Source organism: Lynx canadensis, chromosome B2, assembly GCF_007474595.2.
Source record: "Lynx canadensis isolate LIC74 chromosome B2, mLynCan4.pri.v2, whole genome shotgun sequence".
In the NCBI taxonomy this organism is placed as follows: Eukaryota; Metazoa; Chordata; class Mammalia; order Carnivora; family Felidae; genus Lynx; species Lynx canadensis.
In genome coordinates, this window is record NC_044307.1 from 144,463,330 (window position 1) to 144,531,946 (window position 68,617).

The 68,617-nt window shown below is 49.2% G+C and overlaps 4 protein-coding genes and 2 non-coding genes across 6 annotated transcripts; 3 read left to right on the plus strand and 3 right to left on the minus strand.

The window, feature by feature from the left end:
- Window positions 1-4,593: 4,593 nt before the first annotated feature.
- On the plus strand, window positions 4,594-22,461 carry ACAT2 (acetyl-CoA acetyltransferase 2). The gene is made up of 9 exons (XM_030316716.2): window positions 4,594-4,732; window positions 5,335-5,469; window positions 8,541-8,722; window positions 10,166-10,283; window positions 17,202-17,345; window positions 18,197-18,319; window positions 18,896-19,050; window positions 19,620-19,730; window positions 20,359-22,461. The coding sequence occupies exons 1-9, from the start codon at window positions 4,678-4,680 to the stop codon at window positions 20,527-20,529; spliced, it is 1,194 nt and encodes a 397-aa protein (XP_030172576.1). The 5' UTR covers window positions 4,594-4,677; the 3' UTR covers window positions 20,530-22,461.
- Window positions 20,664-32,152, minus strand: TCP1 (t-complex 1). The gene is made up of 12 exons (XM_030316715.2): window positions 31,833-32,152; window positions 30,899-30,984; window positions 30,567-30,695; window positions 28,992-29,089; window positions 28,507-28,617; window positions 27,544-27,725; window positions 27,033-27,159; window positions 22,972-23,147; window positions 22,477-22,600; window positions 21,978-22,170; window positions 21,461-21,624; window positions 20,664-20,968 (listed from the first exon to the last, which is right to left on the minus strand). Exons 1-12 carry the CDS (start codon window positions 31,894-31,896, stop codon window positions 20,752-20,754), a joined length of 1,671 nt encoding a protein of 556 aa, XP_030172575.1. The 5' UTR covers window positions 31,897-32,152; the 3' UTR covers window positions 20,664-20,751.
- On the minus strand, window positions 22,287-22,418 carry LOC115515150. Its single transcript, XR_003969202.1, has one exon. It is a non-coding gene; the product is annotated as a small nucleolar RNA SNORA20 (small nucleolar RNA).
- Window positions 28,703-28,842, minus strand: LOC115515153. The gene has a single exon (XR_003969205.1). It is a non-coding gene; the product is annotated as a small nucleolar RNA SNORA29 (small nucleolar RNA).
- Window positions 32,153-32,580: 428 nt separating the features above from the next.
- MRPL18 (mitochondrial ribosomal protein L18) lies at window positions 32,581-36,490 on the plus strand. The gene is made up of 4 exons (XM_030316720.1): window positions 32,581-33,153; window positions 33,442-33,628; window positions 35,221-35,452; window positions 35,942-36,490. The coding sequence occupies exons 1-4, from the start codon at window positions 33,102-33,104 to the stop codon at window positions 36,011-36,013; spliced, it is 543 nt and encodes a 180-aa protein (XP_030172580.1). The 5' UTR covers window positions 32,581-33,101; the 3' UTR covers window positions 36,014-36,490.
- Window positions 36,491-37,732: 1,242 nt separating this feature from the next.
- Window positions 37,733-56,252, plus strand: PNLDC1 (PARN like, ribonuclease domain containing 1). Its single transcript, XM_030316722.1, has 19 exons — window positions 37,733-37,808; window positions 38,230-38,287; window positions 38,581-38,654; window positions 40,278-40,317; window positions 40,843-40,966; window positions 41,367-41,455; window positions 42,892-42,992; window positions 44,380-44,456; window positions 44,618-44,761; window positions 45,249-45,318; window positions 46,951-47,036; window positions 48,387-48,442; window positions 52,006-52,070; window positions 52,549-52,602; window positions 52,799-52,841; window positions 54,295-54,394; window positions 54,659-54,834; window positions 54,964-55,062; window positions 56,115-56,252. Exons 1-19 carry the CDS (start codon window positions 37,733-37,735, stop codon window positions 56,176-56,178), a joined length of 1,596 nt encoding a protein of 531 aa, XP_030172582.1. The 3' UTR covers window positions 56,179-56,252.
- Window positions 56,253-68,617: the final 12,365 nt, after the last annotated feature.

Sequence of the window (68,617 nt, forward strand, 5' to 3'; positions counted from 1 at the left end):
TTTTTTTCTTAAGTTTATTTTTGAGACAGAGAGAGACAGAGCATGAACGGGGGAAGGTCAGAGAGAGAGGGAGACACAGAATCGGAAACAGGCTCCAGGCTCTGAGCTGACAGCACAGAGCCCGACGCGGGGCTCGAACTCACGGACCGTGAGATCGTGACCTGAGCTGAAGTCGGACGCTTAACCGACTGAGCCACCCAGGCGCCCCTGAAGCGTTTTTTAGACAACCTCCAGTAATGGAGAATCCGCCATTTGGCAAAAACTCGAGTACTGCCAAAGAAGGTTAATTGTAAGTGCAGTCAACTTGGATAAAGCTGAAAGTTAGTAAAGTTTTGATGTCTCTACTTCAGCATCACTCTGAAGAGAATTGTACTATGAAGATAGCAAAAAGTGCCTGAACGTTTTTTTGATACCTGTTGAGTACTTACATGCCAGAAACTGACAAGTAATTTTTTTTAATCTGCATTTTTATCATCACCCCTATGAGAAGAGGCAACTGGTCATTTTACAGAACAAGAAATGGGGTTTGAAAGGGTTAAGTGGTCACCCAAGGATTGGTAGGTATTAGATCTGCCCCGTAGGGCGCTGTCATCAAAGCTTCCTGGGCAATACCCACCTCCAAAGCTAGGAGCAAAAGTTTGTCTGATTCCTAAAGCCTGGGCTTGGGGCTGTGTCATCCTGCTAGTCCTCTTGGGTGGGAGAAGGAGCTGTGCTTGAGCGGAGGGTGATGGTTCCCAAGCGGTCAGAGAGGCTGCTGTGTCAGGTATGTAGGAGCAGGCAACAACCACAGGACCCAGCAATGCACTGATGGTGAAAATACAAATTATAAAGATTTGTAGTATGTAGTTGAAGACACTGGCTGAAGTAAGAGGGTTTCGTTAAGAATAGTCTTTTAGAAGTGGCTAATATTCTTTTGAAGGTGATACCAGTTTGTGGACAAGAGGAATGAAAACATTTCGCAAAGTTCTGGCATTGTTGGAAGTGTACCAGTTGCCACCTGCTCACAGAAGTTTCCGTGGACACTGCTGCTGGGAGAACAGAAATGTCACAGCGCTTGGTACAGAGGGCTCACTTCCTTCTCTTGGCCTTGGCTGCAGTTGACAAAACTGACCACTCCAGTTTCTGGGACATTTCTGCAAACATCATGTGAAGGCATTCTTTCTCTCAGATACTCCTTATTTCTCATTCGTAGCAGTTTGTCCTCTAGACCAGTCTTTACCCCCCTGCTCTTCTCTGACGACACTTTCTTAGGAGTTCATTTATCCCTGTGGTCATAATGAACCCTTCTCACAATCCTGGATAACGTCATCACCTTTGGTCTGGAGCCACCATAGAGGAGTTGTGCCGAGAAAGAATTGAGTCACCCCTGTTGCAGAGTGCACGGCAAATGAGCTGTGGCCAATCTGCAGTGGTGGTTCACTGCCCCCTTCAGACCAACTGGGGAGCTTGCTACAGGGGAGGTTTGGGGGTTCTGCCCTCTAGCTTAAATCTGGCCTGCACTCCTGCAACCCTCTTTGTGAAACTTCACCAAGAATGGCTTCAAGGCCCCTTCAGGAGAAACTGGCTGAGGAGCGCTGCTGTAGCAGTGGCCCCTCGCTCACACGTGGAGATTATGGTGGCTACCCACCCATTCCTCGCCAGCCCAGGTAGCGTATGATCCTTGATCTAGATGCAATTTTTAAAATGATTCTCTTGCTCTCCTTTTGCCTATTCATTATTCTTAGTTCCTATCCTGGTCCATGCAAAGCTCTGAGTAGAGCTTGATGCGCAGCTATAATGAGGACTCCCCTGAAAACAGGTGCTGTGTGGCGCCTCAACAGAAGCAAGCAATTACCCTCTCAATTTTTGCTCTTAACTTGGTTCTTGATAGAGCCTTCAGGTGGGAAACAGCTGGATACATTCCTTGCATCCAGAAGAATATATTCATCTTCATTCACATGTGTTAGGCACGGGACATAAAGAATCTATTCACTCATATAGAATGCCTGTAATGTGTTAGGACCTGTGCATAAAGCAATATAAGAAGATGATCTGTAAAGTTTATGTAGTCTAGTACAGGCGACAGATGAAACTAGGAGTTTTAACATCTGGTAAGAAGATAAGTTGGGTAGATGATGTCAAGGGGCACCAAATGCTAGGAAAGATAGGAAAGGTTCCTGGAAGAAGTAATGTCTACATGGAGTGCTCCTCCCCAGTAGGTGGGTTAACAAAAGATAGGTGCACTGCTAATTGAGATTTTCAATAGAGAAGAAACAATAAAGGCTGGAAGAGGTAGATATTATCATGGGTTTGGTTTAGATGTGTTAAATTTGATGGGCTTATATGAGATTTTAATGGAGAGGGCATCTGCTCAGGAGACAACTAGGTTAGAGAGAGAGATTTCACTATGGTAGTAGTGGTAGAGATGGTAGAGATTTCACTTATGGTAGTAACTGAAGCCACGGGAGTGACTGGCATTACCCAGAGTGCTAGTGCAAAGTCATAGCCTCAGGGGAATATATTAAGGGGCGGTCAAAGTAAGTCCACAAAGGAGACTGGGTAGCCAGAGATGTAAGAAGACACTGGGATAGAACAGAGTATGAAGCCAAGGGACAGACTCCATACATTTCTTGGACTCACATGTTTGAGGACAGGGAACACATTTCAGACAGGAGGATCTTAGATTTGCTGCTGAGTTCTTAGGGAGGACTGCTGATTCCATCATGATTCCAGACTAAGGATTTCTCCCGAAGGAAACGGTGTTATCCAAGCTTTTCCTACCTTACCTGTGGGGTCTGTGCTCCAGCTATTTTCTTCTCTGGTTCATTTGGCCCACTTACATACCTTTGCAAGGCCTAATGTAGATTCCCAGGATCTAGTAAGTATTTCATCTACTTGAAAACTCTTCAGGATTCTCCAGGATCCCTTGGCAGCCGGGATCCTGCTGATCCTGCCAAGGCAGCAGATCCCTTGGCAGCAGTTTCCCTTCCACAACATTGTGACAAAGTCCTCTTGCCCCCTTGTTCTCAACAAGCTGCACTACTTCCCTAGAAACCCCTTTCCTTCCTGCCATATTTAGGTTGTTTCTCTTTGATTCCTCAAATTTCTAAAAAAACAAAAACAAAAACAAAAACAAAAACCTTCCTACTAGAAATTCAGCTTGGGTAAACTCAGCTTGGTTCAAAGAAACAATTAAGAAGTCATGTCCCTATGAATGTTCCACTTGAGGTGTTGAGAGCTAGATGACCTTTCATGAAAATAGCGAAGCAAACGCTTTATGAACCATAAACGTAGCTACATAATGAAAGTAGTATGAAGAAATTAATCAATAAGCAAAAGGCAGGAGGGAACGTTACAAAGAAATAACCATGAGGTTCCTTAATGGGTGATTACACAAAGGATCATTTTTAGAATTAGGTAAAGCGGAGAAACATAGATGACGCACGCTACGAGGAAATTGCTAACACATACAATGCCACGCTTGCCACAATAAAGCGGCCAGTCGAACACACTGTTGTCTGAGTCCATTTGTTATTTTCGCAGACGCCATCCTTCGGGAACCCCTACTGGGGCTGGACCCCCGGCACTCACACCCCTGCGATGGAGTTACAGGCTCCACCCACTGAGCCAACCAGGTGCTCCAGTTATTATTCAAATATTTGTTTGAGTCTCCATATTTGTGGCTGACTCTAATCTCTATGGGGTCTTACGCAACCTTTGAGGGTTTGCTAAAGCTTTTGGACAAGATCATGAAAATTCATGAATACTTATTAGGTAAGTATTAAGTAGCTAGGGTGGATCCGGCGCTGCTCTGAGTGCTAGAGAGAAGACAAAGCAAGACCCCTCTCTGGGAGACTAGACTGCGGGGTGTGTCCAGGAGAAAACCGCCAGACTAGAGGCTGAAAAGTGACCAGAGGGGCCAGGTATTAAGGTTCCTAGATAGCTTTGAAAAATTCTGAGCTTTGCCCAGTCGGAGCTGGGAAGTGGCAAAGGGTTTGTGTTTCACAAGAGTGACCCAGCTTGCTGCATGCACCCATTTTCAGATTCTGCCTGTCAACTGAAACGAAATCCTTTGGACGTGTGGGACATTAAGACACCCCTCACACAGACTTCCTCACGCATTCAGCGCCGGGGCTGATCTCCACCCCGCACGAGAGCACGGAGAAGGGTTTGCACGGAGAACCAAGTTAAACCCCCAGTGGTAATTATTGGCGCCTAGTTCGGAGAGGAACTGTAGAAGCCACGAGGGCAAAAGCACACAACAGAACCGCCCGCAGGTCGGCAGCTGGCAGGATTCGCGCCCACGTTCTCGCCACCGGGATTCGAGTCCTGAGCGAACGTGGGGTACTACTATTCTGTCACCCCCACTTTTCACTGACTCGCCAAACACGCCTCCCGCCCCCAAATCAAAGACGTCAAGACAAACTACAACACTGGGGTGTTCAGGTAAGGGTCCGAGGCGGTGGTGATGCGTGTCTGGCTCCAGGGCCCGCGGTCCCGCCCGCTGTCCGGGTCCCCAGCGGCCTAGCCCTCCAGCGCGCCAGCCGTCGCGCCTGCGCATTGGCGCCCGCGGATCGGTGGGCGGGTCTGCCTGCGGCTCCGCCCCCTGGAGCGGCCTGTCAGCGGCCGAGCAAGGCTTTGCCTCACTCGCCTGCAGCTCCGGGCCCTCAGCAGCACGAGAGGTTGTGGTGCGGCAGGATGAGTGCAGGTTCCGACCCCGTGGTGATCGTCTCGGCGGCGCGGACCGTTATAGGTAAGTGGACGGCGGCGGCTAAGCCGCGGGGACTCCGGGACCCCTGGGACACCCTGGACTTTGCACCTCGCCCTTCCCGGCCGACCACCCGGCAGCCCCGCCCTGTCCTCGCCAGGTGATGCCCACTCCTCTTCGCGTGCTCTGATTGGATCCCCGGGTAGAACCACCGTGCCGCCTGACTCTCCCATTGGATGGCGAGGGTGGAGCTCTCTCTCTCTCGTTCTCTGATTGGCCAGCTCCAGGAGGAGCCATGTCAGCCCTGTGGCCACAGGGGCGGGGTTGACGGGTGGTCAGAGCAGGGTCGCGGCGGTGAATGGAGGTTTAGTGAGAATTGCCGTCCCGCGCTTAGCGCTGTGGACGTTTCAAAGCCCTTGGGCGCGTGGGACCGTCGACCCCTTTTGTTAGGGAAGCGTGGGCCGCGCCCATCTGCCAGCGCTTGGGGAATGGATGCGCAGGCTTCCCGCGCGTCCGCGGCTTCCCGATGATCTGGCAGCGTTCCGCGCGAGTCTCGCCTGGGTGAGAGTCACACACGCTCCGCTCTGTACCCTCACGAGCCGCGCTGGACGCCCTCCTCATCGCCCCCGCCTGCCCTTCTGCCCTAGGCTCCTTCAATGGTGCCTTGTCCACCGTCCCTGTCCACGACCTGGGCTCAACGGTCATCAAAGAAGTCCTGAAGAGGGCCGCTGTGGCTCCCGAAGAGGTGTCAGAGGTCATATTTGGACACGTTTTGACAGCAGGTAACTCCTCAGAGACCCCGGCTGAGGTCAGGTTTATTGGAAGCAACCCATCAACACGTCCTCCCATCCCCGCTCCCGAAGCTGAAGTTCTTCACTCCAGAGATGTGCCCACGGCGTTCCCGCTGTGGGAATTCTTCCTGTCGGCCCTCTGGCAAGCCCCTTCCAGTTTAACACTCCTAGACTTTCATCTGCGTGTCCGGATGAGCCTAGACTAGACCACCGTCCCCCACTGCCTTTTCATGCTGTAGACCCAGGGCCAGCCTCACGCATCCGAGAGTATGCACGGCCCTCCATAGTCCCCAGAAATGTACACATTCAGTACAAAAGTGTGAATTCCTCCTTTGTGTCTCGCACTGTGCCACCTGCTGGGGATAGGGCAGAGGTAAGGGCCTTGCGCCCCGCGGTAGGCTCCCTTCCAAGCTGGCCAGGTAGGTTGCACTTCCTGCTCCTCACGGGGGTGTCTCACTCCCTGGGAATAGGTGAGTCACCAGAGTGCTCCTGTCTCCCTTCTGGTTCCCACTGTCTACGGACTGGTGATCACTGGCCATTCCTACTTATTAATAACCAGATTCATGTTCACTCCGTAGCATAAATTCCAATTATCGCTAGTGGTAACTGGTAATGCTCACTTTTGTCCTTACCCTGTCTGAGACCTGGCCCTTTTTTTTTTTTTTTTTGGTGTTTCTTACTTTATAGTTTTGTAGTTCCTCTTTCTAATTCTCCTTTCTCAAATTATCCCTGCGGGCCTACCACTTTCCCTTGACTCTCCAAGGGCTTTAAAATAGGTGAGTAACACTCTCAGACTGGCAGCCTTCAGCCCACATCCTCCTTCCTTCCCGGACCCATGATTCAGACTTAATTCAGTTGCCATACGGTACTCCATGTTGGTTTCTCTGTTCTCTCTTCCACGCTTCTTTTCTATAGTATCTTTGCAAATTAAAATACAAAGAATAGCGATGTTTATCAAGGGCCTGCTGAGTGTTGGGCCTTTAAAGCACTGTGCTTACTGCTTTCATTGCTTTATTTAATCCCGTCAGTAAGTCTGTTGAATCGTATTCTCTCCATTTTCGAAATGAGTGGATGAGATTTTGAAAGGTCAAGTCACTTATCCACAGGCACAGTTGGAGATGGAGCTAGCATTCGAACCTTCATCTGTCCTACTTCTTAAGCCTAGACACCCTCCATAACCCTATAAAAATGTTTAGCTGATCACCTGCTGTGCACTGGGCACTATTTTTTTTCAGCTAGGGATAAGTAGTGTTCATATCAGATAGAAATCCTCATTCTCATGGAGCTCACGTTCTGCTAACTGCTAGACTATTAATTATGTTTAGCACTCATTTCTTACCTTTTTTTTTTTTTTTACATTTTTTAACGTTTTTATTCATTTTTGAGAGACAGAACGTGAGCGGGGAGGGGCAGAGAGAGGGAGACACAAGATCCAAAGCAGGCTGCAGGTTCTGAGCTGTCAGCACAGAGCATGACACAGGGCTCAAACTTACTGCGAGATCATGACCTGAGCCAAAGTTGGACACTTAACCGACTGAGCCACCCAGGCACCCTGCGCTCATTTCTTACCTTGAAGATGGAGGTTATGGATAAACACATAACATCTTTATGAAGGAATCATTTACTTAAATGCATTTGTAACTCACTGTAGCTTAAAAAGCAGGAGCTTCAAATAATATATTCTTTATTAACTAATATGCTGAGTTCAATTTAGAGGTATTTTGATTCTGTCACTTGAACAATTTTTCCTATATATGTTTTTAGTTTCAAGGCTACCAGTCTAATCCCAGAGAAAGAGCATTGTAATAAATATAATCTCTAAATTTTTGTCCATGAGCTATTGGCGAGTTTTTTCCAATAAACTCACTGAGGAAAGGTGCTAGGTATGGGTCTATCTGAAATTTGCAATAGAGTGACCACTGTACAAATATTGATCCTTTGGTAATAGGCACTGGGTACTGAGAATATTTGAAACTTTCAACTCCATTCCCTTCCTTTTTTTTTTTTTTTTTTAATGTTTATTTATTTTTGAGACAGAGAGAGATAGAGCATGATCGGGGGAGGGTCAGAGAGAGAGGGAGACACAGAATCTGAAACAGGCTCCAGGTTCTGAGCTGTCAGCACAGAGCCCGACGCGCGGCTCGAACCCACGAACTGCGAGATCGTGACCTGAGCTGAAGTCGGACGCTTAGCCGACTGAGCCACCCAGGCGCCCCTCAACTCCATTCACTTCTGTGCTACTTTATGTATGTGATGTATTTCTTTCGGTTCCCTGAAGGAACAGTTCCCACAGTTGAATTATGCAAGGGTATTTGTCAGTTCTGATTTTGCACATGTCTTGTTACATAACCAGTTAACCATGTGTGATGAATATCAAGCAAAGAAAGAAATACTTCTTATCAGAGGTTTTCCTCTTTAAGTAACCCTCTTACTGTGCCAGGTGCCTTAAAGCCATGATCATGGAAGCACATGGCCCTAGTTAGAAACATGGATGATGCCCAAGTTCTGCCCTGTGTTTATGGGGGAGTGTGTGCTGGGGCACCTGGGTGGCTCCCCAGTCGGTTAAGCATCCGACTCTTGATTTCGGCTCAGGTCATCATCTCATGGTTTGTGAGATCGAGCCCTGACTCCAGCTTTGTGGCGACAGTGCAGAGCCTGCTTGGGATTCATTCTCTCTCTCTCTCTCTCTCTCTCTCTCTCCCTCCCCCTGCCCATCCCCCACTCACACTGTCTCTGTCTCTCTCAAATAAATAAACTTTTTTTAAAAAAATAAGGGAATGTGTGCTTATTCAGACCCTGTTGAAAGATCAAGAAGAATGTTTCCTTCTTAAGATATTAATCGTTTCCTTGTGGAAGAGGAAACTTATATCCCTAAAATATAGAACAGCACGAGATAATCCATATTCAAGAGCTAGATTGTGGCAAGGATAGAGTGTATACAGGCCTTTTTCTGTCTGGCTGGGAGCGTGGCTTGTTTCAGCTTGGCTGGGAAGTGACAGGAGCCCAGTGAAACATTTTGTTTCTCTTTGATTGCTGAGAAGTCTCTGTGTTCCCTCTTCCAGGTTGTGGGCAGAATCCCGTTCGACAAGCCAGTATGGGTGCAGGAATCCCTTACTCTGTTCCAGCGTGGGGCTGCCAGATGGTCTGTGGGTCAGGCCTCAAAGCCGTATGCCTTGCAGCCCAGTCAATAGGGACAGGAGACTCTAATATTGTGGTTGCAGGAGGCATGGAAAGCATGAGCAAGGTGAGGCCTCTGAAGAAACAACTCTTGCTGACCTCTCACTAATAAACTCATTTTGCCACAGCAGAGTAACCTGGTGCATAGCAGAGCTGAGACCAAACAGTAAACAAAGTAAAACTGGATTCAACCTTGATCCCTATGTGGATGTTAATTATTCTTCCGAGCTGGGGGAGAAATCCAGGTTGTAGAAAAATCCTGTCAACCAGTGTGACTGGAACAGAATTCATTTTTTTTTTTTTTTCTAAAATGTTACCAAAGCATAAAGTGTGTCCCAAATTTAACCTGTTACATTAGTTGGTTGATATCCTTGGTCTTAAATTTCTTTCTCATTGTATGGAAACGTAACAAACAGATGTTTGCACTTATTGTCCTGTGCTTGACAAGAAGGACCCCAGGGACCAAGGGACTAAATTTTGTTGACCGTTTGGAGACATCGAATGTGGAAAAGAGGACCACTGAGTGGTACCCTTCTCAAATAGGTTTGCTCGGCAGAATTTCTTTCCCCAAGGCCCATCCCTCAAATTGGCATGGGAGTGAAAAGAAAAAAGTGTATCACCAGCTTCCTACAGGCAGTTCAGGGTCTGACCTGGGGATCCCCTAGACAGGGCCAAATCAGCCCAGGAGGAGGTAAGTTGAAGGTAGTGAACATGATCGGAGTGATTCCGAGGGGACCATGCTAATATCTGTGTAGTACTTTACGAGGTTTGTAGCTTTTATACATATAGTCACAACAGCCCTTATAGGGTAGATGGTATCATTCCCAATCCACAGGTCAGGAAACTGAGGCCCAGAGCCAGGATTCAAATATCAATTTTCTGACTCCAAGTTTTTCCATTCTATTTTAGCTGCTATTGAGTTGGTAGGAGTTAAGAGGACCCACACCCAGAAAGCTCTCCCCATTAATTAGGTCTCCTGATTGTTCTGACTGTAGGCATTATGTCTTGTATCAAAATGAGTAACACACAGCGTGATCACTTATGCCGTTAGATTAGCTCCTCGTTTAACAGATAACTACTTGTCTGCTTTGGATTATGTGTCTCCCTCTCTCTCTGCCCCTTCCCCACTCATGCTCTGTCTCTCTCTGTCTCAGAAATAAATAAACATTAAAAAAAAAAATTAAAAAAAAAAAACCCAGATAACTAGTTGCCTCTTCGGAAAGACTAAATGGAGTTTTTAAGGACACAGGACACAGAATGGATAGATTTGGTGGTAAATGGAAATAGGTAGGTAGGAGACTAACAGCTTCTCAAGAGTGGGTAGGATAGAATTGTGTGCTGATTCCAGGGGTCTTCAAGCCCTGGGTGGGAGGAGGATGGGCCGACTGGGGAGAAGGATCACCGGGGGGACTAGGCGAAGACCGGGGAGCCATGGATAGTTTTGAGTGGGATCCTAAGGAGAGGACTAGTTACAGCCAATCCTAAGTCCACTTGTATTTCTTGTTTCCAGGCTCCTCACTTGGTTCATTTGAGGGCAGGAGTCAAGATGGGGGAAATGCCACTGATGGACAGCATACTCTGTGACGGGCTTACCGATGCATTTCACAACTACCATATGGGCATTACGGGTAAGGCAGACACAGCTGAAGACAGACTAACTGTAAAAAGGTGTCCGAAAGGTCATGTCATAGTCAGCTCTGCAGGTGCTTTCCTCTTTAAGGTCAGGGACCATGTCCTCCTCATTTTGTATCACTGATGGCAGGGCTAGTTCCACTCGGGTGAGCCCAACTGAGGAAATAGCCTGTCTCTCCTCTGTGACTCCTTGATTATGGCGGGATGTTGCAGGTGGGTGGGACTTCAGAGCTCTGATCAACCTCCCATTTCACCGTATGAACAGACCAGGGCCCCAAACGGTGGTTTCGTGGCAGAGGTGGTATCAGAGGTGAGCAGGTACTCCTGGCACCTCACACTGCACTCTTTGCACCATATGACCTGGTTTTCATTAGGCGTCTGCGGTTCAGGTTTACGGGCCAGGCAACTGGAAGGTCAACAGAACTGCTGTCTTGAGTCATGAGAAAGTGGGGGAAAGAGCAAGATTCTAAGCAGAGGGAACAGTGTGTCTAAAGGCAAGGAGGGAGGGGCGTGGAGACGTGGGGAGCAGAGAGAAGCTGAGGCATCTTGTCACTACAAGCGAGGGCGGCCGCGGGGAAGGCTGGAGAGTGTGGCCAGACTGCGGGAGGCTGTGTTCCCTAACAGGGTGTTATCATAGTGTCCAGGCCGGAATTTCTCCAAGTGTGATATTCCAGCTGTGTCAACATCACCAGAGGCTGTCAAGCCTTGTCTGAGGTGTTCTGGGCTGAACTGTGACCTTCCAAAACTCATATGTTGAAGCCCTAACCCCCAGGACCTCAGAATGTGACTGTGTTTGGGAGTTGGGGCCTTTTAAGGAGTAATCAAGTTAAAATAAGGCCTTTAGCGTGGTCCCTAATCCAATCAAACTGGCATCCTTAGAAGAAGAGGAAGAAATACTAGACATGGCAGCATAGAAGAAAGACCATGTGAGGATACAGTGAGAAAGTGGCCAAGGAGAGAGGCCTCAGGAGAAAACAGACCTGTCAACATCTTCATCTTGGCCTTCTATTCTCCAGAATTATGTAAAATAAATTTCTTTTGCTTAAAAAAAAAAAAAGAAAAAGTCTCAGGCCATGATGTAGGCATTAGTAAAGACTAGACCTCCTAATATAGACAAATAGAAAACTGGTCAAAACATATCAGCAACTGTTTTCAAATATTAGCCAACAATCATGTAAGACTGAGATTCTTTTTTTTTCCTCCTAATTTGGGCCTTTTTTCATGAGGACCTTCCAGAACCTTCTGTATTACCACTTGGGGCTCAGCCCCCATTGCTCCACACCTTAGCCTTTTGCAAGCTCCTGGCAGGGATGGTGTTGGGAACAATCCAAATTGTTTGGAAACAAATCCTCCCCCTTCTCTCCAGCTTTAGATAAATGCTGTCACTCTGGGAAAGGTCCTGCATCTTGTCCACAGTGGCTCAGGCATTTCCAGTGCGGTCGGCCCCAGCAGTAGGTGGGGGATAGGGGCAGTTGCCAGGAACTGCCATTTCCTACTGGCTGTTGTCCCTTCCTTGCTGGTACCACTCCCTGATGGCTTGTTCTAACAGGGGTAGATGTATTCCTTCCACACAGGGCAGCACCAGGGGCCTTCCCCATGGAGCCTTCATCTGATGCCTGTCAGCTCTTTCCTCCCTCAGCCTGGGGAAACCCTCCCTTCTAGATTTATGTAGAGGAACATGTTGTTCCTCTCCCTCTGGTGCTTGAATTCCCCAAAGACAAGGTACAGGAAGGAAGTTCACCTGGGCTTGGAATGGCTCTACCAACTTGGTATAGACCAGGATCCGGAGCTCTCAGATCCACACTGAGCCTTCACAGTAGATCAAGATTGAGGCATGTCTTAGAGGCATGGCCTGCCAAATGTTCTCAGTGTGCCCCCGTCGGGAACTTGGCTAGCACTGACCAGGGAAGGTGATAGATCCCGAGTTTGGGCATCATCCCAAATAGTTCAGATGGATTTTTGAAGATTCCTGTCAGGGCATCGTGGCACCTTCTTTCTGCCCTGCGTGATCCTGTGATGAGGGAGGGGTGGGTTACCAGGAGCACCTTGCTTTCTCCCCAAGGCAGTTTCTTGCCCTGCCTCTGGGGTCCTCTCCCTGAAGGGCTGCTCTAGGGCTCCCCTAGACGAGAGCAGGGGACTCACCCACCCTGCAGCCAGCCATGGTGCCAATGCCCACACCAGTGCCACCTCTACTTTGGCTGCAGTCTGTCACAAGACTGAGATTCTTGAAAGAAGGGAAAACCCCACTGTCCCTGACTTTCTGCCTGGAGGAATAGTGGCCATTGAACTAGGGAGGCAGAGGTCAGAGTTTGGTGCTGCTGAGATGGCTAGATTTTGTGGGGCAGAGTACTAGAGAGAAGGGAGCTAGAAAAGGAGCCCCGGAAGTCTCCATAAGGGTCTCCTCAACACTTTGGTCAAATACTCAGATGTATGTGTGCAGGGCAACACCTGCTGGAAACAGCTGCTAGAGAGTTGTGAACTGGGAGACTCAGGAGTTCGGACCGGCCAGAGCAGAAACTTTACTGAACCCCCTGGACACTCCCTTGACATCTCAGAAAGGTCAAAGTTTAGGGTAGGGCTCTAGCCCCAGAGTAAGGACTACTCTAGACCCAAACTAATAAGCTTAAAAATCAAGCTTCAAAAGGATCCGTATGATCTGCCAGCATGTTAATGGGAATGATACTCATTACCCTTGCTTAAAGATCATAAAATGCACATGTTCAACAGTATAACGACTGTAATGTCCAGCATGCAATAAGAAATTTCTAGGCATTCACAGAAATAGGAAAATGTTATCCCATAACAGTAGAAAAAACGGTCAATAGAATCTGATCCCTACAATGACAGATACTGGAATCAGCAGACAAGGATTTTAAAGGTGCTGTTTTACCCGGGTTTACGGGCATAAAGGAAAACACGACTGAGGAACATGTAAGGGAAACCTTAGCAGTAGAAGGGAAAATACGCACAAAGAAGTAGATGAAAATTAGAACTGTGAAGCCCACACTCTGAAATGAGAAACCCACCGGATAGCCTAATGAAAAACTGGAGACGGAAGAGAGGGTCAGCGAATTTAAGGATAGAGTAATACATACAACCTGAAGAACACAGAGAAAAAGATTGAGAAAAGAATGAATAGAGCCTCAGGGATCTGTGGAACAAAGTAAACTGGACTCACATGCATGGAATAGGAATCTTGGAAGAAAGAGAATGGAGGCAGAAACATTATTGAAGAAACAATAGGTGAAAATTTCCCAAATTTTGTGAGAAACAAAATTCGAACACCAAGAAAGACAAAGAGTTGCATTTCGGCAAGCTAGTAAAACTACCAAAAACGAAAGGATAAAAATACAGAAATTGGGGCCCTTGAGTGGCTCAGTTAGTTAAGCATCTGACTCTTGATTTTGGCTCGGGTCACAATCCCAGGGTCGTGGGATTGTGCCCCATGTCGGGTTCCACACTGAGCACGGAACCTGCTTAAGATTCTGTCTCTGACCCAGACTTGTGGTAATTTTCAACAAAGTTTCCAGTGTAATGAAATGGGGAAAGGAAAACCTTTACAATGAGTGGTGCGGGAATAAGAGGGTCCACAAGCAACTGGGAAAAGATGACCCTCAGCTCCTACCTCACACTGTAAACAGATACTCATTTGAGATGAATCACGGATCTAAAGATAAAAACCAAAGAAGTCAACATAGAATAGCTTGTAAACCTGAGGGTAAGACAAGACTCAGAAGGCAATAAACTTAGAAGATAAATTAGATAAATTAGATTTCAAAAATTAAAACTTACCATCACTGAAGGCACTATTAAGAAAGTAAGTCACCAATTAGGAGAAAATATTCGTGATACATATAAGAATTCCTATAATAATAATAAGACAACCAATTGAAAAATGAGCTAAAGGGGCGCCTGGGTGGCTCAGTCGGTTAAGCTTCCAACTCTTGATTTCAGCTTGGGTCATGATCTCATGGTTTGTGGGTTCAAGCCCTGCATGGCGCTCTGTGCTGACAGTGCGGAACCTGCTTGGGATTCTCTCTCTCTCTCTGCTCCTCCCCTGCTCGCTCGCTCTCTCTCTCTCTCTCAAAATAAATAAATAAAATTTAAAGAAAGAAAAATGAGCTAAAGATTAGGCACAAATTTCACAAAGGAAGATAGATGAATGGCCAGTCAGTGCAAAAAAAGTATTCATCATTACTTCAGGGAATGCAAATTAAAACCACAATAAGATGCTGTTCTACACCCCCAGAATGATGAAGATTAAAATGACTGGATATTGGCAAGGATGTGAAGCAACTAGAACTCTGATACATTGCAGCCATAAAGTGGTACAACTACTTTGGAAAAAATTTGGCAGTTTCTTTACTAAAGACACATGAAAACATCGATCACTAAAAGCTTTGCACAAAGAAGTTCATAGCAGCTTTATTCATAAGAGCCAAGACCTAGAAATGGTTCAGGTATCCATCAACAGGAGAATGCATAACAACCACTCAGCAGTAAGAAGGAACAAACAGCAGTAACCTCAACAATATGACAATGCTGAGAACAGACACTGAGTTGCATTTATGGTGACAGAAATCAGAATATTACTTGCTTCAAGGAGGGGGAGATGGGTAAGAGGCATGTGAGAACTCTCTGGGGTGATGGAAATATTACATATTCAGGAGATATGGTTGCCTGCATTTGTCAAAACTCGTTGAACTATACACTTAAGATTTGTGTATTTCACTTTGTGTAAGTTTTACCTAATCAAAGAAAAAAGAACTGCAAACAAATATCGAGCTCTAGTTATTGGGTTTGCTTTCTCTCCAGTGGTGTGGGATAGCAAGTTCTGAAACCACCTTGTGTATATTCTAGATTTGAGCATATGAGTGACTATATTGAGGATAATGGGAGCCAGGCTTCTCACTATTGTAGGAGGGAGTCCACGAAGGGAAAGGGCGAAGCGTGCGCTGGTGGTGTTAGGTTACACTCAGAGAATGCAAGGTACCACCATGAGTGTGTATACATTTGCAAATCGAATCGTATGTGTATGTAAGTTCCTAATGAACCGGCACAGGAACAATGACATGCCAGTAATAGTGAGCAGTCCTAACACCCGGATCTTTATTTCTAAATGCCTTCTCCACTAAGGAGAACTAAGGAACTAAGGTTCCTTTGAGAAGTGTCCACGGTAGGACAAAAGTGCTAAAAAAAAAATAAAGTTTTTCTCCGGCGCTGTCTGCGGAGGTGGCAGCGCCCTGTTTGGCATCATGGCTGCCTTCAGATCTCTGGTGAAACCCAGGAATGTGACCAAGGAGTTCATCTGGTACCAGTTAAACTAGTATGTTAAAATTAAGTGCGACTGGTAGAAACCCAGAGGCAATGACAATGGGGTGCTCAGAAGATTCAAGGGCCAAATGTTCATGCCCAGAATTGGTTACGGCAGCAACAAGAAAACAAAGCACATGCTGCCTGTTGGCTTCTGGATGTTCCTAGGCCACAAGATCAAGGAGCTGGAGGTGCTGCTTGATGTGCAACAAATCTTACTGTGCAGAGACTGCTCACAGTGTCTCCTCCAAGAACCGCAGAGCCACTGTGGAAAGAGCAGTCCTACTGGCCACCAGAGTCCCCAGTTCCAATGCCGGGCTGCACAGCAAAGAAAATGAATACACAGCTTATGTGCACATTGTATTTGTGTTAGTAAAACCATAAAACTAGCAAAAAACAAAAAATGAAGAAGTGCTTAGAGCACACGGGGACATGTCAGAAGGGCTCAGGAACCAGCTTAGAGGACGCCCACTGCCCGAATCTTGAACAATTTGAACATCAGAATAAATAATGGTAGTTACGGGTTATGTAACTTATTAAATGAAGGAAAAATATTTGAGTTCATACTGATGTCAGCATGATACATGGAGGGAAGGAAAACACCAGTTAACATGTACACAAGGAAGGTTGGAGTTGGAAAATCATGAATGCGGAAAGTAGCAGGTGAAATTTGATGAGGAAGAAGTATTTTTTCGCAACCTCAAAATAACTTCCCATAAATTACTGATAAGTTATAAACGGAAAAGTAGTAACTTTACCGTGTAGAGAGGCTTGAACCAAGTGATGAAAGCTAACGGCACCTGAGGTGAACTAATACCACAGGTATCCTGATAAGATTCACTGAGATCATGTCCGTGGTATGCCTGCTTTTCTGCAAAATCTTAATCTAATCTTGAGGAAACATCAAACCTAAATTGGAAGACGTTCGATAAAAGAACTGGCCTCTGCTCTTCAAAAAATCCAGGTTAAGAAACACGAAGATAGTATGAGGAACTATTTCAAATAAAAAGAAACTGAGGAGCTGTTTCACTATTAAGTGTAACACAGTGTGTGATCCCTGAACTGAGCATCTAAATTTAGCTACAGAGGACATCATTGGGACAATAGGTGAAACTTGAATCTGGACCACGAATTAGATCATAGTATTGTAAATGTTAAATTTCCTGATCTTGATAACTGTGTTTATGTAAGAAAATGGCCATTTGGGGGAAATATACAGGGAAATTAAAATTGAGGGATAAAGAGGCAGGATTATAAATTTTTCTCAAATGGTTCAGAGAGAATGATCAAGTAAGTGGGGCAAAAAATATATAAAACAGTTGGTGAATCGGCATAAAGGAAATTTCTGAAAGTTTAAAATTATATAGAAGGGAAAAGAGAGAAGGACGGGAACAAAGAAAATGGCTTCTAAGATTTACTGCAACATTTCCAAATTCATTGCCACTGTGAGGCAAGATGGCCACAGAACACTGTCGCAGCCCATCGGTGAGGCTGCTTGTACTCGGCGCTCCATGCTTGTTTACATGTGAAAAACTTGAGCTACCGAGAGCCAGTTCCTGAAAATGTTTCTTTTGCTTTATTATTATTTTTTTCTTTCACAGCTGAAAATGTAGCCAAAAAATGGCAAGTGAGTAGAGAAGATCAGGACAAGTTTGCAGTTTTGTCCCAGAACAGGACAGAGAGTGCACAGAAAGCTGGCTATTTTGACAAAGAGATTATACCAGTTTTTGTGTCTTCTAGAAAAGGTGAGTATCTGGATCCTAATGGTTTAAACAGCAGCATGCCTATTTATAGGTAAGAGTAATACTCTACAAAATAATATATAGGAATGTTTATAAATTGTGTCTTTCAGGTTGCAAAGAAAAGATTGATCTTGGATACGTCTTAGATGGCGGGGCTGGGCGGGGGCGGGAGGCATGTTTATGGGGTGTGGAAGGGTTAAGAACGTAGGCAGCTGTGTTAGCACTGGACCCTCTCGGTCCCAGAGTGTCCACACTGTTCTGTAGATACAGCTGGTTTCATGTGAGAAACTGGAGCGTTGGCTCATGGTTATTAGAAGGCAACAGCTGACCTTTTGTCCCTACAGGCTAATTCTCCTCGGAAGTGAACATTCGTTATTTCCTGTATGTTTTTGTTTACATATCATACATCTTGAGGGTGGATCTTTTTGGGTCACTTTGCTATTATCTAATATGGCGTGCTCTAGTCAAGGGGCTATTACTGGTAACTGTTCCGTTCCCCATAACTGACGTCACTTATGTCCAAGCCTCATAGCTTTGACGCTCCCGGGTCCAGGCGGTTGTAACCAGACAAGTCCTACGCCCACACCTTAACTTTTCGCACAAGGAACTGCCCTCCTCAGAAAGGGCCGTGCATATGGAAAACACTCAAAATGTCTCATGAGAACAGTGCTTATAAAATGTTCGAACACACACTTTTTTATTAGTGTGTACTTTCCTCTTGGAATAAAAGTATTTTTGATAAGCCTTCCTTCCAAGTATGAATCTTCATGCATCATGTCTCAGGACTCCACCATTCCTAGCACGCCAACTGCCATCTCTGTGGTAATCTTGGGGATTTGATTTTCCTCGTTCAGGTCTTACTGAAGTGAAAACAGATGAGTTTCCTCGCCATGGGACCAACATAGAAGCCATATCTAACTTGAAGCCTTACTTTCTCAAAGATGGAACAGGAACAGTCACCCCAGCTAATGCTTCAGGTCAGATTTGCCAAAGGGCAGTTGGGGGAAAACCGTCTTCTGCTAGGCCCCACCAACTAAATGCCTTCTTCGTTTCAATTATTTTTTTGTATACAAATGATCCTAAAACCTTTAGTTGCTCCAAGGGAAAATGTAGTTTCTCTGTATTTGATCATTACTAAGTGTTTACATTTTTGACTTAATGTATATGTGAAAGAATGGATTTGACTCCCTGACATCCTCACTAGACACAGGCGAAAAAGCAAATTAGGGAACCCCAGAATTTATCTACTACCTCTGTGCTTTTCCAAAACCAGCAACTCCCAGTACCTCCCGTGAAATGAAGACTATTTCTTCCATTTCTTTTCTTACCCTCCCCTCCCCCAGCTTTCCTCAGTTAGAACATTCTGTGGTCAATTATGTCATATTCATATTACCAAACTTACCATTTCCAATTACATTGTAAATAGGAATTACAGCCAATGAATTTGCCAAGATGTATTAAGAATAATTTAACACGTCTTCACGTGTCAGAAAGTAGACACAGGCGTGTAACTCAATGAGCATCTCAAAACTCCAGACTTTCATATTTTACAGGAATAAATGATGGTGCTGCCGCTGTGGTTCTTATGAAGAAGTCAGAGGCCGACAGTCGAGGGCTTACACCTTTAGCACAGATAGTTTCCTGGTCACAAGTAGGTGTGGAGCCTTCCATTATGGGGACAGGACCAATTCCGGCGATAAAGCAAGCTGTGAGTCTAGTTCTGAATGTTAGCACCTGTCCTTTGCTTTGTTGGTTGAACGAACCCCTTTGGGACCAGACCAACACCCTGTAATTCCGTTATTCTGTCCTCTGTAAACCTTGGCTCAGATCCTCTCCACTCCAAAATGTCAAGATTGAGCCTGGTTTTGTTTTCCTTTTTATTCTTATCAGATCTCATTTTCCCTTTAATGGAATTCCTCCCTAGCCTTATGCGAGCGTATTCCTGCAGCTCTACCTCTAGTCCGCTTTCCCACCACAAAGAGCAGCCGAGAACATTTGGGTCATATGCCTTTTAGGGGTAACTGATAATCCCCTAGATCATGTCACCTACGTGTAACCCGTTACTGCTTCAAAACTTTAACTTTAGAATCTCCAAGGGATATTTGATCCTTCATGTTTTGGAACTGGTGTCACCAAGGCAAAATGTGGTACCACTAGGCCCCTGCTGGAACATCCCAGAAGAGATCCTTCAGTATCAGTCTATTCTTTTGAGTATCTACAATGAAGGAAGGCTCCACCTGAGTGTTCAGACCTCTATTCCATTCATCTTTCCTTCAGGTTGCAAAAGCAGGTTGGTCATTGGAGGATGTGGACATATTTGAAATCAATGAAGCCTTTGCAGCCCTGTCTGTTGCAGTAGCTAAAGAACTTGGATTAAACCCAGAGAAGGTAAACCCGAGCAAGCAGTCGTGGGGATAGCTCACAAGTGAACTCTCACAATGCAATTTTAAGATTGCAAACAGCAAAACCCACGTATAGCTGTTCCACAGTATCCCTGGTATTTGGCCAACCGGCCAATAACTAACTTGTGGGTGGATCCTGGGTAAGTGCCTGCTAGGGCTGGGGAGTTCTTTTATTGCTTCCCGAGGCAAAAACCCTGGACTGTGTATTAGTTTACTTCTAACACCAACAGAGCATTGACTCTTCTAAACTAGTGAGATAGGGTGGATGTCACAGGGGTATAAAGAGTATACCTAAACAGTAAAAATGAAAGTGGAATTTGAAAGGATGGTTTACTGGTGTAATGTTAAAAGGGTAAAGATAATTTACGATTTTTAGCCCTGGGGCACCTGGGTGGTTTCAGTAGGTTAAGCCTCAGACTTGATTTGGGCTCAGGTCATGAAATCACGGTTGTGGGATCAAGCCTGGAGTCAGGCTCCACACCCAGCCTGCTTGGGTTTCTCTCTCCCTTTTGGCCCCTCCCCACCTCACATGTTCTAAATAACTATTAAAAAAACCCCACAAAACTTTTTACCCTATGTCCACAGAATAACGGTATATATTTTTCCCCCCTTAGGTCAACATCCAAGGAGGGGCGATAGCCTTGGGCCACCCTCTTGGAGCATCTGGCTGTCGGATTCTTGTTACCCTGTTACACACAATGGAGCGAAAGGGTGGACATCGTGGTGTGGCTGCCCTATGCATTGGGGGTGGGATGGGAATAGCAATGTGTGTTCAGAGAGGATGAAATTGCTTAATGAATCATGCCGAAACTAAACTGAAACCTCATCTCTTCTTACGCTAACAAGGTACTAAATTGTAATATGTGAAATCAGAGGACCAAAGTGAGGATGGAAACCATCTTTCGTAAGAACCCAAGGCTTGACAGCTTGTTATTTTTATTAATGTGTAATACTCAAGATACAAGATAACTGCGTCTAACATTGTTATAAATAAAAGAGAAATGAGATCAGTCATCAAGGGCTCCCGAGTGAACGGCATCTTCATAACCTCCATGCTTATCATCTTTGCTTTCCGGGTGTAATTTGATAAGATCATCAATTCGAAGAATGGTAATTGCAGCTTCTGTTGCAAATTTCAAACTCTTAACTTTCACTATGGTTGGTTCAAATACTCCTGCTTGTTTGTTGTCTCGGGGTTTACCATTGACCAAATCAAGACCAATCCTGCAAAAACAAAACAAAACAAAAAAAAAACCAACCAAAAAACCATTAAGTGATTTCTTACATAATGCACACCTATCCCATCTCATCTCTTTAAGAGATGAATGGCTTCACCATTCAAATGTTAATCTTGGGAAATGTAGGGACCTCAGGATAGATCCCTTAAGACTACAGTAGTTGACTGTAAGTAACAAAATAAGTACCGAGTCATAGAAAAGCTTAGATAGATACTGGGCTCCCAACATCATTCAGTATCTTAAACAGGGGCTCCTCAAGAAGATACGGATGACCCAAAAATAATCCCCCGGCCTCTGTGGGACCTTTGTGCAGGTGTAGTGACTGTCCAGAGAAGCAGGGAGAGGCTGGGACTCTGAGCTGCTAACTAAAATACACCAATGCTAATCACTAGTCATCATCTTTTATCGGTTTAAAACAAAGCTAAAGTGCCATACACGATACACAGATGACTGTGAAAAAGGGAAATTGTATGCTTACCATTTTAGATTTTTGCGTTCTGGGTTGACTTGAGCCTCATTATGGAAAGCTCTTAACTTTGCAACCAGATCTGTGGAGTCCTGGGCAGCATTCACGGCCAGTGTGTTAGGAATAACAAGAAGAGACCTTGCAAACTCCGCAATAGCAAGCTGCTCCCGAGACCCCTGAGAAGAAAGACAGCGAAGGGTCTTAAAACCCACAGCGGCAGCAGAGGACCGAGAAGAGTATATGTACTTTTGAACGTTTATCTTATTTTAAAAGAGAAAGCGTGCGCTACCTGGGGAGGGGCAGAGCGAGTGAGAGAACCCCAAGCCGGCTTCGGGAGTCAACACAGAGCCCGAGGCAGCGCTCGTTTCCACAAGTTGGGAGATCATGACCTGAGCTAAAATCTACATGCCAACGCTCCACGGACCAAGCCACCCAGGGGCCCCATCAGGGAAGGTACATCCACAAAAAGCCAAAGATGGTGCCCCCCATGCCCTTCTTGAAAAGAAAGCACAATTCTACGTGTTCTCACCATGCTGGTTGCGTAGTTTTCGAGGTATATGGAAAGTGCCGCTTCTACAGCACCTCCGCCAGGAACCACAGATTTGGACTCCAAGACTCTCTTCACCACACAAAGAGCATCGTGTAAAGAGCGCTCCATCTCATCGCACATGAAATCATTCGCCCCACGTAAGATAACTGATGCAGACGTACGAGCCTTAGTGCTATTTAAAAAAGTAAAGTGAAATTCTTAATATATTTTCATAGACGTCTACAAAGAAACCCACCGTAAGCACCTCGACTGGAAATCCTGCTCACGTGGTTCACCCAGACACAGAGGCAGTGTCTGGACCGCGCAGAAGAGATGAAATGGTTACTCCATCTCGTGGTAGCGCACAGCCTACTATTGTTCTCTCCCACGCGTATAACTGCTCTGATCACTGAAAGACTAGAGCAGCAAATCAATGGGAAGGCGATCCGTTCCCTTACTAATAAAACCCGTGCAGCTCGATTGAGAAAGCAGCTCTTACTTTTTGATCAAGATCAGTTCGTCATCACAAATTCTCTCCTGTACCACCTCTTCTGCTTGTCCCAACATTGAAGCTTCAAAAGTTTCTTCTCCTTCCAAATTGGCCAGGGTTGACAAGATAGTCGCTATGAAGATGATGACAAAGATCTGTAAACACTTTTCCCATGAACACTTTCATATGCTGTCCCAAATTCAGAAACATTTATGTATGATAAGAGCAACGTATAGACAGGCATCAGATAAACCACTGTCCTTTCAGCCTAACACGGAACCATGACCTTCCGAGGTCAACACATTCAGTAAGTTAAAGAGCTTTTCCAGTAACGTGGAAAATGGCTCTATGAGACGTATTTGTAGCATAAGGCATTAAAGGAGTAAGATGTAAAAAAAAACACTGCTTCTGAAACTGCTTAGTGATAACATTCCAACGTAAAGAGACACTGTCTCATATTCGGTAATGTGACACGCCGCAGCTGGAAGCGAGCAGAGGACTTACCTCCAGAAGCTTTAGCGATGCGTTTCAGGTCCCTTTTTAAAACTCTTCGAACTGCCATAGCACCTGTCTCCACAAAATACTTCAGACACATGTCGTCAATTCCACCGGTGGTTAGAATAACGTTGGCACCAGTTGCCAGGATCTTCTGAATCCGCTCCTTGGTGATATCAGATTCTCTACAGAGACGAAGTGTTTGGGTAATAACCCAAAGTTATCTTCTGTGTGGTTAATCTAGTTCCAATTTCCATTAAATACTTCACATAAAATAACTGCAGATTAAATTACATCAAACACTCTTTCCCTTCTGTGACCAAAATTTAAATCAACTTACAGAAAAGTCCAAGAAATTAAAATTACCACTTAGTTCTCTCCCACCCCAATGTGAGTTCCTGAGAACCAAGGAATGGCATCCCTGCCTTTAAGGATCTGGCAGGGAAACACTGTCAACCATACCCTGGAAAAGCATTAGCTACAACGGAACGCAGAGATGATTGGGAAGCAACATGCAGCCTGCCAGGTGAGGCAAGGAAAGCATGAAGGTCTGGAGTCAAGAGGAGTCCAGGGTAGAAATGACTAGTAGGAACAGGGGCGCCTGGGTGGCTCAGTCGGTTGAGCATCGGACTTTGGCTCAGGTCAAGATCTCGCGTTCAAACGTTCAAAAAGGTACACATCCGGCTCCGTGCTGACAGCTCAGAGTCTGGACCCTGCTTTAGATTCTGTGTCTCCTCTCTCTCTGCCCCTTCCCCACTCATGCTCTGTCTCTCAAAATGAACAAACTTTTGGGGCGCCTGGGTGGCTCAGTCGGTTGAGCGTCCGACTCTGGCTCAGGTCGTGGTCTCGTGGTCCGTGAGTTCGAGTCCTGTGTCGGGCTCTGTACCAACAGCTCGGAGGCTGGAGCCTGTTTCGGATTCTGTGTCTCCCTCTCTGACCCTCCCCCGTTCATACTCTGTCTCTCTCGGTCTCAAAAAAAATAAATAAACATTAAGAAAAAAATTAAAAAAAAAAAAAAAAAAAAGAACTTAAAAAAAAAGTTTTTTTTTTTTTAATTAAAAAAAAAATGACTAGTAGGAACAGAAAATGAACGTTTTGTAGAGTTAGATGTTAAAGTGTCTCGGGCCCGTTAAGAAATTTAATATTTTTATTTATTTTTAATAATGAATTTAGAGAGTATGCACGAGTGGGGGAGAGGGGCAGAGGGAGGGAGAGAATCTTAAGCAGGTTCCACGCTCTGTGTGGTACCCAACACAGCTCCATCCCACAGCCCTGGGATCGTGACCTGAACTGAAATCAAGTGTTGGACGCTCAACTGACTGTGCTACCCAAGCGCCCCAATTTATTTATTTTTATTTAAGTAGACTCCACACACAAAGTGGGGTTTAAACTCACAGCCCCGAGATCAAGAGTCACATGCTCTACTGACCGAGCCAGCCAGGCACCCCAAGAAGTTTAACATTTGTAAGTAAGAGTATTATCCGTGTTTTCAAAAGGATGCCCCGATGTCAATGTGGGCACCACACTGGAAAGATAGAGGAATGAGGCGAGGAAGCAGCACTGGAGGCACAGGCGCGTATCTGATGCGAACAGATGTTCTGAACAGGGAAGTCCCAGTTTACGGCTCGGTGACAGGGAGGTTCAGCCAGTGACTCCCGGCGTAAAACAAAAACTAACAGGTTATGGGGCAGGACGAGAAAGTAGAGTCTGGTTTTCAAAAGATGCGTCCAAAGCCCCCGTGTTAATGAGGCGAAGCTGCCAGGAGGAGGGCACAGGACAGAAATCACAAGCAAGCTATGGGGAAGGGACACAGATTTGAAAAAGTCAACATGTTATAGATTATTAAAACTATTTCACTTGTCATTCAAAGGGCTTTTTTAAAAATAAGACCAAGACGAACCCCAAGGTAAAGCGGTCTATAAACCGTGACAAACGCTCTGGGCCACACGCCGCAGGATGGGCAGCGGCTGCGAAGCCAAGCATATCCTTCAGGCTCTGCCTTCAGAGCTTCTGGCCCAAGTCCCACAAACACAGAAACTGCTGACGGGCGGGAGGAGCAAGTACAGGAACTCATGGCAGAGCACACTTCAGAGGGAAAGAGAACAAGCTGTTCTCTGAGCTAAAAAAATAAGCAGGCAGAGAGTATAAGCGGACGGAAGAACGTTACTAGGGGCCGGCAGGGGAGTCTGATGGACTCTTCCAGTTGTGGCTGGACCACAGCGGAAAAAAATACTAAGACAGGAAAAAACCTATCCCAGAGTGATGGGAAGCCTACAAAAGGCTCTGCCTTGGAAATGACGAGATGACCGTGGCTGCTGTATGGAAAATCGCCTGGGAGGGGCCAAGAGTGAAACCCAGAGGAGCAGCTTAGCTGCCCCTCGACAGGGGCAAGAAGATAGGAAGTAGATGAATCTGAGATTTAATTTGACGACAGAAATCAAGGGGTCTTGGTGATACATTAGAAGGGAGAAGGGCATTAGGTAAAAAGAGCCAAGGTATTTCCTAGTTTTCTGCCTGAGGGGTCCCCATCGCTAAAATGCAGATTTATGGGTATCACCCAAAGTTCGGTTTTAAACATACTGAGATGTGTAAGAAGCATTCACAGGTGTCTGGAGCTCAGAGCAGCACATTCTGGAAGTCTCCAACACGGGAAGAATACCCGCAGTCACAGGAATGACGAGGGCTTATTCTGGGGAGAGCAGAGCAGACCCCGGGGCTGCCCACGCATACAAACACAAGACGGGGCAGCACCACCGAGCTGCCTCCCACCTCCCAGTGTTTCAAGAAGGAAGTAGTCACCAGCTCGAGAAAGGTCAAGTGAGTTGAAAGTGTCTACTGAATTTTACACTAGAGACGACTAGCGACCTTAGCAAATGGTCCTCCACTGGAGGGCACAGCTGCCAAGGAGATGAGACACAGGGGCGCCTGGGTGGCTCAGTCGGGTCAGCATCCAACTCTTGATTTCAGCTCAGGTCATGATCTCACGGTTCCTGAGATCGAGCCCCAAGTGGGGCTCTGTGCTGTCAGCAGATTCTCTCTCTGCCCTTCCCCCGCTAGCATACTCTGCCTCCAAATAAACTTTAAAAAGAACCAGAATTAGTAACTGAATATGCAGCTTGAGAACAGTCTCCTTAGAGGGACTGATCGGCCTCCAGTAGAAGAAAGGACACTTTGTTTACAGGAAGAAAAAAATACATAGGCAGATCTGAAAGGCAAAAAGCATGACTGACTTTTGGCAAAGACTTCTTGTAGCTTGGTTCAGTTACTGTTTTTTTCTTTTTTAACAAACCAACCAACCATTAAAAACAAACAACAACAAAAAAGAGTGAGTGATACAGTCCAGTGGAAGCAGGCAGTCAAAATCCAGGGTAGCGGTCAGAGTCTAGCTCTGGAGCGCGTTAACAAATCAGGAACAGCGTTAGCGTCCCCTGGGGCCTGGCGTACAGGGGACACACAGTGCACACTCTATTACTCAAGGAAGTACATTCCTTGGCAGGTCTGTAACATTAGTCACTCCTAAAACCGACGTTCTACAAGGTTTCGTTGAAGTTCTATCACCCCGGGTCTATCTTAAAACACCAGATCACCACATTTTCTAGCCTTCCAGCAAGTTTGACTCTGGTCAAAAATCCTAAATCTTGGGGGCATCTGGGTGGCTCATTTGGTTGAGCGTCCATCTTTGGCTCAGGCCATGATTTCATAGATTGTTGAGTTCGGCTCAGGTTTGTGAGTTCAAGCTCCACATCAGGGTCTGTGCGGACAGCTCAGAGCTTAAAGCCTGCTTCGGAGTCTGTGTCTCCCTCTTTCTCTGCCCCTCCCCTCCGCTCAAAAATAACACATTAAAAACAACTTTTTTAAATCCTAACTTTTCTAGTCCTCTGAGACACCACATTTTAAAAACTCCAGCTGCATAATCACCATCCTCTGCTACCTGGCAACTGATTGATTACTTGCTGTTATCTAGGAGATGTCACCACTCCTTAGGATCCTTTTTTACTTGTCACCGGCTCTAACGAAAGTATCATTTCCAGACACCGCTTTCAAAGGTCAAAAATAATCTCTGAACATACCTCTGTCTAATCTGGTCCAGTTTTTCAGGGTCTGTAATAACCACCTGTACACCAAGCTTCATTTTTGTCTTCTGCAGGCTGAAGTCAAGGCAAGCAATCTTTGCGTTCACTATTCTCTTGGGCATGCCTGCAATTGAACGTAACGTTAAATAACTGTGAACTGTAACAATGTCACGTTTTATAAAATAGGGGTATTCTTAAAGCCTGATTAAAAAATAGCAAGAAATATTAGGTTATGTTATCTACGAAGACAAAAATTTAGATTTTATAACATCTAACCATAGAAACAAACTTTTACGGCCTTTACGTGGTCTTTAACTTGCGTTTTTCCCAAGCTTTATGAGCTTAAGTTACACAAGCGAAACTGAAAAAGTGATCTACAATTTCCTCTGCCCTTGGGCTTTACTGAAGAACTGTTAAGTGCAAGTCGTGGAGCGTTCCCGTAAGGAGGTATGGTATGTATTCCATGGACGGCAAATTTTGACCCTTAGTACCAAATCCTGAGGCTTACCCTGCGATCCCACCACACAGTTGAGTGCGTAGCCACTGATGAGCAGACTCTCCGTCTGACTCCTCCCGTGCGCTTTCAGGATATTAACAGAATTGACAGGATAGCGAGGCTGGCCCCTCACATCTGTGTATTTAACTGCAAGCACAGCATCTACTACCATATTCGCGAAGAAATCACCATTTCTAAGCCAACAGTTAAGGAGAACAAGAGACACAGAATGGATAATGGGTGCTCACAAAAACCAGGGTAATTCTTTAAAAAAAAAAATTTTTTTTTAACGTTTATTTATTTTTGAGACAGAGAGAGACAAGAGCATGAATGGGGGGGGAGGGTCAGAGAGAGAGGGAGACACAGAATCCGAAACAGGCTCCAGGCTCTGAGCAGTCAGCACAGAGCCCAATGCCGGGCTTGAACTCCTATACCGCGAGATTGTGACCTGAGCCAAAGTCGGACGCTTAACCGACTGAGCCACCCAGGCGCCCCAAAACCAGGGTAATTCAAATGCACTTCCTTTTTTTTTTTTTTAATTTTTTTTTTCAACGTTTATTTATTTTTGCGACAGAGAGAGACAGAGCATGAACGGGGGAGGGGCAGAGAGAGAGGGAGACACAGAATTGGAAACAGGCTCCAGGCTCTGAGCCATCAGCCCAGAGCCCGACGCGGGGCTCGAACTCACGGACCGCGAGATCGTGACCTGGCTGAAGTCGGACGCTCAACCGACTGCGCCACCCAGGCGCCCCGAAATGCACTTCCTTTTAACCATTTCCTCAAAAAAATAAAAAATTATGCCGTCAAAATACCATTTATTGCTACCTGCAATTCCTATTACTATTATACACTATTGACTTTCCCCCTAGGAAAGCAAGGAAGGAAGCAGACAATTTCAATACAGTATCACCCGGCACAAAAACAAGATCTTACTCTTTAAAAAACCTCAACTTTATCGAACCATCACAAGGATACATTCCAATGATTTTGGAAGACATCGATGTCTTAGCAGCATTGATCAGGCAATCTCTTCCGAGTTCATCTGTGTTAATAATTAGATTTTCACTGATGTATCGCACGGCTTCCCTGTTTGAAGTGTGTAGGAAAAGACATTTATAAATTCACTACTCAAAACATTGTTTTCTCACAATGGCAAAACGTCACGGGGACCAATTTTTTGTTCAGCCATTTCATACAGGAGGAGGACACAAGTAAGTCCTCCCTCGTCAGATCACGGCAATTTTTATCTATCCCATAAGCATAGCCACCAAAATCTATTATTGGGAGAAAATGTGGTAGTCAAATGGGAAAAAAAAATACTAGCCCTGTTTCTTACTCAAATATCACTACGAAAATGTGACTTTTTCAAAATAAATTTAGTCATTAATAACATTTACAGAACACAGACTTTTTACAAATAACATCAGATAACGTAAAATCTTCCCTGACCGCAATCTTACTTGCAAGCAAGTCGATAGCCACTAATAACTGACGTGGGATGAATCTTCTGTTTGACTAGTTCATCGGCATTTTTAAGAAGTTCTGCTGCAATAATAACCTGTTGAAAAAGATTCATTGCTCTGACAGAGTCTGACAACACGCGCCTATGTAAAAACAACACTGCAACAACGATCAGCTAGTGTTAAATGGTGACGATGATGAATAACTGGTTATTGGAAACCTGGAGAAAAGAGAGCTATACACAGTGTTTTATTTACATGCAGATGGCCAAAGCAAATAGGAGCCAGGCCACACAATGGTAGAGAACTGCACATCTGTTACCTTTAAAGAGGAAGTGCTCAACAGAAGCCAAGTGAAGAGTGTGACTATTCAAATGATGTCTATTGTTTCAGACTATTACTTGGTCGATCTTAAAAATCATTCTTCTAGGGGTAACTCAATCAGTCGGTTGAGCGTCCAACTTTGGGTCAGGTCGTGATCTCAGTTTGTGAATTCGAGTCCTGCACCGGGCTCTGTGTTGACAGCTGGGAACCTGGAGATTGCTTCAGATTCTTTGTCTCCCTCTCTCTACCCCTCCCTTGCTCACACTGTGTCTCTGTACCTCTCTCAAAAACAAACATTAAAAAAAAATTTTTTTAAATCATTCTTCTAAAGATATTACAAAACCAAAAATTCTCTCTGCTTCTTCTAGGAAAATTATCACTTTGTTTTTAAAATCATAGTAAAGTTATTTAGACAAAAACTATTCTCATTATTTCAGAAGAGATAGATCCCATTCTTTCATGAGTTAACGTTTAATCTAGAAATACAAAGATTTTCCCCACAAACCACTGGCCTGCCTCTTCACAGTGAATTATTATTTGTTCCTCACTAAATCCTGTTTCTACACTACACAACACACCACATCATCGTGCTGGATGATCTTCCAGAAATTTGTATTGTTACTGATCACATTTACTTTTTCACGCTCCCATTTTGAACCCATGAAATTCAAAATGCAAACTTTTTTTCTTAAACCCAGTAACATTTCTTCCCTAGATAATTATAAAGTTTTAGGAACTTCTAAGTTTCAGGTGGCGAAAACATAAGACCTTTTAATGAAACTATTAAAAAAAAAACCCTTGTGTATATGTATAAGTACTGTTGTGGCTGAAAAACTCAGGAAACTTGTGAAAACCCATATTTACTTTTACATTATTTATTTTGAGAGAGAGAGAAAGTGCAAGTGTGGTCGGCAGAGAGAGGGACAGAGAATCCCAAGCAGGCTCCATACTGTCAGCACAGAGTGGGATGTGGGGCTGGGATCTCAAGAACCGTGAGATCAAGAGTCTGACGCTTAACTGACTGAGCTACCCGGATGCCCCTGAAAATCTACATTTAAACCGAGCGGACTGTATTATCTCTTAAGTTTCTCTCCTTTGTACAAACTACACGCACTGGTTTTTGAATTCTGTCTATCCCAGAAGCAAAGTAAATTTTCTCCCCCTTGACTTACTTATAAGCTTCAGTTTGTGAAAGTCCATTCTAGGAGAACAATTAGTCTCTAGCCACCTACCAGGTAACCAACTACCTACCACGGAGGTGGTTCCATCTCCCACTTCTTTGTCTTGCAGATCAGCCAGCTCACAAAGAACTTTAGCTGCTGGATGTTCGACCTCCAGTAACTTCAGGATGGTTGCACCATCATTAGTAATGGTCACATCCTAAGAAATTTGCAGGAAAGAAAAGAGACAACACAATCACTTGCAGACACAGGACAGCCTCTAAATGAACACAAACCCCTATTATCTATCACCTTTGCTGCACCTTCCAATACCAGGATCATAATAAAAGCAGAGAATTCACATTAATAGTGAAGAACCATCATTTCTCTTTAGAGTAACACACAACACGTAAGTGTACTTACACCAATATCATCCACCAACATTTTATCCAAGCCAACTGGACCAAGAGAACTTTTTACAATATTGGCAATAGAAGCTGCTGCCATAACTGTAGAAATAAAAAAAATTTTTTTTAAACCCACTGCTCCAAATGACAACCATTTCAGCCTAAAGAAGGTGACACCCAACAGCCTCTGGATTTTCCAAATCTACCAATCTATCCAAATTACTTAAAATGGTTAAGATCGGCAAACATCCCTGATTTCAAAAGTGTCCACGCTCTCAACTAAACAGCAACCAATGTCTTAATCCCTCTTGTTTGCTACAATAACCTCACTTTCAGTATCACTTATGCTAACGTTCAACTGAGATTTCGTCAACCAATTTTACTGTAAAAACCTGCCGGCGATAGGTGGATAAGGTTAGGATCTGGACATCCGGGCACCTGACATGTACTGCAGATAATAACCAGTGGGGTACAGTGGCCCATTTGCTGGACTGTGGCCATTTGCTCATCAGTACAACCAGCGGTTAAAGCTAGCGTTTTCGGCTTAATAGCCCAAAAACGAGGTCCAAAGATTGAGAGCCACGCTCCTCCTGGTTAGAATCGGAACATACGAGGCGCAGGGCACCCGGACCAAAGGGGACGTGGGGCGTGACCAGCACGTGTCAATGCGGGCGGCTGGTTTTCCAGGCTGGGGAGCGCTTCTCAACTCCCGGGCCTGGGCATCCACTGCCAACCACACGCAGCGGGGACAGTTCTCCAAAACGTGCTGGGTGTTCCGGAAATCCTCCCCTACGGGAATAGAGGGCGATGCCGCCCCGCCCCGCCGAGACCGGACTGGGCCCTTTACCGGTACAGATGAGGAAAGCGCAAGACCCGCAGCCCTGGCTCTAATAGGGAGGGCCGGGATGGGGCCGGGAGGCCGGCCCACGGCGGGCCTTGTTCTCCCTTACCGTTCTGGGAGCGGATCGCCTCCCCGGTGCTGCGGTCTCCGAACACGGATAAAGGCCCCTCCATCTTCGCGGCGGCGTGCACGTCGAGTTTCACCCTCACCGCAGGGAACCAGCGTACGGGTCCCGACGCCCGGTGGCGGCCACAAGAGCGGTGGCGGCTGCGGCGTGCACGTCGAGTTTCACTCTTACCGCAGGGAACCAGCGTACGGGTCCCTACGCCCGGTGGCGTCCACAAGAGTGGTGGCGGCTACGGCGTGGAACGGGCCTGAGCGAGGCCGCGGAGACTGCTGGGAACACCGCTCCCCCGGCCCGGCCGCGGGGCAGGGCGGGAAGGGAAGGAGGGGAGCGAAAAGTGCGAAAGACCCGGAAGTGAGGAGCCGGAGAGGGCGGGCTCAGCATTTTCACCCAATTAGAGAGCGAATGAGAAGGGCGCGAACGCAGGAGAACGGAAGTCGGGCTCTGGGACTTGGGGAGGAAGGAGGTGCTCGGCTGAAGATTCTCCCCCATCTCCCCCAGACACCGGTTGCGCGTGCGCATTTGCACATTCTAGTGCCTTCTAGAAAAAGTGGATGGAGGGCGGAGCTTGTAGATAGGGTGTAACTAGAAAGGGCGGGCCCTTCAAGGTAAAACTGCGCTACGGAGAGAGTGTGGTGTGTTCGTTTAACCGTCTTGTTCTCGTTAAGCGTATGAGCTTGCTCGGAGAGCATGCGGTGAGTCACAGCATAAGCTCACGAGCTTAAGCTCGGGGCCTGAACCTGGGTGGGACGGGGCAAGAGTGTTACACGGGCCATCCGGGGAAATGACAATCACGGCTTCTGAAGAGAAACTGCATCTTGCGCTGCCCAGTTTCTCCTATTGCTCAGCGGGGCTGTGTGTGGGTTCGACAACGATCGGCCGAGGCTTTGCGACTACGGGAGCCAAATACGGCAACGCGAAGTTACGGGTGCCCCGGACCCGCGACTCAACGCTAAAAGCTCTCCTAACCTAGTGCGTTGCGTTCCGCCCCCAGTCGCGTTGCAGCGAGGTGGTTGGCGGGCTCCAGGGTCGCGTGCATCTCAGCGTAGGCAGTGATTGGAGGAGCAGAGGTGACGGACCGCCCTCTCAGCCGCTCGGCGGAGGGGCTTGTTAGTTCCGGGCCGAGACGTCTGTGACCTCCGGGATCCGAGTTCTTTTCCCTGAGTTAATATGGCTGCGGCCGGCAAGCGGTTGGGACCTCGATGAGGAAAGGACGCGAGGCTTTTCCGAGGCTGTGCTCGCGATCCCTCAGCGATGGCGCTCCGGTCGCGGTTCTGGGAGTGGCTGTCGGTCTGCAGGAACCGCGGTAATTCCCACTTCTCTCAGATAACTTCCCAGGGCCTGCCCAATAAGTGTGCACACGCAAGTAGTGATTTATATTCAGCACATCCCAGGCTAACAGCATTGTGATGACAGTAGTAGGAAGTCAAGAACCAGGATCTGTGATGACTGGACTCTGTGACCAGACTTACCTTTTTCTCCCCCTTCCGGGGAGACAAGATTCGGGGAGTGAATGGGGACAGAGGTTAGATCACATTCCAGTTTTGTCCGTGGTTGTCTTTTTAAAGATCCATGTGGTGGTTTCCATTCTTAGGGTGTGGGGTCGCAGCGCTCTCAACCAGTTCCAAGCCAGCGGTGAAGCCTGGAGTGGATCCTCTGGAAAATGAAGCCGTCGCGCCAGAGTTCACCAACCGGAACCCGCGCAATCTGGAGCTCTTAGCTGTGGCCAGGAAAGAGCGGGGTTGGGGGACAGCGTGGCCCTCCCGTGAGTTCTGGCACAGGTAATAACATCGGCCAGGTAATTGACTGACAGAGCAGTGCAGGGTGCGCTACAAGTTGGTTTCATCAATTCAGTTAACCTGCCAGATACTTCTGGGGATTCTCTTCGCAGGAATCTGCTGTTCGGTGGTGGAGGAGACGTTAGCAGAGGAGGAGATGGGCGTGGGGGGACAAACAGTAAATAAATGTCAGGAAGAAAATTTAAAGAGGATGATGTTAGAACGGGGCGGGTGGTGGGGGGGGGCTGGGTGCTCGCTAAAAGCTAGGGAGAAGACAGTCTGCCAGGAAGAGCATTCCCAGCAGAGGAAACGGCCAGGGTGGTAATGGGCTTGTGTGTTGGAAACACTAAAAGGCCTGTGTACCTGGAGCTTAGTGAGCTTAGTGTACGAAGGAGTGGATAGTGTAAGGTGAAAATAGAGGAGTGGGTAGGAGACCGATCATTAACTTTGTAAATTGAAGTAAGCAATTTATGATTTCTTTTCACTACAGTAGGAAACTGTGAGAGGGTTTAAAGTTTGAGTTTGAATTCAAGGTCATTCTCGTTGCTTTGGGGTGAGCAGATTTTTTAAGGGGGTAGGGTAGAAGCAGAAAGACAAGTTAGGAGTCTTTTTTTTTTTTAATTTTTTGTTGTAACGTTTATTTATTTTTGAGAGACAGAGCATGAGCATGGGAGGGGCAGAGAGAGGGGGAGACACAGAACCTGAAGCAGGCGTCAGGCTTTGAGCTGTCAGCACAGAGCCTGACGCGAGGCCCGAACCCATGAACCATGAGATCAAGACCTGAGCTGAAGTTGGACGCCCAACGGACCGAGCTACCCAGGCGCCCTGGTTAGGAGTCTATTCTTTGTTATAAAGATGGTTGTTTATTGACCGCTTTGTATTTTCCAGGAACTACATTAGTTGCTTTATGTACGTTTTCTCATTTAATCCTTAAAATTGCTTTATGAAGCAGGTGCAATAACGTCCTCCATTTTATAGGAGCAAGAGAATTGAGGCATAAGGGGACAAGGTTAATAATGAGCACCAGAGCTAGCTTTTTGTTTCTAGCTTGCCTTTTGGTTTGTTTGCTGTTTTTTTTTTTTTTTAACTGCAGAAAAATTTGTCAGTCTTTATAAAAACTGGATGAAATAGTTTGATATCATATTTAAATAGGCTTACTTCGAGATTGTAAAAAAAAAAGTGTACCTTCTAGTATTATTTCAGTTTTTTACATTTAAATCTTTGATCAATCTTTATTTTGGTGTTAGCTGATAAAGGCTTAGAGTAAATGTATCCTTACTCATCGCAGGGTCACAGCTTAGCTCTGCCTCCTTAAATCCTTTTTTGAGGTAGCTGCTGTGTCAATAATTCTCACTTTTCAGAAATACCAAGTTTCTCTAGGATATTTGAGGTGTTAAGTGGAAATGTTTGGTTTAGTTATTGAGGTTATCCTCACAAAGGCAGAGGACAAACACCTTCCCCAAGTAAAATCCAGGTTAAGTGCGTTGAAGTAAATGAAACACCGTGTTCTTGAGAAATATTTGGCGTTTATTCACCTGAGGCTTTTTAATCTTTAGGATTCTTTTATGATTTCATTCTGTTCTCATCTCGTTTAGGTTGCGAGTTATAAGGACTCAGCATCACGTGGAAGCGCTTGTTGAGCATCACAGTGGCCAGGTTGTGGTTTCAGCGTCCACTCGGGAGTGGGCCATTAAAAAGCATCTTTACAGCACCACAAACGTGGTGGCCTGTGAGAGCGTGGGACGGGTGCTGGCAGAGCGATGCTTGGAGGCAGGAATCAACTTCATGGTCTACCAGCCCACTCCGTGGGAGGCAGCCTCAGACTCGGTATTTTGGTTTCGTATTTATTTAGAAGGTACTAATTCCCGATGTCAGGTGCTTACATAGTAACGGTAATTGCATTTCTCAGGTTCTTTGCACGTGGCAGGTGCTGAGGTGGGTATCCTGACCTGCAGAGTGGCCCAGAGGGTCAGGATCAGTATCCCCTGTCCTGTGTACAAGTAACCTGAGGCTGGCTTGTCCAGAGTCCATCCAGGGGGACTGGTGTACAGCCGCAACGTAGACCACTCTGCTTCCCCGTTCACATGTTAACATCTCGTGTGTCTAACGAGACACTATTAGTCTTTGACGTCTCTAAGGTCTCTTCTTATCCGTGTCATTAAGATCGCTTTCTGAAAAACCAGGGGAGGCTTGGAAGTTAGCAAGGAGCAAGTCGGCTGTTTCATCTCTCTTTCTTTTGAGGAGTGAGAAGCACGGTGTATTGTCCGCTTACTGTGCTGACTTAATCTTTTCCTTTTTTCTGATCTTCAAAACCAGATGAAGCGACTACAGAGTGCCGTGACAGAAGGCGGTGTGGTGCTGCAGGAGCCCCGGAGAATCTATGAATGAACTAGAAGCATCGTTCCGAACGTATGGATATAAAGCTGTGAGCTGTTACATCCTTCAGAAGAGAGCATCTGGAAGAACAGCCAGCTTGGAAGTTTTATACGATCACGTAACAGTGGAATGTTATTACCAGTTAAGAAGGCCGTCCCTTTCACCCCTTGTGTGTGTGTGTGTGTGTGTGTGTGTGTGTGTGTGTATTTTGTTGTTGCTCATCAAGGGCTAAATTCTTACCTTCTCTTGGACAGAAGTACCTGAGAAAAGCTGTTGCCAATGATAATTAACTTTCGAAGGACAAATTGTTTATAAGCTAAAGAATAAATGCATATTATGAACACTTTCTGGTTAAATGAATTTTTTTTTTTTTTTTTTTTGCCTTTGAGCTCACTGTGGCAAGAGCACACACACGAGGTTTATGCAAACTGCATGTCACCACGTCCAGCGCAGAGGGTGATCTCAATAAACGATGGCCGTTGCTGCTCAGAGTGTGGACTTTTTTTTTTTAATAGGAAATGCCTGTATCAGTCAATTTATTATAAATAGCCTTAGTGCTGTGAAGAAAAGGGGCAAATCCTAACCTCAGTTGGGCTCCTGAACCCTAACATGCAGAAGCAGATTTGAAAGAAGAAAGCACAGTGGGCAACTGAAGCAGCGGTGGAAAGGAGCAGGGGTGGTGTATATCATATGCCATTAAGTGAGTTTGTTGGATGGGTGGTGAAGCTGTGCCGGGTGGGAGTCATGGCAGCTCTCTCACAAGAGTGGATTAAATCAAAAGAGGTTAACTACTTCTGGCTATTTAAGACAGATGTGAAGAGGAAGAACATGTAAGCAGTTAGGGTAGCTTCTGGAGCATTTCCTCCCAGTTTTTAAATGTGTATCCCAATTATACATACATAAGTGAAATAACACTACTATTTCCAATCTGAATATTTGATAGGTTCCTGAAAAAAGCAAGTATGCACCAACATTTTTTAAAAGTATGATTGGAAGACGTAAAGACCGATGGACTAGTGGCTTCGGAAATTGACAGAGACAAAAATATCGAGTTCTCCTGGAAGTGACACTGTACGTGGGTTCCCCGCCCCCCCCCCCCCCCCCGCAGCAAGGAATAGGTGGATGTTTTTTTTCCCCCCGCAAGGATTGTCCCAGATCATCTCTGCAGTTCGATGAGCAATTATTGAGGCTTTTTGCGGAGAGTTTGATAGATGGTATTATAAAGGATGATGCAGACAAAGTGAAGAAAAAGAAGGGGTGTTGGGGGAGGGGACGGGGCAGCTCAATACGGGCGAAGTGCGAACAAGTGCTGATCTCAAAGCTGACGAGAGGTGGTCCCTCCACCCTGCCACAGCTGCCGTCCTCACCTACGTACCGCAGTTCCTCCAGGTGCTGTCTACCGGCCCGTTTTCACCCTTCTTCAGGCACCATTTTCTCCCACCACCCGTCCTAATACCCTAGGTCTCGGTAAACCGCACCTTAAAGTCACTGCAGAGATTGCGGCGCGGAGCAAGGGAAACGGGCTTTGGCTGGAAGGCGGGGTCTAAGCGGGCCCCGCCCGCGGTCGAGGTGTAAGGGCGGACACCTGTGGGCGGGCAGGTGGCGGCACGCGGCCAATCGCAGGCTCCCGGGCCGCCTGCTTCCCGTGCGAGCCCTTTAAGGCGGCCGGCGCGGCGGAAGCGCGTGGTTGCACGTGGCCGCACCGGGCGCCCTCGGCGGAGCTGCGTGGCCATGGACGTGGGCGCCGACGAGTTCGAGCAGAGCCTCCCTCTGCTGCAGGAGCTCGTCCTGGGCGCGGACTTCGTGGGTAAGGGCGGGGATTCCGGGCCCTGTCGCCGCATCCCTCTGGCTCGCGGGAGCCTGCACAGGGTGTGGCGCGGGCGGGACAGGGGCAGAGAGGTGAGGCCCAGCCGGGACGCTCGGCAGGCCGCGGGAGGCGCAAAGAGGGCCCTTCCGACGGACGGGGACATTTCCTTCTGGGGCCTGGGCGGTGGGACGTTAGGCAGCGATTACGCCTTGGCCCCACTGTGGTCCAGGTAGAGCCGAGCGGATGGGATGAGTGGCCTGGCTTGTCCTTGCTTTGGTTTTCTCCTTTCTGTCTTCTTGACCCCACCTGGCCTCCTGAGCCAGTACGCTCACTCACCTGCAACACTTACAACATGAAGAGCCGTGGTAATGGTCTGCGTCTGCGGACTCTTGTCTTTTTTTGTTTTTTGCCCCCCCCGCAGGTCTGGACATAGAGTTCACGGGCCTTCGTTCTAACCAGTCCCGGCCCCAGCAGATCAGGTAAAGCCAAAGCTGCCTTACAGCTGAGCTAGGGAGGGGCTCACCTGTGCCCTTCCGACTGGTGTTCTGGCCACTTGCGCATTCTTTCTCTGCAGACACCTTGTTGGCATGGGGGGGGGCAGGACAGCACTTTGTGGGGGGGGTGGTCTTTGTCCACTGAGCACTGGGATTACATAATAGTTGTAACAAGGAAAAATGCTGCTTGTGGTTGAGAGATGCTGATCCAAAGTGGAGTCTGGGGTGCCTTCACACCATTTCCTTCCCTGTGGGATGAGATGTCTGTTTTTCCGCAGCCTGTTCGACCTGCCCTCGGAGTGGTATCTAAAAACCCGCCAGAGTGTTCAGCAATTCACAATCTGTCAGATTGGTGAGTTTCTTCTTCAGCTGTTTGCTACGAGTTACTGAAGGAGGGGTTTGTATCGCCTTTGGGTTTCCTGCTGGTAAAACAGCTTTGACTCCCTTCAGAGATGCTGGCTTCAGTTTTGGCCGTGTTGTGCCTGTGGGGCCCGACATTTGGGAACAAGCAGAAACTGAATTAGTTGCACTGTTCCCATGCCTAAGTAAATCGACATTAAAGAATCTGTATCCTCTCTCAAGAAAAAATGCGTGTGGTTTTTGCTTAAAACCTGCAAGAACAAGATCCTGTTATAAAGCGTCTCGCTCTGCAGACTTTTTCACTAATGGGGCTTAGACATCTTTCTATATCAGCATAAACAGATTCCCATTCATTTTTTAACAGTCACGTAGTGTTCTAGCTGTGAATGTAGGGATTGACTCAGTCTCCTTATGATGCCTTTTTACCTTTTGTGTGTAATCAAACAAGTTGTGTTAACTGTCCTGGTGTTTATGGATGTGTTTGGTATACTACCAGCAGTGGAGTTGTGGAGTTAGTATGTACGTGAAAGTATGAACTTAGGGGGCCAAACGATCCCTCTCCTACCAGCCATCCCTAGAATTTACACTGACTTTTACTAAAGCACTGAACGTGCCTGGTTTCCTCACTCATGCTGGGCAAGATCAGTCTTCACTTTTTTTGCCCACCTGGTAGAGGAAAAATCTAATTGTTCTGATCTACATTAAAAAAAATTTTTTTTTAACGTTTATTCATTTTTGAGAGACACAGAGGATGAACGGGGAAGGGGCAGAGAGAGAGGGAGACACAGAATCCAAAACAGGCTCCAGGCTCTGAGCTGTCAGCACAGAGCCCAATGCGGGGCTCGAACTCACGAACTGCGAGATCATGACCCGAGCTGAAGTCGGGTGCTCAACCGACTGAGCCACCCAGGCACCCCTGATCTACATTTTAAATGCTGGGTTAACCTTTTTTGTAAAGGGGTAGGCGATACATTTTTCAGGTTTTGCAGATCGTTCATATGGTCTCTGTTACAGCTACCTTTCTGTTGCTGGAAGTTAGCCAAAGGTAATATGTAAATGAGCATGGTATGTTTCAATAAAGTTTTATTTACAAAAAAAGGTCTTGAAACAGATTTACCCTTGCTTTTTCTATGCTGAGCATGTGTGTGTGTTCTCTCTCCTTGTCCTTTGCTATTTTTGTTGCAGTTTTTTTCTTAACGGTAAGACCTCTTTGAAAAGTATATGAAACAGCATGTAGATATGTTTCTGTTGTCTTCCCCTACTTTGAAGTCTTCTTCACTTCACCATAGGGTCTTCTTAGCCATGCAGACATTTTAAAGTCCTTCACTGTATAAATCTCTGTTTTCTTTAGCATTTCCTCCGGTTAGTTTTAAAACTAGAAAAATGTCAGTTTTCTGTATTTGAAGAACCATTCACAATTATAGTTTAGTAATTTCAGTGTGAATTACAGTTTGAGAGCTCTCCTGTTTCTAATCTTTTTTTTTTCAAAGAGATTATCTTATTCTAAGGCATACAAAGTATTTTTAGGTGCAAAGTACCGTTTGCAATGTTTCCTTTCTGCAGCTAACTTTTGATAGCTTTGCTTGGGTATTCACTCCCTCTGTTCTTCTTGTAGGATTGTCTGTGTTTTCCAGTATTGAAGGAGAGTCAAACAAGTATGTATGAAGACCTTTTGCAAAACACCTGGCTCTTGCCCACTGATCTTTTCCACCCGCTCTCCCCTCCGTCTTCTGCCCCAGGCTCTGAACCACTTTGGCCCTGGATGTTCCATGTTCTCCTCCCCTTCTGTGCCCTTCCGGCCTCCTGTCCCCTGCAGGTTCTGGCTGCTTCAAGTCTCTCTTGGGGCAGCATCTTTTCCGGGGGTCTTTCCTGGCACGTCGGTGCCCCTCTCCCTGTTTCTGTGAGCCTTCAGGGTAGGTCTAATGAGGATGATGTGACTCCTGGACACCAGCAGGCAGAAAGCGTGCTGAACGGTGGACTCAGGATGGGGGTGGACCCTTCCCCGAGGGCAGGATCTCTGCCTTTTTCCTTTGGCCCCAGCGCAGTCAGCAGTACTAGAAGTGGCCAACGTTTAGGTACTTCTCAAGTGAAAGAAGTAATTCGCTTAGAACCCTGCTCTGTGGGCTAGAACTGAAAAAAATCTTTGGCTTTTTTTTTTTTTCATGTTTATTTTTTTATAGGTATGTAGCGCATTCGTGTAACTTCTTTCTCTTCCCCACGACGTTTGGGGTTTTGGATTCGGAGTTCTCTTTCCAGGCTTCCAGTGTCCAGTTTCTGAATCAGTATGGCTTCGACTACAACAAGGTATGGCAGCAGAGCGGGGAAGGGGAAGGTTTTTGTTTTTTTTTTTTTTTTTTTTTAAAGCTTTATTTATTTATAATAAGAGCACAAGTGGGAGAGGGACAGAGAGAGAGGGAGAGAGAAAATCCCAAGCAGAGTCCACACTGTTAGCACAGAGCCTGACACAGGGCTCGACCCTATGAACCATGAGATCATGACCTGAGCCGAAGTCAAGAGTCAGATGCTTAACCGACTGAGCCACCCAGGCACCCCAGAGATAGGAAGGTTTTAAAGGTTCCTTGGTCCAGCTGGGCTGCGTCTCATTTCCTGTGCACGTGAGACTGGACAAGGAGGGTTTCTTTTTCATCTGCTCCTGCTGCACAGAGGATGCCTCCACTAGTCTGCTTGTTCTCATCCTGTCTAGTTTCTCAAAAACGGGATCCCATATATGAATGAAGAACAGGAGAAGAAAATCAAACACAACATCCTGACTGGGAACTGGAAAGTTCGCAGGTAAAGCCTGTTTCTCCAGGTGCTTCGTGGGTTTCTGTTTCTGGTGTTTTTTCACGTATCCTGTGGGTAGGTGTGCTGGCTCGAGACCACAGTGACCTCGCGGCGTCACCTTTAACCGGGGTGGCTTCGGCAGTATGCAATCAGCCAAACAGGACAGCTCAGAGTGACGGTGGTTCCGTTCCTTCCGCTGCGATGAGAGCCCTCTTGCTGCATCAAGTAGGATTTTTATGTTCAAAAGTGAAGGGAAGTGGGGAAGAACCGACTCTTGACTCAGTACTTCAGTGGAGAAGCAGGAACTCCATTCCGGTGCCACAGCGGAGAGGGGCTCTGCGGGACTCCCAGTGACGCGTTGTGCTGGCTTTCCGGGTGATCCTGGGGAGGTTTCAGGGGTAAATCCCGGGTAACCTTGACCATGCTGGTCGTAGGCCTCGGCCTGGACCTACTGCCTCATGTTCTTGAATCTAAGTGCTCCCGAGGGTGGCGTCTCTGCCTCTCTTCTTTGGCCCCAGGGCCAGTTGTCCTACTGGAAACCCCGTAATGCCGTAGAGCTGGGCCAAGAGTGATGCAGTGACAGCATCGCGTGGTCACCTGGGCTCCAGACAGGCCCTGCAGTCAGTTGTATGGAGCTCAACCAGTCACTTCAGCAATTTGAGCTTTAGAGTCTTGCCTTTATCGGGAGGGGGCTTAAATTAGACCAGTTTTAGCTCTGGAATGTTCTGGCTGATTATTAGGTCCAGATAACTACGTACTATTGGAGGTGGGGGGTTTTGTTTGTTTGTTTTTGTTAAGCCCTACACCCAAGCTGGACCTCGAAACCACAACCTCAATATCAAGAGTTGCATGTTCCACTGACTGAGGCAGCCAGGCGCCCCTAGAAGTTTTGGGCTTTTTTCTTCCCCCCCTGAAATCCTCATTCATGGATTTTCAATAAAAATGTCTCTTTTTGTGAGAGGAAAACTATTTGAATTTTTAACCTTCTGTTATTTTCAAATGTTGGAGAAGAGTCTTTCCTCATCTCAAAATAACATCATGTTCTTGTGTCCCTAACACGGGAGAAGATGTGCTTACCAAAGTTCCTGTCTTTTCCTTATGTCACCAGATGGTGCTTTATTGCCCCAAAGGCCAAATTAAGCAGACAGGCCTGACTGTAGCGCTCAGCGTTGGCTCGTTCCCAAGGCCTCTTCCTGCATGCGTCCCAGTGAGGCAGAGAGGATGGGGCGTGCCCCTGCGAGTGTATGGGAGAGCATAGGCCAAGCGTCTGGCTTTCTGTTGCAGAGCAAGGCTCAGAAAATAGTCCCTTTGGGGTCCATTCTGTTGCCCGGATCACCGTGTTAAAGCTGGCACCCTCCAAACCCCTGGTCACGTTCACACTGTCTTGAGGTTCTGTGGTTTCCGTGGTTTTCTCCAACCTCCCATTTCTGTGTGCCCGCTTTCAGTTCTCTGGATAAAGACCAGATCAAGGTGGTGATTGATGAGGTGACACGGTGGCTGGACCTGGCGGAGGAGGGCGACTGGATGACTCTCCCTGGTATTGCTGGTAGGCAGGAGGCTCTCCCCGAGCCTGGGAGTGTTGGGGCCGGTCACTGGCAGGTGTGGGGGTCGGGGGAAACGTACCCCCTCTGTCTTGTGGATCCTGGGCGTCAGCTCAGCAGGCACATTGTCTTTGGGGTGAGATCAAGCTCCGACCTCAACTCAGAAGCTGGAGGCATTCTGATCTGTTTTGTTCGGTTTGGTTTTTATACATTTGCTTATTTATTTTTTTTTTTAAATTTTTTTTTCAACGTTTATTTATTTTGGGGACAGAGAGAGACAGAGCATGAACGGGGGAGGGGCAGAGAGAGAGGGAGACACAGAATCGGAAACAGGCTCCAGGCTCTGAGCCATCAGCCCAGAGCCTGACGCGGGGCTCGAACTCACGGACCGCGAGATCGTGACCTGGCTGAAGTCGGACGCTTAACCGACTGCGCCACCCAGGCGCCCCATACATTTGCTTATTTATTTTTTTTTAAAAAAATTTTTTTTTTTTCAACGTTTATTTATTTTTGGGACAGAGAGAGACAGAGCATGAACGGGGGAGGGACAGAGAGAGAGGGAGACACAGAATCGGAAACGGGCTCCAGGCTCTGAGCCATCAGCCCAGAGCCCGACGCGGGGCTCGAACTCACGGACCGCGAGATCGTGACCTGGCTGAAGTCGGACGCTTAACCGACTGCGCCACCCAGGCGCCCCACATTTGCTTATTTATTTTTGAGAGACAGCACAAGCAGGGGAGGGGCAGAGAGAGAAGGAGACACAGAATCTGAAGCAGCATCCAGGCTCTGAGCCGTCAGCACAGAGCCCCACGCGGGGCTTGAACTCACAAACCACAAGATCATGACCTGAGTCGAAGTTGGACTCTCAACCGACTGAGCCACCCAGGCACCCCATACCTGTTCGGTTTTTTTAATTAAAAAAAAACAACAACAACTTATTTTTGAGAGAGCGAGAGCAGGGGAGGGGCAGTTAGAGGGAGACAGAATCCAAAGCAGACTCCGTGCCGTCAGCACAGAGCCCGACGCGAACCACGAGATCGTGACCTGAGCCGAAGTCAGACAGTCAATAGACTAAGCCACCCGAGGGCCTCTGTGTTTATCATTTTGAAAGAACTTTATGACCTTCAGCGTAGTGTGCTAATGTGGTGGCCGTCGATAGCTGTAACCCCCACACAGAGACCCTTTGGGGTCCTCAGTTTCAGAGTGGCCGGGACATCAGCTTCGGGGACGGACGTGGATGCCGTGTCGTCCCGTCCTGTGGGCTTCTGGCCGCGGCACGCCGAAGCGCTCCCCTTGTTCCACGTAGCTCTCCACTTCCCTTCCTCCTCTCGAGGGGAAGGTGAACCGCCGTCTGTGGCGGTTCCACGCGAGCCTTGTGTCTCTTTGCCGCAGGCTTCCAGGCCTTTGAGATCCAGCTGGTGCTGAGGCAGGCCCTCCCCAACATCTGGACGGTCCTGAGAGACCAGGGGGTGAGTTCCCGCCTGGGGGTGGGCAGCCTCAGGGGCTCTGTTTCTCCCTCGGCCTCTGAGAAAGGCTCTCTCTCGTCTTCCCCCCGCTCTCCTTTTGTGAGATTATGGCTACGTTCCCAGGAACCCGGGATTCAGAGGACTCGTCTCTACTTTTGTCTCAGATAATAGTGAAAAAAGTGAGCAAACAGCATCGCTGGTACCTTGAGAACACCTCCTGCGATCGAGAGAGCTGTTGGAAGGAGAAGATTCTTCTCTCTGCGAGGGGTTTTTCTGTGTTTTTCCAGATGCTGGTGAAAGCCCAGAAGGTAGGGAAAAATCTCTCTTCTTGGCCTCCAGCCATCTTTCGTATTTCTGACCATGGTAATGCGCTGCGGCTGCCAACAAAAATGAGATGCCTTGAGATAGAAGCGGTCCGTTCTTGTTGATAACCGGCTTTCTGGATGTAGCCTTCTTTCCCCAAATCGCGACGGGTTAAGCGGGGACAGAGGGTCTGCATAAAACACTAAGGTTCCCGTCCCCCACGTCATGACTAGCTGACCCGGAACTGCTTGGGGGGAATTGCTTCAGTTTAGCCCCCGGCGTGGACCCTGCCCCACATCCCTCCAAGCCCTGCTCGTCCTCTTTCTGGCATCTGCGCATAGGGGCCACTTCTCATGGGAGGGGGTGGTGGGGGGGATACCGTGTGGTGGGATCTCAGGGTTCTGAAGCCGCGCCCCCCCCCGCGGGAGAGTGTGGACGCAGGATGTCTGGTTTTAACCCTCCTTTCTGCCGCCTGTCCATCCCTCCAAGCAGCCCTTGGTGGGCCACAACATGATGACAGACCTACTCCATCTGCACGAGAAGTTCTTCCGGCCGCTCCCAGGTACGGGCGTGCCCGCCACCCCCTCCCGGTCTTCCCTTCACGTCCAGACGGGGTTTGGGCCCCCGTCCTGCCCCAGGGTAGCCCCTCCATGTACCCCTCCCCGGGACCCGCGGGCTTCTGGGGGTCTGGCGGATCTGTGCCTGTTCCCATTTTCCCCCAGTGCAAGCCAGGTGACTTTCCGGCAGAAAGACTTCCATTCGGCTTGATCCCGTCCCCGCCTTGATGGCAGCTGTCGTGTACCATTGCGTGAGACCTTGTGGGATCAGAAATGTGAGGAGAGAGGAAGCTGCCTCCCGTCTCCGCTATAATCCTAACACTTTGATTTTCCCCCCCCCTCTGGGATTTATCACAAATTCGATCACGCTACATGTTTGATTTTGCGTTTGGCTCCCCACCCCCCCCGACTTACCCAAAGCATTTATGCCGTTAACCTAACGTCATTTCAGTGGCTGTGTGGCCTTGTCTTATGGCTGTGCCACACTTTGCCTGACTGGTGCCCTCATTGGATGTACGATAGTGTCCTGCAGCCGTTAAAGGCTTGGACTCGAGAGCCCTGCTTCTGTCCTCCTCCAACCCTCCTCACACGTGTTAGCTCCGGCAAGGTGCTTTCTCGGTTTCCTTGCCTGTAAGAAGGGGGTGGTAATAATGGTGATATCCTAGTATTGGGGGATTAAATGAAATAGTGTACATTGTCTAGATTAAAAGGGTGGGAGGGTTTTAAGACTTCCCCAGAAATGATAAAACCCCTCAGTTTGAGCATATGGAGAGAATCGAGGGAGAAGTAGGGGTAAAATTAATGCGCACTGGCCAGAAAAACTAAGACAACAAAACAAAAGTGCTGGGAGAACAAAAGCTGGGTAAGAAAGGAGAGGTTGGGGACCACGGCCTGGCCCCTGTGAGAGCAGGAAGGGTGGGGAGGGGTGTTAGGGACATGAGGGGGCGTTGGGGGCAGAGAGGGGAGCAGGGGGCAGAGCCAGGGATGAGACGGGCTGTCCTCTCACCCAGCGGGCAGTCGACAGGTGGATGCGTAAAACTGGGGAAACCCGCAGCACAGCGCCTTTGCAGATCTGGGAACAAACACCCAGAGAAAGAACATGGAAAGCTCTTGCCTGGGGAGCGGGCAGAGGAGAGTGGGGTTTGCTTTGGTTTGTTTTGCCATAAATCTCTTTAAACTCCATACAGGTAGTCCTTTGATAAATATACCAATTAATAGCTTAATAGCTTTTTTTTTTTCTTTTAAATCAGGGCACTTAGAATTTTTAGTTGATTTTTTTTTTTTCTTGGATTTCCTCTAAACAGTCCCTTACAGACCATTTCTTACCCGCTTTTCAATAGCACTTCTTCCTCCCTGTGTGCATTGGCTCACACTACGACTACGTTAACTAGTGTTGACAATAGCCAGTATCCTGAGTTTATTGGAAAACCGTCTGGCTTTCACCACCACAAAAGGTGATGGCAGGTTGGTCTGAGATTTAAAATCCTTAATGACTAGGAGAAAGGATGTTTTTACTTCCCATTTTGTTCTGTTTTGCTTGCCTTGTTTGTGAATTAGCGTTGGTGACAAGCTAGGTTGGAGAATCTTCCTTCCCATTTTTATCTACAAACTCCCTTCTATCTGGTGTTTTGCTTCAGAAAGCTATGATCAATTTAAGCTGAATATCCACAACCTATTTCCTGTTCTCATTGACACCAAGAATGTGACAAAGGACATCTGGAAGGTAAGGAACGGGATTGCTTTGTCCCAGTTTGTTAAAGTTTGTTTACCGAGAGCCTGAGCTCCTGAGAGTGCAAGCAGGGGAGAAACAGAGAGAGAGGGAGGGAGAGAGAGAATCCCAAATAGGCTCAGCACTGTTAGCAGAGAGCCCGACATGGGGCTTGAATCATGACCTGAGCTGAAGTCGGACACTTAACTGACTGAGCCACCCATGTGCCCTCACTCTGTCTCTTTTTTAAAAATTGTTCCTCAGATCCTTCTCTCCTATTTTACGACCAGTAACAACTTCCTTTGTATTTTCACGTTGGGTTATCATCTTAGCTTGTAAGTTTTTTCCTTCCCTCATCCAAGTTCCCATGTTTTGACTGAGTTGTATGTAGCTTGTCCGATCTAAAGCATCACACGGAGCAGTTTGTTCTAGAGCTTGATACGTGTGTGATAAGTATCTGCGGCCTGCTCAACAGGGTGGGGGAAGCTCTGAGGGCTCTTAACGATCTCTACTGAGCCTTAAGGTCATGGGTTTCAACCCTGGGCACGATACCATCACCTGGGAAGCTAAATCCTGCCATCTGGACCCCACCACCAGCTTCCTATGGTTTAGGGGGCTGGGGGTGCAGTGGTGTTTCTAAAGCTCCCAGGTGACTTCTGTTGCACAGTTAGGGTATGAATTGCACATGGAGAAGGGAGGCACCCAACTGGCTTGAATACTTCTTAGAACTTAAACTGAGGAACAGAGAGAGGGGAATCAGATCAGCATTTTAAAGCCCGAAGCTGGTCACCTAACTATTCAGTAAGGGAGCTACAAAAAAGGCATTGGGTTACTTGGTACCCCTTTGCTTAGAGCCGTGTTTGTCATTTGTCCCTCCCCAGTTTCCAGCTCTTCCGTGGGTCTGTGATGCTGTGCATCTCCATGTGACAGAGTCCAAGGGTGAAGCAGGAAGGGTGTGGGCTGATCGGAGGGAACCCACATGTTCTTGCCACACAAGCGGAGAGGAGCTCGGGGTGACCTGGCGTTGCCCAAGGCTCTCTGGTTCTTAGAGCACCTGGTGTCCACGTGTGTGTCCTTGGCCATGGTCTGGTGCCTTGGAGGCATATGTTTACAGAACCCCTTAGACACATGCCTTTGTAGGAAGGTGGTAGGAGTTATTGCAGTTTTTCTAGCCTAGGTTATTGGGTACCTTCTAGAAAACCCAAGGATGCTGCTAGGGCCCTAATCAAGGGATAAAGACCCTGATCTTTGAATAGAAAGAGGAGTTTATAGGAATTATTTTCCAGGATCCTTCAGTGGCCATTGGTAATCCCCAAGCGGATAAGAAAAGCACAAGTTTTATTCTGATTTGTTCCATAATTCTAGGAACTGAATTTCCCAAGGGTTTCAAATCTCTCAGAAGTTTATGAAGTCCTAAACAGGTAAGGAGGCTGTTTTTTTGCGGGGGGAGGGAGCTGCTCGTAGAGCAGGGGGTTCTTGATGGGGCTTGGGGGGATTTTACTCCCCAGGACACACCCTTTTGGTTGTTGGGGGTGGGGAGGGCTGTCGTGTCTGGCGAGTAGACAGGATGCACAGGACAGCCCCCAGTGGCAAAGAATTCTCCAGCCCCTGACATTCCTGTGCTGAGGTTGATAAACTCTGCCTAGAGGGGCAGGAAGCAGGTAAAATGTCTACAGCTACTGAAGTATATGGTGGTCTCTCGTGGCCTGGGTTTAACTTCTTTTGATGTCTTTCTGATTGGAGTGAAAAGCTCTAGCACAACAGGCTTCTTTCCTTCAGTGCCCTGATGTTTGTCCCCGGCCTGCCGTGGTGCGGGTGGGCACGCTCTGAACACTTGAGTGAATGGCCCCGGACCTTCCTGCAGGAGTGGTGGCTCCCACTTCCCCTCACAGCCCTGATCCGCTGTGGTCTGGGGGCCTGCTGGTGGGGACACGGTGCCTGGAAGGCGCCAGGGTGGGGGTGCTGTGCCTTTCCGTCCTGGGGGGAGGTGGGGGGGGGAAGCAGCAAACCTGAGCAATGGCAGCTGGAGGTGGGACCGTTCTGGAAGGACGCCTCTGTCGGTGATTGTCCTGTGACAGCCCACAGGGGTGCCCTGTGGCTCAGCACGTGACGGTCTCCTCTGGGTCCTCATGTCTCCTTCCTCCGATGGCCTTCCTGGGCCCCATTTCCCAGAAGAAATGGGGCCCAAATGCAGGAAGGGTCTCCTCCCCTCCCCTCCCCTCCCCTCCCCTCCAGACCTCTGCAGTGTTGTCCTCTTTGTGGCAGTATCTCCTGCTAGTCAGCACATGTGAGCGCCTACTGTGTGCAGGGTCCAGGCAGGGAAGGGCTGCCCTCCGCCCACCTGCCCAGCCTCTAGTCCCATTGTCCCTCCACTGGTTGGATGGCCTCCCTCTCGGGGCCCTCCTCCTGGCCCTCTCCTTTCCCTCGTCATCAGCCCGACCCAGAAACGACAGCTCCCCACTTGACTCTCTTCTCGCAACATGGTCTTTGTTCTTATCTTTGCGACTTACCTTCAGGGGCCTCTACTTCGTCTCGGCCCACCGAGGCCGGGTTTTCTTCCTTCACAGAACTTGCTCTTGTGAGCTTGCCCAGTGCAAACTCCTCCGTGGTCTCGGCCGATGGGCTGACTCATGGGTGCGTTCCTGGCACCCCGGGCCCCTGTCTTCCTGCACCGTTGATGGTAGCCTCTCGTGGAGTTGTGGAGGGTTTTCGTTTTTAACTCACTTCCGTGGGCTCTTGTTCTTCCGCCCCTCCCCTCGCTCCCAGGGTCGCTCCTCGGCCTCCTTCTTGCTCACTGCTGTGTCCCTGGGTGACCGAATCCACCCCACTAGCTTCAGCTACCACCACCGTGACCGCCGTTCAGACCTCCAGGACCCCCCTGGCGAGCCGCCTGTCTGCCTGATGTTCCTACCCCACGTGGCCACAAGCACGTCTAACCTGGCGTTGTTCTCTGCCCCCCAAACCCACTTCTGTGCCGGAGCAGCTTCCTCTACGTCCTTCTGGCACCTGGTGCCGTGCTCAGGGCTGGTGTGTGCGCCAGAGTTTTGCCCGTCATAACGGGCTCTGAATCTAGACCTCTCGGGTTTGAACCCCAGCTTTGCCACCCAGTGGCTTGCGAGCAACCTTGAGAAAACTACTTAATCTCTCTGGGCCTGAGTTTCACGGCCTGTGACCCGAGAAAATGACTCCAGGTGATGCACAGGCCGCCGTGGGACTTCCTGTGCTCATTGGTGAGAAAGAACCGAGACCTGTGCCTTGCGCTGGGCCCGCAGCTGTGACACGTTCGCCACTGGCCATGCTGCTGACGGTCCTAAACCGAGCAGTCACTCTCCTTGAACAGATGAGGAAACCAGTGTTCCGAGACACTGGGCACAGACCCAGTTCTCAGAAGCTGTGGCGGAAAATGGAGGGAAGGTCTTCTCGTTGAGTGGGGGCATCCGTGCCACAGCCGAGACCTGCACGGGCCGAGCCAGCCACGTCTGCTGGTCAGGCGAGTTCTGTCTGTCTTCCACCCTGAATGTCTATAGTCAAGTCTGCCCTTCTCTGCATCCCCAGGATCACTGCCCCAATCTTTATTTTCCTTTTTTTTTTTTTTAATTTTTTTAACGTTTATTTTTGAGAGACAGAGACAGAGCACAAGTGGAAGAGGGGCAGAGAGAGAGGGAGACACAGAATCTGAAGCAGGCTCCAGGCTCTGAGCTGTCAGCACAGAGCCCAATGCAGGGTTGAACTCACAAACTGAGATCATGACCTGAGCTGAAGTCAGCTGCTTAACTGACTGAGCCATCCAGGTGCCCCCAAGTATTTTTCATTCCAGGGATGGTGGTAGCCCCATGGGTGCCTCATGGCCTGTCCTACCTTGTTTCCTACTGCTGCTCAAGTGCTCTTTTTAAAAAAAAAATTTTTTTAATGTTTATTTATTTTTGACAGACACAGCATGGGGGGGGGGTGCAGAGAGAGAGAGGGAGACACAGAATCCGAAGGAGGCTCAGGGCTCTGAGCTGTCAGCACAGAGCCCGACGCGGGGCTCGAACTCACAGACCATGAGATCACGACCTGAGCCGAAGTTGGACGCTCAACCAACTGAGCCACCCAGGTGCCCCTCAAGTGATCTTTTAAAACGTGAAGTTGACTGGCCTGTGTTTCTCCTCTGCCTTTCTGATGCTCCTCAGGCACCTCCCCCTGCCCCCGCTGACAACAGCTGAGCTCTTTCACTGGCCCCTGCCTTTCCCTCAGGGGCTCCAGCCACACACACACACACACAGGTCAGGCCTTGCTCCCTTTCCCTCACTGCCTTTGCGTCTTCATTGTGCACGAGATGCCAGACGCCTCCCCATCGCTTCAGCCAAGCGAGTTCCTGTGGTTCAGGACTCCTGGAGTGCTTCCTCCTTCAGGAAGCCTTCCGTTCCTCCTGCCCGCGGCCTCCGTACCCTCCAGTGCACTGTTAGTGCCTCGGGCGCTGCAGGGCCAGCTCTGTATGTGTCCTTTGGGTCACCAGGTGCATGCTCCCTGGGCAGAACCAGTGTCAACTTTATCCAGGTTCGTCACTCAGGCTAAGCGTGTGGCCAGTACTCTAGTGACCTAGTAGCAGCCTCTCTCGCCGTCTTCACCTGTGCTGCTGCCTGCTTACTGAGACCTCATCCGCCTGTTCCTGGACCTGTGCCTTTTTGTTTCTTTCAAAAAGGCACCCCAGTCCTGGGGACGCTTTTAGTTATATTAGCATAAGACGGTGAGGAGATACCAAGAAGGGCTTATTTTCAGTGACTGCTTTTTCTTTTTTTAATTTATTTTTTAACGTGTATTTTTGAGAGTGAGAGAGACACAATCTGAAGCAGGCTCTACGCTGTCAGCACAGAGCCCGACACGGGGCTCAAACCCACGAGCTGTGAGATCATGACCTCAGTTGAAGTTGGACGCTTAACCGGCTGAGCCACCCAGACGCCCCTCTGTGACTATGCTTTACACTGTTTTTCTTCTGTACTAGTGACTTGAATCCTACCAAAAATTCCGGGCCAGTGATTATTCACGCAAGCAAGTGCGAAAAATACGGTATGTTCCCGTGAGCTGGGGCCACCCCATAGGCAGCTGAGTATTGGCCTGGTCTCCCCGTGGGGAGGTGGCCCCCGTGGGGAGGCTATGGCCTGGTCTCCCCGTGGGCAGGTGTGTGTGGGAGGGTTACGTGGGTGCTCCATCATTTTCCTGTCTATGTTCCACGTGACCCCCCCTACCCTGAAAAGGAGTCCTTCTGGAAGGCTTCACGACCTCCTGGGGGGGCGTCTGCTCCCCTTTGACACGTGACTAGCCTGCTGGGTGGCTTTCTGCCTCGGCTTCCTGCTGCCGTGGGGGACCCGGGGTGAAGGTGGGTGCGGGTGGGAAGAAGGGCACACCCCTCTCTGGAGGAGCGATGGTTGGTGGTGGTGCGTGTGCGGCCAGCACGGGTGTGGAGCTGGGCAGAGAGGAGGCTCCTTGTCCAGGTCGCGTTCTGACAGCTGCCCGATTCTCTCCCGCTTCTGGAACACGGCTTCAGCTGAGACCAAGTACCCCCACGAGGCTGCGTATGATGCTTTCCTCTGTGGCTCAGGTGAGAGTTGCTGTCGTTACACTTGGGGGGAGGCTCACGCTTTATTCGGGATGATCCCCCCTCCCCAATCCCGAGGCTCTCCGTTCATTTCTTGGTGGGTTGCACATCACAGAAATAAAGCGTGGCTTTGCGTGTTTTGATAAGGGGAGCTGGTCGAGGCTGGACGTCTGTTATATCTCTAGCGTTTTGTCCCCAGTTCTTCTGAAAGTGGCACATTTGCTCCTGTGGAGAGTACATGGGTGAGTGTTCCTTCCATCCTGTTACGGGAACGGGGCTCGCTGGGTGTGAGCTAAGGCGCCCGGCTCCCGCGGCTGTCCCAAAGGGAGCGTGTGGGGCGCTATGTACACGCAGTCCCTGCCCGGGGAAGCAGACTTCCTCCTCAGGGTGGCCTTCCCTGCTGGTCCTGGCCCCTGTGTTCCCACTGGGAAAACTCACGTGCCGGGAGGCCGAGGCGGTAAGGCCAGCTGTGGCTCCTGACCCCCGCCTCCGTGCCTCCCGGGGTGTAAGCTTGCTTGGTTACCTGCCTGTTCTTCATCACTGTGTCACAGTGAGGTAGGAGGGCTAAGTGTCCAGGCCGATAAGGGACCCCTCCTGGGGGTCCCTGCAGTCAGGCCGGGGAGAAGGGGAGGGACTGGGAATCGGGCATATAGGAAAGTGTTTCTAAAACCCCAAATTGGAATGCGTGGTGACATCATCCTCGACGCTTCCAGCATCCGCTCATAGGCGGTGACACCACACATGAAATACACATTCTGTAGCGCCGGCTGCGTGTCCGTGTTTGTTGTGTAGGATTTGGGCCAGGTGAGGAGCTCATCAGAATTGAAACACAGGGTCTTTGAGGCCGACTTGGAAACCTTTGCGGACCAGTGAAAGCTAATAACTTTGGACTAATCTGTAAACCTTGGTACTGCCTTTTTGTCTGTTTTGGTAATGGACGTTATGCATAGCAATCCTCTGTGACCTATTGATGTGAGGCTTATAACTTAAATAGGAAGTCCGCCCCCTCTTGCTCCTCCCTGAGCTCTGACCGCATCTCTGTGCTCCCCGGGAGGTACCCACGTGCCAGATGGTGAAGGCAGCTAACAGCCCGAATGGCAGAAAATCTCCTTCGTTCTTCTCCCTGTCTTCTAGAACTTTTCCGGTCCAGATGACCTCAGTGTCCAACCTCCCATCCTCCTCCTTAGCGTCCGGAGGTGGCACCTGGGTGCCTTACATCCTTTTATTTGATTGAATCCTCGTGACCTAAAAGCCCTCCTAGATTTAGAGAAGTTCTATGGCTGCTGGGCCTGCCTGGCTCCAAGGCCTGTGTCTTCTCACAGACCTGTGCTCAGGGGGTCTGGTGGTGTCTGGACAGAGGCAGGGCGTGGTGGGTCGAGGGGTGAGGGACGGCCTTTTGGAATCAAGGGTGATGGTCCCATCAAGGGATGATAAAGTGGACCTGGGGACAGCGGCCTCTCACGAATTCTCTGAGCCCATTGCTAATGTTTGTCAAGGGATCTTTACCAAAGTGGAAGTTCTGCTTTGGCCTGGGCCTGGAGAGAGCTCTGTGAGATTGGCCGGTTGGGGGAAGCACGTGAACTTGGAGGGAGGAAGGGCCTTCCCCTGTTGTCCCCGGACCCTCAGCTGTGGCCAAGGACCTGTGTGTAACCGTTGGTATGCCTGAGTGCTCCGGGCTTTTCTCTGTCCCTGTAGAGCTGGCTCCCTGCCTGAGCTGTCCTTCCCTCTGTACCTCGATGTGCTGGCTCCCTATGTGAACCAGGTGAATCTTATCCGAGCCGGGGTCCCTAAGATTGTGAGTAGCTTTTGTTTCGCTCCTTCCCCTACTCAGCCGCGTGCGGGGAACAGTCTGGTTTGGGGGTCTCTCAGAAGGGGGCGCTCCTGCCCTGCTAGGCTTGTTCTGTATCTTCCTGCCCAAACCCGTGTGGACGTGCTCGTTCCTTCCTTCCCCTCCCAGCCCAGACAGAGCCCTTCCTAGCCTCTCTCAGGGTCTTCAAACCCTGGGGTAGGTTGCCAGTAGGAATGGCAGAGAATCTCCTTTCTTCTCCCTGTCTTCTAGAACTTTTCTGGTCCAGATTACCCCAGTGTCCGGCCTCCCATCCTCCTCCTCAGCGTCCGGAGGTGGCCTGGGGTCAGCGAGCAGCAAGTGTATCGTGAGTTTCAGAATCTCTGCAAGTTCGATGTCCGGCGACTGTCGCGGAGCCAGTTCCTGCTCTTGACCAATAAGTTCAAGGAGTAGGTGCCTGGGTTCTCAGCCCGTCCTCCCGCCCCGCAGCCCGCCCTGTCTCCTTGCGGCCTCCTGCGGCCTGCTCAGAGACGCAGGGCTGGTACTTGCACGCCTGACCTGAGACCCTCTTTTGGCAGTGCTCGGAGCGTCCTGAGGGAGTACCGGGGCCACCCCACCCTGCAGATCTCCCTCTATCGGTACTGGAGACACTCCCCCGACATCAACTGCTTGTTGCAGTAAGTGACCAGGGCCGAGGCTGCCCTCTGGACTGGCCCGCGGCGCCAGCTGGGGCTGAGTGGGGCACGGTTCGCTGGCTAGCGTGTGGTCAAGGGGTCCTTGGCGAGTATGGTGGCCTGAACGTTAGTCAGTGAGACCGGACAGGGCTCTAGTAAACGTCCGCTGTGTTGGGTGCTGGCCTAGGTTCTAGGCCTTCGTCAGTGAACAAAGCGCAATCTTGCCCTCGTGGAACTCACACTCCAGTGGGAGGTGACAAGTGAATTGCGCGACGGATCAGGTGACAAGTGTCTGTTAAAAAGAAGAGCCCGTCAGGAGGTGGGAGTGGAGGGCCAGAGAGGGGCGGACGGTTAAAGGAGAAGGTGGGACCCCATTAAAGTCTCCAGGGAGGTGAGGGAACGAGCCAGGCAGAGCGCGGGGGAGGACCGTGTCCAGGCAGCGGGCGGAGGCCCTCGAGAGGGGCCACGAGGAGAGAAGGGACAGGTATGTGGGCCGGACAGGCTGGAGGGCTGCGGGTGAGGGCCGTGGGCGAAGCCGCGGGTGGTCGGAGGTTTTTAGCAGAGGTGGGACGCAGACTGCAGAGGACACGGAGGGCCAGGGAGGAAGTCGGGGAGCCAGGCGGGAGTGCCGTCGGCTTTTGGGGCTTGGACTGCGTGGCAGCAGAGGGGGGCGCCCAAGGGGGCCCCGGGCAGACTGGAGGGGGGTCGAGTTTGAATCGGCGTTTTTTGGCCCGCGTTAACTGAAAGGTGGAGTTGCTTCGTAAGGGTTTCGGCTTGCCGGTTGGGAGCCGTATGTATAGAAAACGGCATGCTTGAAGACGTTCGGCCCCTTGGCGATGTTTTCCTGCCTGCCAACCTCTGATGTAAACCGCTAGGAGGACGGCCGGTCCGGGTGGGTCTCGGAGCCCTTCTGCGCTCACGGCGGAAGCTCGCGCCGGGGAAGACGGGACGGTCTGGGTCAACAGAGCGGGGGGCCCGCGTGTCTGGGCTTTCTTGCCTGCCAGTGCACACGCGGCCGTCCGGCCGACACCGCTGACCCGCGCTCTGTCTTGCAGGGTCTGTGGCGTGGTGGCCACCTGGGCCCTCCTCGCTCTCGTCCTCGGAAGACCTGACCCCTGAGCGTGGCCTGCAGCCTCTGTCCCATCTCCGTGCCTCTCCGGGACAGCCGTCCGCATGTCCGCATGGGGCTCCTGTGGCTTTTGTGTAAATCGTACCTTTCTCTGCAGACCGATCTGTGCGGTCCTCATGAGGAACTTTGTTTTCAAATGTGAAATTGTGTAACCATTATCAACGATAAAGAAATCCTTAGAAGCGGAACTTTCGTGGCCCAGACTTTTCTTTTTGTAAATGGGAGAAGTTCCCACCTGTGGGAACTTAAGCTAATGTTCCAGAGGGTCTCATGTGCAGACAACTAGCCCTGGACGCCAGGTGAACAAAGGGCCACGTTATTTCTGGGAGAGAAATTCTTGGCCAATAGGCTGGTTGGGATTTAAATCTGGGAAATGGCCTAAGTGTCCATGTGCATCTGTGATGTTTTGATAACATTTTATGATTTATAATGTTGAACATTCACTTCAGAAGCAAGAATTACCCAGGGGCACCTGGGTGGCCCAGTCGGTTAAGCATCCAGCTCTTGGTTTTGGCTCAGGTCGTGAGCTCACAGTTCATGAGTTCGAGCCCCGAGTCGGGCTCCACATTGCTGGTGCAGAGCCTACTTGGGATTCTCTCTCCCTCCCAGTCTCTGACCCTCTCTGGCTTGCTCGCTTGCTTGTTCTCAAAAAAGAAAAATTAAAAAACAAAACTTCTCCATCCCACAGCTGTGTCCCCTGAGGGGCCAGGGAGACTCGGGTTATTTTGTTTCCTCTGTGGTGCTCCACACCCACCATGCCCACACTGTACTCAGCTTTATGAGTAGCTGTTCTCCATCGGGAGCAAAACTTGGCTGTTTGTGCAATCTTGAAACTTCACTTATGATTCAGCAGAACCTTCCTAAATGGGGGTGGGGAGGGGGGTGCCGCCGTTTCCTCCATAAAATGGGAGTGTTAGTGGTGGCAGCCGCCCAGTCGGGAGCTGCCTGTCCTGAGGGACGTGAGCGCCAGATGGGGCGCTGTCCCTCGAGATTCGGGGCAGCTCATGGTCAGGCCAAGGACACCGAACTCCCAGGTGGCGGGAGGGAACTTTTACCCCTTTGTCCACACAGCATCCTAGTGGGATGCCCCCCCTTCCCCAATCGGATGTCACTTTGTATACACTGAGGAGAGCTCCCTTTTCTCACGTGGGCTTTCGGGGCCCAGTCTAATTTAGATGGGCTCCGCATTCAGTGCTCAACACCAGAGTGAGAACAAGCTTAGGTCGGTGAGCGGAGTGACCGTTTTGGCTTTCCGGGGTCGGAGTGCGGTCCGAGCACTGTGAGCTGTTTTCTGTGGTTCGGGAGTGAAAGCGGCCTGTCAGGACTTTACCTCTTAGCTGTTCACGGGTCTTTACCCCTCCCCTGCTTCTCACACCTTCGGTGGGGCATCTGCTGGTGCTGAGGGCACTGTCTGCTGTCCCTGCTGGGGCGGCGGGTGGGGGAGAGGGGTGGAGGCGGCCGAGTTGCTCCAAGTCCGTGACTCTGCTTGGGTTCTAGCTCCTGATTCTCCTGGGGTTCGTTTGTTTTCTCTCTTTCAAGTTTATTCGTTTATTTTGAGAGGAAGAGAGCCAGTGGGGGAGGGGCAGAGAGAGGGAGAGAATCCATGCGACCAGCAAGAGCCCTACATGGGGCTTGAATCTCAAACCGTGAGATCATGACCTGAGCTGAAGTGGGAGGCTTAACTGACTGAGCCCCCCCCCCCCAGGCGCCCCCTCGTGGGGTTCTTGATCTGCGTGCTGCTCAGAAGTGCTGAGAGCAGGGAGAGCCCTGGGATGCCGGGGGCCGGGGGGGGGGGGGCTTTTGCTGCCTCACCCTGCTTTCTCCTCCTCTTTGTGTAGGTCTTGGTAGCCAAGCTTCTCCTGTAGTTCTCTCTCCCATCATTAAATGAAAAATCCAAAGCAAAATGTAAAGCGGATGCCTTACTCTTCCCCCTGCCCCCACCTGCCTCTCCCTGGGGCTCTAGCCCTCCTTCCCCTTTCAGGCTCCTTTCCCTTCAGCAGAGACTGGCGCCCCCCTCCCCGCCCTGCAGAAAGTCTCCCTCTCCGCCGCCTCCCCTGCAGAGTCTTCCCTGGATTCTGCACGAGCATCCCTGAGCCTCTGGCCTTCCTGCTTGCTCCTGTCCTGTAGGTCGGGTCCAGCACCCTCCTCTTCCTTCTGCCTGGCTCCTTCCCTTCACCCCTGAGACTCCGTTCAGCTGGCATCCCCTCTGGCTTCTGGATCTCTGCTGACGGGCTGGTGCCGTCGGGGCTCGGGCTCGTCCTGCCTGTTAGAACCCCGAGCGCCATGTGGCCGTGCTCCTGGCCTGTCCCCCTCACGGGTGGCTGCTCCGGTCCGAGGACCGTGTGTGGCTCTCCCGTGCTGCCTGTGCCTGGAGCCTCCGTGCTACTTGCAGTGGAGTTTGAGTTCTTTGGTGCTGCTCCTGGAGGCACCTTAAAAACGGAGTCTGCGGGCACCTGGGTGCTCAGTCCATTAAGCGTCTGACTCCTGACTTCGGCTCAGGTCACCATCTGGTTCATGGGTTCAAGCCCCCAGTCAGGCTCTGTGCTGACACTGCGGAGCCTGCTTGGGATTCTCGCTCCCTCTCTCTCTGCCCCTCCCCCACTCACTCTCTTCTTCTCAAATAAACTTAAAAAAAAAATAGGGAGTCTCATCATTCCACACAATTGACACGTTCTGCCCCTGCAAGAGGAAAAGGACACCCGGGAACCCCACATCTCCCCGGCCAAGGGGTGTCCTAACGACCCTCGGGGTCCTGATCAGATAGAAGTGACTTGATTCCAGTCCTTGCTCTTAGAATGTTTGAATCTTCTTTGTAGTTTAATCAATGACATTTTTAACATGAGAAAGATCATGACTGGAAATCCTCTTGAAATGATCAGCTTAAAATTAGCCTTTCTCTTTATATCTTTCAAGTAGCTTTTCCCTGAGAGGGGAAAGTTCGTGTCATTTGTGATCCCCTTTGGAATACTTCTTGAGGAAGAAACAAAGCCTGTTACTTTGAAGCATCTGGTGTAATTTTTCCATAAACTTGTCTGAAAATCCAGGGCAATCTAATTAAAACGCTAAGTCCCTTTTGCCGCACAAGGTGCTGTATTCACAGGCTCTGAGATGAGGACGCGGGTGTCTTTGGGGCCCTCACCCTGCCCACCACCTTCCCCAGCAGCAGTTACTAAGCACCCGCAGCCCTACCAGGTAACTGCTAGTGTCCCCACCTTGCGACGACGAAGCAGAGGCCGAAGCAGGCTTTGGTGGGTGCAGAACTTGCAGGCAGTGACCCACAGCCTCTGCTGGTGGCCCTGCACCGTCACTGGGTCTCTGGAACACCACGGTGCCTACGCAGTGTCAGCTGGGGGTCCGCCCTGGGCAGCTCGCACACACAGGCTTTCATGCACCCCAACCCCGCCGCCTGAGCTCTTATCATTTGCCTTCACCCCTTTTCCTAGAGAGAAATACATGGTCCTAACATTTGGGAAAGAGCACAGGGGGAGCTGGGCTCAGCCTGCTTTTTTGATTTTTAGGTTAATTAAAAAAAAAATTTTATTTTTTACATTTATTTTTGAGAGACAGAGCACGAGCAGGGGAGGGGCAGAGAGAGAGGGAGGCACAGAATCTGAAGCAGGCTCCAGGCTCCGAGCTGTCAGCACAGAGCCCGACGCGGGGCTCAAACTCATGGTGCCCCTGTACATTAAAAAAAAAAAAAAAAGGGGGGGGGGCCGAGGCGCCTGGGTGGCTCAGTTGGTTGAGCGTCTGACTTCAGCTCAGGTCATGATCTCGCAGTCTGTGAGTTTGAGCCCCGCGTCGGGCTCTATGCTGACAGCTCAGAGCCTGGAGCCTGCTTCAGATTCTGTGTCTCCCTCTCTCTCTGCCCCTCCCCTGCTCGTGCTCAGTCTCTCACCATCAAAAAATGAATAAACGTTAAAAAAAATTTAAATATGTTGCAGAGAACAGAAGAAAAAGCAGGCACTCATTCTCTCCCTACCTTAATATCATTTTGGACTTGCTCTTGTCTTTAAAACATTTATGTGTGCACACCGTACGAGTCTTAGAGTGCATATTCTTTCATCCACGAAGACTCGCTAAGCACCACAGAGACTTGCTGGGCATGGGGCACTGTCCCAGGGCAGGGTGGGGGGTGGTTACGAGAGCACAGAAAGGTGGTGCTGAAAGGGCACGTCAAGGGTAACTCAGAGCCAGCAATGGAGAAAACGGAAGAACGGGGTAGTTTGTGACGTTAGAGTGTCCAGGGGGCTCACGGAGGTACTGTGTGAGCAGAGACCTGGCAGGAGAATAAGCCTAGGATGCCTGCGGAGAGGTCTCCAGGCACGGCTGCAAAGGCCCTGGGGCAGGGGAGTGCTGGCTGCCCAGGTGGGTGTGGTGGGAGCAGAGGGCTGGGCGGCAGGGAAGCGAGCATCTGGCCAGGCCCCGTGGATGCTTTTATCAGAGGACTGAAACCAGGGGAGGATTCGGAGTGGGGGTGGGACATGACTGGCTTGGGTTTTATTTTTTTATTTTTTAAGTTTTGGTTTTAAGTTTATTTAGAGAGTGCGCACAGGCGGGTGAGGGGCAGAGAGAAGGAGAGGCAGAATCCCAAGCGGGTTCCACACCATCAGCACAGAACCCAATGCAGGGGCTCGGACCCATGAACTGCCAGATCATAACCTGAGCCGAAGTCAAGAGTCGGACACTTAACCGATGGAGCCACCCAGGCACCGCTCGGTTTGTATTTTAATTCCAGTTTAGGTTTTATCTGTTTTTTTATTTTTTTAACGTTTATTTGTTTTTGAGAGACCGTGCGAGCGGGGGAGGGGCAGAGAGAGGGGGAGACACAGAATCTGAAGCAGCTCCAGGCTCTGAGCCATCAGCACAGAGCCCGATGCAGGGCTCAAACCCACAAACCAACAGTGAGGTCATGACCTGAGCTGAAGTTGGATGCTTAACCGAGGGAGCCACCCAGGTGGCCCTAGGCTTGTATTTTAATTCCAGTTTAGGTTTGAAAGGGGTGGGCTCAGGCCTTGTGCGGCTGAGGGCAACCGGTTAGGAGGCTGTTGGGATCACCGGGGGCTCGGAGCCGGCATCGCAGCAGTGGGCAGGCAGCCAGGTGCCTTTTGACAGCAGAGCCCCTGTGACTCCCTGAGCGCGGGGTCTGAGAGCAAGGGGTTGCGTGTCTGTGGCCTGAGCAGGTGGAGGTGCAGGGTCACCCTATGAATGCGGGGTCTTCGGTGCCTGTGAGCAGAGGACACTGTTTTCATTGCGATAGTGTGTGTCATTTATGGGTGACGAGGGAAGAGGTGCTCAGGGGAGGCAGAAGAAGGTGCATCTCTCCCAAGGCCCCTGGGGCAGGCAGAGGGCCAGGCTGGTCGGGTTCTGCCACCAGATTCCACCCCCCCCCCCCCCCCCCCCCCCACCGCACAGCTGGGCCCCTTCACTAGTTGTCATGCGTCCCCACCCCGGAGCCTCCCGGCCAGCTCTGATGTGGTTAGTGTATTGTCCAAGGAATGCTTTGGTTTTAAGAGAGGGTTCTAGGGGGAGAAAACCAAGGGGCTGTTGCCACGTGGGCGGGCGAGGGAAGTTCCTCCAGGAAAGGCTGCGGTCTGGGTTGCTCAGATGCCAGTGCCCCGAGGGACCAGACCGAGCAGCAGACGCCCCTGCTCTGGGCACATCCGACCTCGGCATCATCTTGGCTTCTCCGCTGGCACCCAGGGGAACGGCTGCCGGTCACTTCGTCCCACACCCTGGGGACTGCGGTGCCAGCAGGAAAGGGTGGGGGGCCTGGAGTCCAGGCAGTGCTCTCCTCCCCCCGCCGTGCCCGCTGCATCCCTTGGAGGAAGGGGACCGTGTCTGAATCCCCACAGAGTGGCCGAGGCCCTAAGGAGGACTTTCTTGCCGCAGAGCTCAGCGCCCTGGGGCCTGGGGCCAAAGCTCAGCTCGGAAAGTGCTCCTTTCCGGGCTCCGTGAGGATCCCCCAGCGAACCCAGGGAAGATCACCGGACAAGGAAGTTCTAGCGTTTCCGCACTCCTTGGTTAAATGCCATCATGGAGTCACCCTACAGTCACATCCGAAGGTATTTCTAAAGGAATCTGAGACAATTGGCTGTTAAGTTACAGGCCAGGTGGGGCTTTTTCAGTATCCCTTAAAATCTTCCCGGATTGGTGATCGTTTACTTACCTGTAGGTCAAGCTTGTGCTAAAACCCGAGACCTACGCTGGCGTTTGGAAAGAAAGTATGAGAAACTTGTTTGTTTTCCTTACTCCTAAAAATTTCATTTTGGAGCACCTGGGTGGCTCAGTTGGTTAAGTGTTCGACTTCGGCTCGGGTCACGATCTCACAGTTCATGGGTTCGAGCCTGCATCGGGCTCTGTGCTGACAGCTCAGAGCCTGGAGCCTGTTTCGGATTCTGTGTCTCTCTCTCTCTCTGCCCCTCCCTGCTCACACTCTGTCTCTCTGTCTGTTTCTCTCTCAAAAATAAATAAACATTAAAACAAAAGTTTCATTTTGTAATGTGCATATTAGTACATGAAGCACACTAACTTATCGGGAGATCACACCTGGGTTAATGCTCAGCCCTTTAGAGATAAGAGTAAACCTCACTTGGAGACAGATCACTTCCTTGATTTCAACGTCAGTGTTGAGTTTGGCAAGGATAGGAAAAGCCTTGGGAGGCTGGCTGGAAGCGAGCCCTGCCCAGACCTACAGGCAGGATGCTCGAGGATGCTCATGATGGATGCTTCCGGAAGGGGGTGCCTGTTCTTGGGACGTTCTGGGTGGAGCGCAAGAGGCTTTACCATCTGGCAGGTGGAAGCTCGCACACTCCGTGGGGGAGTCCTCCTCTCCCTCCAGACGGGTTCAGGACCTTCTATGGCACAAAGCTCAGTGGGCAAAATAATCGTGTCTGATCAAGGTGGTCGGGTGGGAAAGCGCTGGAGCCGGCAGCAGACCGATTTCAAGTACCATGAAATGTCATTCAAAGTGCTTTTTATGTGAGTCTTAGTCACTTCTGTCTGAGGACCGAATCCAAGAGGGTCCCGGGACCTGCGAAGCTCGGGTCCACAAAACCGAAGATGCACGCTTCCAGCCGTGGTGGGAGCCCCCGCCTCCACAGTCCCACGCACCAACTCCACGCGCTGTGGTCTGGCAGCCGGTCCGAGGGCCTCCACGGGGCTTTCTCTGGGTGCCTCACCGGTTGTCAATCCAGGCACACGCAGGCTCGGGTGTACGTCTCCTGTATGTCTACAACTCCACCGAATCCCTTGCTGCAAACTCCCGTTCCGCCCAGTGCGGAAGGGGAACTCACCACAGTAGCAGGAAAAGTCCGGCACAGGCGGGGCTGTCTCCCTGTTGTCTCCCCTTCCTCGCCCCTCGGCCCCCAGCCCTGGGTGCTGGATGCAAATAGCACCCTGGCCTGTGCTCTGCCTGTCATCCGCAGCCCCAGCCGATCACCACGAGCTTGACTGCGGTTTCTGCAGAGCCGGGACCTCTCCGTGGGCGCCCCTTCGTAGCGCCATCCAGGGCTGGGCGCCGTGGCTTCCTGGGCTTTGCTGGCCAGCCCACCTGTGCCCCTGCTCCCAGCCACTGTGCCGGGTGGCTTTCTCTGATCCTCTGACATCCGTCCTCCAGTCTCGGTTCCTCCCTTATTCCCATTGTGCTTCTAGTAGCTAGGGTTTTCACTCTGAACCCTAAGGGACCAGACAAGCTTCATTCCCCCACCTTGTCACCGTCACAATCCGTGCCTGTATTGCCCCAACTTAGACCAGCGGGAGCCCTTTCCAGTCCTTCTGACTCTAGTGCTGCTGCTAGGCGTAATTTGTAAGTAACGTTCTTAGAAAGTTTCTTCCTCACCTCCCTGGCTTCCATTCAAGGTCACGTCTACAGGGAGCCCCCCCACCCCACGATGTCTAGTTCAACTCTTCCCCCCATCTTATCCCTCTATTGTGCTTCGGTTTTGTTTGTAGCACTAATCAGCACCTTACATGCAGTTCATTTCTTAGCTTGTCTGTCCACTAGAACGTCAGCTCCGTGAGGACAAGGTCTTTGTCTCACTTACTGTGGTGTCCCCGGTGTTTCATGATGAATCAGACTCCAGGCCTGGAGCATCTGATGGACGGCCCCTCAGTCCTGTGCCACATGTGGTTGTCAAGAGGAGAGACGGTGGGTGTGGGGGAGGGGGTGCCTTCTTTCCTTTTTACACCATGAAAAGGCAAGAGGGCTTTTGGCTGCTAGGTCAGAAAAAAAGGTCACAGACTAAAAAGAGAAATACCCTCCCATATTATTTTATCATAAACTAGGACTGCAATTAGTAGGTAATTGAATGCCGTCAGGAAGAGTGACTTTAAATTCACTTGAAACCAACATGATTTTTTTTTTTATTTATTTTGAGAGAGAGAGTACACGGGGAAGGGACAGAGAGAAAGGAAGAAAGAGAATCCCAAGCGGGCTCTGTGCTGTCAGGACAGAGCCTGATGTGGGCCTCAATCCCACAACCCACAAGATCATGACCTGAGCCAAAACCAAGAGTCAGGTGCTTAACGGACTGAGTCACCCGGGCGCCCCAAGATGATTTTTACTTTGGCAGAAAATTTGTGCAAATTTAACTGGCCTGTGTTCAGTCAGTACAGTCAGCAAGTAAACGAGTGTATTTACTTAGAACTTCACTTCCCAAGCTATCCGTGTGAGTAGGTTGTTTCTCATGGATACATTAAGAATTTTTCCGGAAGAGTGTTGGTTGGGCACTTGCTTACTTCGCTCTCAAAGCCTTCCAGGTCGAAACCTTCTGAGATGGGCACTCGGCTGCGCAGCTTTGCTGCTCGATCATTTTTTTGTTCACGTGCTGGGGGAGGATCTGGAACGGTTTTCTAAGTAAAACTCTATCTCAGCCCGCAAGCACGTACCTCCCTCCACAGCTGGAATAGTCATCTGTTGAGTTTCGAGTCTGAATCGCAGTTAGGGTCCTGAATTCCCACAGAAGGTCCTGCATCCTGTCATCTGGCCAGTCCGTTTCGAAGCCCGCGCGTCCGTCTGTCACCGGCCCGGGATCTGCCCATCCACCCCCGCCTTTTCGGGCGGTTCCCCTCCGGCTGCTCCCCGATTGGTCTCGATCAAGTGCCCGCCTCGACCCAAGCTGCAGACATAATGCGAAGGACTCGCGGTGCGTTTCATTTCTTAGATGTTCTGTTAACTCCACGGACCCAGCTGGATTACCAGGAAGCCTCTGACTCGGTGTCTACCCCCTGCCACCACGCTGGAATTCTGCTCTCTGCTTAACTTTAGAAGAGACGTGAGATGTGTCACACAATAGAATATTATCTGGCAATAAAAAGGAATGAAGGGCTGATCCGTGCTACCACATGGATGGAAGGCCTCATGCTAAGTGAAAGAGGTCAGTCACGAGAGACCATATGTTGTATTTACCTGAAATGTTCAGAGTGGGCAAATCGTGGAGACCTCAGAGAGAGTGGATTCATGTTGCCGGGGAAGGGGGAGTGTGAGCTGAGGGGACGGGCTTTCTTTTGGGGATGATAAAAGCGCTCTAAAACCAGACGGTGGTGATGGTCACACCATTCTGTGAATGTGACCAAACCCACTGGATTGTATGCTTTAAATGTGTAAATATTATGGTACGTGAATTATATCCCAGCAACAACGTTTGAAACGACAAGAGTCATAAAAAACACCACCTGATGACTGATTTCAAAGTCTTTGCTCACTGTATCACTGGGAACATCCACGTAGAAATTCTGTTCAGAGGGGGTGAGGGGTTGGGCGTGTGTCTTCCCCAACTGCACCGCGGCCCCCAGCTAGGAGCTAGGCAGCTTATAGAGAACACACGTCAGGGGCCCTTGACCTTCCTCGCCCATCCTACCGGTGCCTTTTCTGATTTAGGCTTGTATCTATTTCCACATTTTTGCATAATTTATGTGTCTTAGCTACATCACATCCTTTGTGGAATATAGGCAAGTAGAATGAACACACACACACAGGCATTCCTGAAGGCTGCACACAGGTAATAACTTCCTCGAATCTTCCATTTCCCCTGTGAAGCACCTCCCAGGTAGCCATGGTTACTCCTCTTCCATGGTTTGGGAGAGGCAACTACTTCTGAGTTCTGGAGTGAATTGGCCACTAGGTGACCTAGGCCCCCGGAGACAAAGGAAAGGAGACTTGGGTATGGGTGACTCTCCACACTGAATTACCAGCGGTCTGGCTTGGAACGGGGCACTCTAATGTTTGTGCTTTTTGCCTGAGAATCAAGTTGCAGAATGCCATTAGAAAAATCTAGTAGGTTGACACATTTATATCACGTAGATCTAATATTTTTGGTGAAGCCTTGTAGTGACTCTACCCTCAAGATAATTAGCCACCTCTTAGACAAATTCTGTACTTTTAGGAAGGTTATCAAAATTCAGGAAGGCGTGATTTCAGTTACCTCCAAGGGAAAGATGACAGAGGAGGGTAATGAGTATAATCATTAGAACCATTTATTAAAAGCAGAAAAGCCACGTAATGGCACCAAATCCAGAAACCAAAAAGGGTTTTCCACTGGTCAACTGTTTTCTCTGGTGGCCTCTCTAGGCCTGTTCTACAGGAATATCCTTTTAAAAATACTCGACGGGCAAAAAAATTAATGTCCCAAACTCCCCTTCTTCTCCCCTTGATTCTATCCGGATACTTTCATAAAGAAGGTTAACAGGCTTGTTTTCTGTCTTTCTCCTTGAACTTCTCTTTTTGGCTTTTCTTCGCATTCGACTATCATTCTTGAGACGGGCCTTCCTTCCCTCCTTACCAACCCTTGCCAGATTTGTCCACCTAATCCTGACTCTCGTTTGCTCTCTCTGAGCGGGAACCGGAGGCCCTGGCGGCAGGGGCATGTTGCCGACAGACGATGCTTTGGCATCACAGACAGGTGGCAATTGTCGGGACACTCAAGTTACTGGAAAGTGTTTGAGGAAATCATCCCAATACCATCCCTGTGTCTGTCAAAGCAAAACCAGAATTACGTTGAGTAAAATGTCTCTCAAAAGTCCACACTTGGTGGGGGCGCCTGGGTGGCTCAGTCGGTTGAGTGTCTGACATCAGCTCAAGTCATGATCTCACGGTTCAGGAGTTCAACCCCCGAGTCAGGCTCTGTGCTGACAGCTCAGAGCCTGGAGCCTGCCTCGGATTCTGTGTCTCCCTCTCTCTCTCTCTGCCCCCCCCCCCCACTCTAGCAACAAAATAGAGCCGGAACATAAGCTTTTCTTTGGTCTTTAGAGCTTTCTTTATGTTATGATAACTTTTATGTGCTTCCCTTTTTGTCGTGTCTCTGTTAGCAATGCAGAAGGAGCCCACCTTTCAATGCCCCCGGAAGGAGAAAGAGACTGTTGTAATTGGCTGTCTTCGTTGTCAATCATCTTGGGGCATAAAAGAGGGAGACAGGTCACCTCATGGGAGGGGAGCTATTGGTTGGGCCGGGTCACCTTTGTCCACCCTCGTAAGGCCATCGGTCCCCCAATCTCTGCTTGTACCTCTGGAACACTTCAAGGGGAAACACTGGTGGAGGGGTGTGAGCAACTGGGGTGATAGCTGAACAGGGTGATGTTATCTTGTGTGGAAAACAAAGGGACTTCATTAAAACCTCTTTTGAGTGCTGCCCCTTAGAAATTCAGAATCTCTCATTTGCTGACTTTTTAAAACAGCCTATTTAATTTGGTTAGTAATTAAGGTAAGGGGATCTTCCCTGGTCTTTTTTTTTTTTTTTAATATTTTTAATCTTTATTTTTGAGAGAGAGAGAGAGGGAGAAAAAGTGTGTGTGTGTGAGCAGGGGTGGGGCAGAGAGAGAGGGAGACACAGAATCGGAAGCAGGCTCCAGGCTCTGAGCCGCCAGCAGAGAGCCCAACGCGGGGCTCGAACTCACAAACCGCGAGATCATGACCTGAATTGAAGTCGGATGCCTAACCGCCTGAGCCGCCCAGGCACCCTTCTTCCCTGGTCTTTTGGGTAAAATTCCCCTAAAAAGAGATAAAAATGCAACTTCTTACAGAAGCAGGGAAACAAAAGAATACAAATCATTAGAATGATTTCCACGTTTGGAAAACCGAAGTCGCCACTTGAGGGCACCAAAAAATAAGAAATCTAAAAGGGCTTTTCTTGTTGCCTAAAGGTGGAGTCATTTAAAACTCCATTTTTTTCCCAAATGGAGGGAGAGATGCTACTTTTTGGAATAGGTTTTGATGTATTTTTGTTCCCAGGAGAGTCTGTGACCCGTGTCTCTCTTCCTCGGCCTGCGACAGACATCATTGCTCACACTAGGGCTTAAACCAGTTTAAGAAAGCTTTCGGAGACAGTCGAAAGAACGGCTTCCTGGGGGCTGTTTGGTGGGACTGTAAATATCCATAGCTCTGGCCTGGAGGACCAGGCGTCGAGTGTCTCTTTTAAGAGAGACTGGACGTTCAGG

Excerpts from the sequence above, each read along its gene's own strand:
- ACAT2 (XM_030316716.2), top strand. The coding sequence starts at position 4,678 with ATGAGTGCAGGTTCCGACCCCGTGGTGATCGTCTCGGCGGCGCGGACC. Across the intron at positions 5,470-8,540 it reads TGGACACGTTTTGACAGCAG|GTTGTGGGCAGAATCCCGTT; the intron begins GTAACTCCTCAG and ends TCCCTCTTCCAG. Across the intron at positions 19,731-20,358 it reads TTGGATTAAACCCAGAGAAG|GTCAACATCCAAGGAGGGGC; the intron begins GTAAACCCGAGC and ends TTCCCCCCTTAG.
- MRPL18 (XM_030316720.1), top strand. The coding sequence starts at position 33,102 with ATGGCGCTCCGGTCGCGGTTCTGGGAGTGGCTGTCGGTCTGCAGGAAC. Across the intron at positions 33,154-33,441 it reads GTCGGTCTGCAGGAACCGCG|GGTGTGGGGTCGCAGCGCTC; the intron begins GTAATTCCCACT and ends TTCCATTCTTAG. Across the intron at positions 33,629-35,220 it reads TCCCGTGAGTTCTGGCACAG|GTTGCGAGTTATAAGGACTC; the intron begins GTAATAACATCG and ends CATCTCGTTTAG.
- TCP1 (XM_030316715.2), bottom strand. The coding sequence starts at position 31,896 with ATGGAGGGGCCTTTATCCGTGTTCGGAGACCGCAGCACCGGGGAGGCG. Across the intron at positions 27,726-28,506 it reads TCTTCCAAAATCATTGGAAT|AAATGGTGATTTCTTCGCGA; the intron begins GTATCCTTGTGA and ends CTGTTGGCTTAG. Across the intron at positions 27,160-27,543 it reads CTGTGTGGTGGGATCGCAGG|GCATGCCCAAGAGAATAGTG; the intron begins GTAAGCCTCAGG and ends GTTCAATTGCAG.
- PNLDC1 (XM_030316722.1), top strand. The coding sequence starts at position 37,733 with ATGGACGTGGGCGCCGACGAGTTCGAGCAGAGCCTCCCTCTGCTGCAG. Across the intron at positions 40,967-41,366 it reads ATGGCTTCGACTACAACAAG|TTTCTCAAAAACGGGATCCC; the intron begins GTATGGCAGCAG and ends CATCCTGTCTAG. Across the intron at positions 41,456-42,891 it reads GGGAACTGGAAAGTTCGCAG|TTCTCTGGATAAAGACCAGA; the intron begins GTAAAGCCTGTT and ends GCCCGCTTTCAG.